Genomic DNA, 72,089 nt, shown 5'->3' with positions numbered 1-72,089 from the left:
CTGTCAGCCTCACTTGGCGAACATAGTGTTTTGAGTTTGAGATTATCCGTAGTACTACAAATTGCATGGATGTAAATACAGTGAAAGAAGACACTGTGTAACTGATGGGGTGTGGGCTTACTTGTGACTAAGTTGGGGTGACTATGATGACCTTGTCACTGTGCAACAGCATGGGACCAAAGCCCAAAGACATTTTACATCAGCCTGTCTTGTTATACAACTTCTCATTCCAGGAATTTAGGCATAATTGGTGCTGTCTAGTTAAGTGAAACAAACACTGAGTGTGTGGTTTGCTGCCATGTTTACAAGTAAGGAGTAATTAGTAAAAAGTGATGCTGTGATGTAGAGTGACACACATGGAGGAAATTTGCTTATATGTCTATCACTATCTGTCTTTCACGATATATGTATATAGATAGTTGGATGATTATATATTAGGGCTGAGGATAACGATCATGGATGAAAATGGTGGTGATACTGGTGATGGTGGACAGTTATGATGGTGTTGATGATGAAGCTGAAAGCAATAAAGGTGATAATAGTTTGTGATGGGGGTAAATTGAGTGATGTGAAAGACGGCTGTGATACAGCATGTTCCCTGTGACGGTGACGGGACCTTCATTGGTGTCTGTTTTTCAACTTAGCAGCATTGCAGCTGCCTAAGGGAAATCACAGGGTAATTTGTTAACTCATTGATCCTGGTATTTTATTGTATATTTCTACAGACCTAAAGGCTGTTACGTTAAACAGAAATAACAGTTTTACTTCACCTTTTTCATATAATACTGTACTAAAATACTAGGGCTAACTAGTTTTACCCTGCAATGGGTGATAAGGATGCTAACTTTTTGGCTGGCAGCTGTAAGCTATAGCCTCAGTGTTTTTTGTCCAAAAATCATCTTTTCGAACAACCTCAACAAGCTAGCTAGTCATCTGTCAAGTGTCATGTAAATGCTCTGGGTCATATATGGCTGCTTTTTGGTGCAGGCTTTGGGCTGATTTGAACTGAGAATAAGCAACAGTTGGTACTAACTGTGAGCTACACCTAGAACTGACCCAATTCTGGCTCTTCATTTATTATGAGTCTTGCCACCAGGCGGCTGGTTTTAAGTTGCTGTGACTGGATGACAGCTAGGTCTTAAAGGGTCATTCTTTGTGTTTGTGCATGACTAACCCGGTATTACGCCAAACTTAGACCAGTTAGTCCATCATGTCACCAAAATAAAGGCATAACTACTTGGTTAGGTTTAAGCACCAAAACTACTTGGTTAAGACCTTTTTTTTTACCAGTTAGTCCATTCAGTGCCCGAGCAGAAACCTGCGAAGGCCCTACTGTATCTGTAAGGATTCTTCTTTTTCTTTTTCTTTGTCCTCCCAAACGTTTGCATATTTGGCGGCCTGAACATACCCCAAAACTCACCAAACTCGGAACATACGTCACATCTGCCCGCCCCTACCAGAATTAAACATGATTGGGGGTGGGTGTGGCCAGGGGACTCCATAGCGCAACCTAACGTTGAGTCATGTAACCAAAAACCTTCTCGGATCGTCATGAAATTTAAAGGACTCATGGATCTCAAGGATTTAGGCAGGAATTATTTTTGTCGGAATTTTTGCCGCAACAGGAAGTCGGCCATCTTGAATGGCGTGCAGCGATTGTCAATTTTCCGATACTGTTTTCAGGACTTTAGGATGATCGCGGACTCACCTAATTTGGCCCCCCGCTTTGCAATTGTTTTCAGTGCTGTAGACCGATACTCCCCAGTCTTTTTTGCTTCTAAAGCCTCACTATATTTCTCACCTGGACTCTCTTTGAATGACTGGATCACTCTGATTGAGCGTTTCAGCAGATGCTCTGCTCTGAGCAGAGTTATCGAACGAGACTGCAGCTCCTGTGACAGGAGACTTAGTTCATGGAGAGTGTCATACATGAGCCCAAGGTCACAAATAAATTCTGGACTTTGAACATGGTCTAGTAAACCTCTGTACATTTGCCTCTCTTTGGTGGACCTTGTCTCATCACAGCAAGAATTTTTAAGTGCTGCACAAGAGCTCCCAGGGATGTCCAAACAGCACGAACAGTCCGAAAGCTACTGGCCACCCAGCGTACATCCAAGATTCTGCCAATGCAAAAAGTTGTGAGCCTACTTCAGCTGCTGCATTTATGAGTTCACGTTCATTTTTATTTGACGTACTATACAGAGAATATAGCTTCTGGATAAAAGTTTTGAAGTGATTGACAGAGTTTACCTCATCAACTGCATCTGAGTTCAGCCTGGTTGCTACTCCTGACTTCTTTCCTAACATGACACTGGCTCCATCAGATACAAATGTTACCCAGTTTTCATGAAGCCACTCTTCTGTAAAGCCAGCATTAGTTAAACAGGTGAGTAACGCCTGTTCTATGCCATCTGCTCTCTGATTTTCCAGTTCAACAAGCTCAAGGAATATGAACTCAGGGCTTTCTTCTTGAATTGATGCTTTAATAGAAATTGTCATGACAGCTTTGTGTCTTAAAGAAGATGCCTCGTCAATTAGGACAGCTAACTTACTGGATGATGCTATAATGCTACTGACGATTTTGCTCTGCATCTCACTGGCAACATGTTGTATTATTTGTGTTGCACTGTAACGTGAATGAAGTATTGAGCCCATATTTACACCATTCAGTTCCTGCAGCTCAATGAGGCTCTCATGGTCAGAAAAGGGTCGATTCTTTTTGGCCAGATGGTAGGCTGTTCGGAACACAGCTTCAGTTTCCTTCATGTAGGACTCAGTCATAGCCTCCATTGCATTCTCAATGGCAGCTTTGTTCTGTTGCTCTGCCACCTTCACAGCCTGAGTGTGGGCCTTGGACAAAGCATGTTTCCTCACCTTATTTCTCAAGGCTGACAGACTAGTTGTTTTACTTCCCTGGCCAGACACTTGAATTTCAAAGTTCATCCATTCTCTTGAGAGTGATACACCTTGCTCCTTGTTGATCCCAATGGAGTTCACACTGCTACAGACCAGACATCGTGTGAAGCATAAACAAACAATGCAACTACTGTATCCACAGCTGTATGTGTGCATGGTCCATTTCTTCCACATACATCCAAGGACACACACACACACACAATATTTCTCCGTGTCCACTGTTTCAGAAGTTACCCAAACTAGCAATCTACCTAAACTTACCCATTTTTTTTGTTTTTGGATCCCAACCAGGGGTTCTTGGATTTAAAATCTTCTTTTTGTTTGGCAGTCCACAGGTCTGGCCAGTCATTATTAATGTCTACAGGACGCATGGGTCTCAAGGATTTTGCCAGGAATTATTTTTGTTGGAATTTTTGCTGCAACAGGAAGTCGGCCATCTTGAATGGGTTGTGGCGATTTTTCATTTTTCCGACACTGTTTTCAGAACTTTAGGATGGTCGCAGACTCACCAAATTTGCCACGTAGCTTCTAACCCATGAGTACGTTAATTCGATACCATAACTGCCCTCAGGCGCGGCACGACAGCTCAGTAGCGCCCCCTAACGCCCCCTTATGGCTTTTCCCATTCTGTACGAACCCAATTTCTAAGCCTCGTACTTTAACTAACTCGTCCTACACATTTAACACCACAGACTTCACAGTCAATAAGTATCATCTTCATACCTTCAACAGCCTGTGTTGTACCTGGTGGGCATGGCGGTGTGGTCAATTTCGATCCTTCGCCATCACGCAGGAAGTCCTTATAACTTCAACATACAAATTGGTCACACGTGTAGAGGGGTTCTCCCTGAATACGTCTCTGCATCAATACTGCATCATATCCATAGCACCACCCACTGGACACAGGAAGTCACTGAAGATGTCACTGTTGTGTTTTGTGTGACACGTATCCCATTTAGGTAGGAAATTTCCACAGGCAACGGGCGAGCACACATCTGGGCATGCATCCTCTGACGATGCCACAGCCCGACGTACGTGGGGAGGCGAGGGCCAGTTCATCGCTGCTTGCAGCTTTAATTAGAGCCCGTATCTGTAAGGATTATTAGGGCCCGAGCAGGAAACCTGCGAAGGCCCTATTGTACCTGTAAGGATTATTTATTATTATTATTATTATTCTTCCGCCGCGACAACGAGCGCATATTTCGCGGCCTGAACATACCCCAAAGCTCACCTAACTCAGAACATACGTCACATGTGGTGTAAAATTTGATAATACGACATGATTGGGGGTGGGAATCCATAGCGCCACCTAATGTTGTTTTGTCCCCGCGAAAACATTCTTGGATCGTCATGAAATTTACAGGAGTCATGGGTCTCAAGGATTTAGGCAGGAATTATTTTTGTCTGAATTTTTGCCACCACAGGAAGTCGGCCATCTTGAATGGCGTGCAGCGATTTTCATTTTTCCGACGTTGTTTTAGGGACTTTAGGATGTTCGCAGACTCACCAAATTTGGCCCGTAGCTTCTAATCCATGAGTACGTTAATTCGATACCAGCTAATATACAAGATTACAAGACACAATATTCATTTATCACTCATTCATAATACATGAGGTTGTACAATGAAATTGACACTCGTTTTAGTCCCATTTCTACTCAATAAAATTTCTGCTTATATACTGTGACACACATTATGCTCAGACTGTGTACTAACCACACAGGACACATTGTAAACCATAGTACGATTAGACGATAGAGGTTGAATGATGCAGTATTGCAGGGATTGACCCACAGTTACAGGACACCTCATGCTCCAGTTCACTCCTCTGTGGTCAACAGGTGAAAAAGTGCGGAGCGAATATATTTCTCTGCAAAAGATTAAATTTCACAGTCATTTTCGGATAAAAATGTGTATGCATAGAAATTCTAATTTATTCCAGCTTCCTGGTTGAATAAAGGTCAAAAACATGGGTTATCTTGACTCTTAAGGAATGTATGAAATATCCAGTTGTGCCTTAATCTGACTATGGTTTATTTTGGAAGACCATAGAGAGAGAGAGAGACAGAGATGATACTTGTGGTTTAAGTGTGTTGTGTTACAGTGGCTCTAAATGGTTGTGTACTATGTTATTATGGAGCCATTATAAAGATGCCAAAGCATAGAAATATAGTAGAGGTTATACTCAGAGGCTTCACTGTCCATTGACATTGAAACTGCTGTTCACTGAAAGGAAGCAACGCTGCATTTAGATGCTATTCATGAATCCAGCTCATTTTCACTGACACTGGTTTATTCTAAGTGACTGGAAAAAGCTGAAAACAATTATCCATTTATGCAGTGTCAGTTAAGTCCCTCAACTTGAACCTGGCATCTACTACACAGTAGGAAAGAGACAATGCTCACAGCCACTACTTTTGCCTCACATTTGAATGTCAGGAATACAAAGTAACACATGCCAAATTGTTTTCCTATGAACTAAATGTTAGTTTTTAATGTTGGGAAGTGAGAACACACAGAGAAGTGGATGACCAGAGACTCAGGTAATACTCTATATTTCAACTTTGACAAATGTAAAACCTGTGCAGTGCCTGAGGTTGCAATGGATAATTGGGCTGCTGTGGATAGTCAAAATGACAATGAATGATTTTGTCTGCATGTATTGTTTGTAGGTTTATGTTTGTGTCACTTTTTCTGTAGTTAAAAAAATGATGCAGCAATGATGAGGTATTTAGTATTTAGACATTATCTCTAAACTTACAATATCTTAAATCATAAGATGATATGCAAGTCAACAACATTGGGTGGGTAAAGAAAGAAAGAGGAAAAGAATGGAAGCTTTAAAAAGTTATACAGTTGGTTTGAGGTGTGTTTTTTTTCCTGCTCTGCCTAAGGGAAGTTGTTTGGTGCAGCACTCCACCCTTAAGAGGAGAGACATGTCACCACATGAAAACAAACACACAAGTTCCACCTAATGATTTACTGATGTAAACATATTGCCAAAAATCCAGTTACATACATTTTCCACCAAACTGAACTCCTGATTTGATGTTATAACGAACACAAATTCTTAAAAAAAAAACATGTATTCACTCAGCATGAAACTTCATTGTTGATCCTTATTTTTTTTAAAGTTATAGCTCCACAAAACAATCCCAACTCATGGTCTACTTGGTCCGCGCATGAAGTATAATTCATCTGCATTGTTTACGTTGTATAATGAAAAATCCCATTTTGGGGGGTATTTCCTATTTCATTGTCGTAAGACTTGTAATGCCATTCAGCGCCACAAAGCGTCCGCTTGTTCCTTTATCCAACTTGTACAATGAAAATTGAAAAAGGAAGTCGAGTGCCGGAAACAGCCTTCAAAGTAAAAGTTGGGCGTTTTGAAGCATGTTGGCCGCAGCTGTCAGTTTAAGGAGAGCGAAATGAAATAAATACAACCTAACAACAAATTGCCTAAATAATATAGATAATTCATAACTGTTATACAGTGATATTTCCACCACTTTCCCACAACTGAGAGAGATAATCACCGGGATTTTCAAAATAAACACACCGTGTTTGAGACGGAGACTGAGCCGCCGCTGCTGCAGTCGTCATGAAGTAAGTCAAACTTTTTTGTTGTTGACCTTATCCACCAAACGTCTCCAACCAAACACTGTTTAAATTTGTTGACCTGCCAGGAACGTAGTTAGCTGCTAACGTTACTTATTTGTTATTTGTTATTATCAGCTGTTTTGCACGTCATTTTAATACTTGTCCATCTAAGTCTGTGTGAAATGCCTACAATTAAGCTAGAAGTGAGTTAACTGGACCCTGCTCAGTCATATAAGTAAGGCTTAGGGGTGTTTTGATATTAATTTTGATGTATTAAACTGTAGTGTGGTCTGTGTTCACAAATGTATGTTAACCAGCAGTGTTTCTGCATGCAGACAGACTGCGTACGGTGGCTGTGGCTGGCCTGTCTGAGGCCATGCAAGTAATTAGAGGCGCTTTCTAAAAATTTTGTTGTTGTTGTTGTTTTTATAAATGTGTTAAGTTATATTGTTGTGACACATTGTGTTCATCAATTAAATGTTAAGTTGGAACTCAGAACCTGTTTTTAAACCTAACAAAATATTACCTTTTATTGCAGAGTTTCCAGAGGACCAGAGTAGAGAGCTTATGAGACCCTTGGAGAGGCAGATGTCTGAAAACTGCCACCATAATCCCTGTACCCAAAACCTCAGCCATCACAAGCCTGAATGATTACCCTCACGTCGGTGATTATGAAAATGCTTCGAGAAACTGGTACTGCCCCACATTAAGGCATGCATCCCTCCTGACCTCGACCAACACCAATTTGCATACAGGACCAATAGACAGTCCCTCCAGAAAAACGCGATTATGCGATCGCATAATTCAACGCATAATCAGCCAAAGTCCACACATTTATGTGGGGGCTGCATTTTTTCAAAGACGCCGCACTTTGGCCACATAAATCGCCGATTTCCACGCAAAATGCGCAAAATATGCGGGGCTTGCATGATTTCATAATCCCCGCATTTTCGTTGCAAAAAAGTCACATATATCTTCGCAGAGGTTGAAGAACGTTGCGTTTACTTCACACAAGAGCAGCCATTTTCCTCCTGTTGCCTTGGGAACGTTATGAAGTGACGTCATCAGAAAGCTGCAAACCCCAGTTTGAGCCATGTGTTTATTAAGGTCTGAAATAAAACAAGATGAGAACTTAATTATTCCCAGCACTTTCTGTATGTAGTATGCTTGCTTATCATAGGAAGTCATTAGAAATGACTCTTTACATTAAGGTAGCCTAGTGAGCAGAGTGTTGGGGGAATCACTTTTTTTTTCTTATTCATCAAACCGCAGTTTTTGCAAGTTCCCGCAATTTTTGCAAATTACCGCAATTTCATCGCATAAAATTGCATAAATATCCCGCATATTCCATTGCATTTTTTAAGAAAACGTGCCGCATAATCAAGGATTTTTGCCTGCAACAATCACAAAAAAACACATTTTTCTGGAAGGACTGAATAGATCCACTACACAGAAAACTGACTGACAAACTACAAACACTGGGTCTGGGAGACCTTCTCTGCAGGTGGATTAAGGACTTCCTCACCAACAGAACCCAGTGCGTCAGGATCAGCCACCACAACTCCTCCAGCATCACTCAGCATACATCGGCCTCCCCCAGGGCTGCGTCCTTAGTCCAGCAGGACACCTCGCACCCCAGACACTCCCTGTTCCCCATCCTCCCCTCAGGCAATAACTATGTGCAATAACTGCTGTGTTTTTATCTGTTTTTAGTCATTTATTACTGGGTAATCTATCTATCTATCTATCTATCTATCTATCTATCTATCTATCTATCTATCTATCTATGTGGAAGGAGTGTCGCTCACCTCAGGAGGAGTGAAGGAGTTTCAACACTGATTCAGTTTTGTATTTAAACACTTTTATTTAATCTTTGTACAGTACCCACATGAAACATAGTAGTATGCTCATACTGGTCCCAGAAATGAAGTCATAATAAATCACTTTGGTATTGTATTTGTTGTTTGTATTCATCAATGAAGGTATACACATGGTCTAATTATGTCAGTAAAAAATGCAACAATTCATGAAATAAAGTTATTTTTACTGGTGTATTTGTATCCTCTCTTGCCATAGTTATAAGCCTATTAAAATGCAAAATGTCTTAAAGAAGTGGAGGGAGTTATAAAATACCCACTAAAGGAAATGGTGTGTTATAGGATGTGTAGATTGAGAAAATGTCAGAACAGTGCAGTTAACAAACACATCAGAGTCAGGTTCTGAGTTCCAACTTAACATTTAATTGATGAACACAATGTGTCACAACAATATAACTTAACACATTTATAAAAACAACAACAACAACAACATTTTTAGAAAGTGCCTCTAATTACTTGCATGGCCTCGGAAAGGCCAGCCACAGCCACCATACTCTCCTGAGATATTGGTGCCCTGCACTTAGGGCAGACATCATCCCTGGCCATAAGCAGTGCCTCTCCAAGGGTCTCATAAGCTCTCTACTCTGGTCCTCTGCAATAAAAGGTAATATTTTGTTAGGTTTAAAAACAGATGTCTTACATAAAGACTGCATAAAGAAAATATATGGCTGAGGTTCATCTTTCCTCTTTATTTTGATGGTGTCAACTGTACATCCACAGATGAACAGTGTATAATTGTAGCTTTAGTTTTTACTCACTAGTTATAGGGATACATGACATGAATTATATTATTTAGAATATTTCTTTACTTTGCAGTCTGTCTGCATGCAGAAACACTGCTGGTAACATACATTTGTGAACACAGACCACACTACAGTTTAATACATCAAAATTAATATCAAAACACCCCTAAGCCTTACTTATATGACTGAGCAGGGTCCAGTTAACTCACTTCTAGCATAATTGTAGGCATTTCACACAGACTTAGATGGACAAATATTAAAATGACGTGCCATACAGCTGATAATAACAAACGAGTAACGTTAGCATAACGTTACAACAGCTGTTTAGCTACAACAGCTAGCAACTTTACCTGCAAACAAAATAGCATTGTTAGCACTGGCTATGTTCTGAAGTTAACAGCTAACTACGTTCCTGGCAGGTCAACAAATTTAAACAGTGTTTGGTTGGAGACGTTTGGTGGATAAGGTCAACAACAAAAAAGTTTGACTTACTTCATGACAACTGCAGCAGCAGCGGCTCAGTCTCCGTCTCAAACACGATGTGTTTATTTTGAAAATCCCGGTGATTATCTCTCTCAGTTGTGGGAAAGTGGTGGAAATATCACTGTATAACAGTTATGAATTATCTAAATTATTTAGGCAATTTGTTGTTAGGTTGTATTTATTTCATTTCGCTCTCCTTAAACTGACAGCAAGTCCAATTCAACAACCACAACATGGTCAAACCATACACCCCAGACTATACACTATGCTCTGCTAATGCCAATCAGCCTGTTAATCTCTCACTATGTAAAGGGCCCACCTACCGCTCAATAAAAATACAACTGTTTGTTGTCCTGGCTCCACATGGTGGAACTAGTTCCTCACTAAGGACAGGACAGCAGAAACTCTACACATCTTCTGACTGAGAACTCACCTGTTCAGACAGCAGCTTGGCCCATTAAAAATCTCTTATTGTCTCAAAATGTAGCACTTCAGCCAGCAGTTCAGCATATTTAATGAAGTTTGAAGTACATATTTTAAAAATTCTTGCAATTTATGTGTTGTATCTTCATTACTTACGACCATGAACCATTAATTGTCATTGTAATTTAGTATTGCAGCCTGTAAGACTAAATTCTGACTTTGGTTTCCTCCATTTGCTGGCCAGACTAGTGAAACTGAAATTTTTTTTTTTTTTTAATTGTTCATTTTATAATTTGAGACTTTGAAAAAGATTTCTCTTAGTTTTAATGAGGGTCCAAGGTTGAGGGGTGTAATTTTCTAACCTTATTGTCTCATAATGTGTCTTAAAATGTTTAATGTCTTAAAAAGCAAAAGCGATTTCACAATTTACTAGGGCTGCACAATATTGGAAAACAAAATGACATTGCAATATTTTGGTTTTCTGTGATATATATTGTTATCTGAAAAAAACAGGAATTTGCAGCTGATACCTTTCCATTTGGAAATAAGTAATCAGTCTGGAATGACGTGATTTTGTAATCACTCAGTAATTGGGGTGAGTGATTTTATCAAGCTTTGGTTTGTTACGGTGGGGGGTTTTCCTTAGGACCCAAATGCAGATATCAGACAGGAAGTCATTGAATAAAGGATTTTATTTCACAAACTGATTTCCGGAGGGTAATGGGTAGGAGAAGACCAGGCAGGCAGGGAGGCAGGCAGGCAGGCGGGCAGGCTGGAGCCGGCGTGGAGGAACACAGGAGAGCAAACTGGAAGTAGTACAGAACGGCGCTGGGGATTTCTGCAGCCAAAGAGCAAGGGCATAGCGCAAAGGTGAAAATATAGAAAACACAAAAAGTCAGTCCGGGGGAAAACCAGGAGGTTGGGGTGAGGGACATTGGCTGATCAGGAGGCCTGCGGTGAAGGCGTAAACCCTCTGGAGGCCGGCGGCGATGGCGGAAGCGGAGACCCTCTGGAGGCCGGCGGCGAGGGCTGGAACCCTAGGCGGGTTCCCAAGAATGGGTCCACTAGGGGCTTGTCTGGGGTTGAGGCTGAGGCATGGGCTTGGGCTGGTAGCCGAGCTGGGGCTGAGGTGTGGGTTTGGGCTGGTAGCCGGGCTGGTAGCCGGGCTGGGGCTGAGGCATGGGCTATGACTGAGGCATGGGCTTGGAACGAGGCATGGCCTTGGGCTGGAGCGCTGGGCAGCAGCGAAGATGGGGCCCCGGGCAGTGGTTGGCGGCTAGCAGACACCGGAACTGACGGATGGCTAACAGGCTGAGAGTCACTGATATACAGGTTTTCAAGTAAAGCCAGTCTGAGCTTCTCCACCTCTGATACCAGTTCCGCGGCACCCGGAGCCTCCTTCAACCATGGCTTAAAAATCAGTTTCCTGTCAAAAACTGCTACGGCCTGTAGCATTAGCACCACGTCCATTCTCCCATTCAAATTCATAAATTGTCCCAAATGTCCATAAACTGTGCGGTGATGTCTGCTGGGTCCATTCTGACTAGATTATTCTGTTACGGTGGGGGTTTTTCTTAGGACCCAAATGCAGATATCAGAGACAGGAAGTCAGTGAATAAAGGATTTTATTTCACAAACTGTGATTAACGGAGGGTAATGGGGAGGAGAAGACCAGGCAGGCAGGCGGGCAGGCGGGCAGGCAGGGTTGGCTGGAGCCGGCATGGAGGAACACAGAAGAGCAAACTGGAAGTAGTGCAGAACGGCGCTGGGGATTTCTGCAGCCAAAGAGCAAGGGCATTAGTGCAAAGGTGAAAATATAGAAAACACAAAAATACTTTGAGTGTATATGAAACACTAAATCGCAGCACTACAGTCACCATATGGGATGTAATAATCTAGTGCCGAAGTGGTGGAGAGACCAGGTAGATAAAGCCAGAGGGTGATGAGATGATCTGGAACAGGTGTGCCACTCTGCTGCTGCTGCCACGCCCACAGACACACACACAGGAGAAGGAGCAGGTGAGGGAGAAAAGGAGGGGGGGAAAGCAGGTAGGGAGAACAGAACACAGAAAAACAGAAAAATGACAGGACTGCCACAGTAGCACCGTGACATGGTTAATAAATTGATCAAGAATGATCAATGAGTGTTTGCTGTGCAACAAACTCCAGTGTGACCAAGAACCCTGTCGGACTAAATTATCTAATATAATTCAGACTTCTCTTATAGATTATTCATGGAAAATTTTGAAATATGTGAGTTTTTCCTTTTGTATCAAGCAGCAAAAAGTTGTAGCATTACGCATTACACATTACTTGACATTGCACATCCTGCAATTTGACTATTGCATATGTGCACATTGCGATCGATGTCGATGCTGAAACTATATATTGTGCAGTCTTACCTTGTGCCTTTTATGCAAACCTTTTACGGTAGATATATAAATGAAATTGCAAAAATTTGGCTACTTTTATGATGATTAGGCAGGTTGATTTGATTGGGCTGCATTTTGTCAGTCACATATTAACACTGGCATCATATCCATTGTGTCAAAGCATCACAGTAACAGCTAAATCTGATGTACAGTAGGCTGTTTATCTCTAACGAGCAAATTCTTCTGTGTTTCACAGTTAAACTGGACCAACCAACCAAGAAGACAAATACTAAACAATTTCGGAGAGCTGCAACCAACATGAAGATGTGTTTGTGATTTGTGTGTTGTTACTGAAAACATTCATGTGTGTGCATGCTAAAGACGAAGTAGCGTGAATGCAAGTGGGGTGTGATGGCGTTCACCATGTCTGAGGAGGACGTGATTAACTGCACCATCAGCCATGAAATCCACCAGTACCTCTTCTCCTCTGTGTACATCCTCGTACTATTGGTAAGTATGTGTACATGTCGAATACTTTATAAAGTTGCAGAGCTAATGGAATGAGATTTGTTTCCAAATTGAGGTCAGTGTTACACATGAAACTGTCATATCTCAATCTCTAGAAAGCCTAGTTTCTCCTTGATAATACGTTTCAGCACAGATCCTCATAGAACAAGTTTAGCTAATGTGTGCTATTTGCAGCATGAGTCACTGTCTTATGTTGCATCATGGGGGTCATGTTTATGGTACTGCTTTTTTTTGTTAGTTTTTAGTTCATAATGCATTATGCAGATTGTTACTTCAGAGCAAGAAGGTCAATTCAGCCACAGGTTGACTTGTTTGTCCGCGGGTTAGGTAGACCTATTTTTCATGCAAATGTGGTCTAAGTCAGAACACACAAACACACACACACCACACATGCACACATGAACACACACAAACACACACACATACACACACTAATAATAATAATAATAATCCAATTTATCACATTAATGTTATCTAATCAGGGAGGAAGTGGGGCAAGTGAAGAGAAAGCAAAAAGACAAAACACAAGGTTAGTTCATGTGTCATGTTTGTCACACAGACCTGGCAACCCTGCATATGAGCGAACTAACATTAACGTCACACTAGACTCGCTCTGTAGCAAGTTTCCATTAAACATGGAATACTATATGACTGAGAAAGTGCTGAGGAGAGAGGTGATGGATGAGTAGAGGGGGTTGTGACAGCAAATGTGAGCCCAAAGTAAAGGCAAGTAGTGTTTCCTTTAAGTTGTGAGGTGTGGAGGTCTGGGAGGCAGATAGGCATGAGTCCTACTTTTCATGCAGAAGACAAGAGCTTGTGTTCTGTCAGAGACATGTGATTAACATTTACTATTAACGATTAACGATTACTATTTTAGTATGCTTAACCACAATCATTCCCTAACCTCAATTAAGTGTTTTTGTGGCCTAACCCAATACTGCCATATTTTATTTGCCCAAACCATAATCTTTCCCTTTAATCAAACTGGACCTTACCTATGTTTTATTTCCTTCACCATAACCATACCAAAGTTGCCATGTCCAGATGTTGTAGATGCCTGAAACTTTAAATGTAGGCATTGGACGATCTTGTCTAGGTTTGTCTGAGCAGAGCTCAATCGTGCTTAAGTAATCAAGTCATAAAGAGGAAGGCAGTGTGGTGTCAGAGAATCAAAATAATCACAGTAATGATCTTGATTCCAGATTGGCGTACCCTCCAACTTGTACTCTTTGTACCACGCTGCTGTGCAGCTGAAGCAGAAGAATGAGCTGGGTGTTTATTTAATGAACCTCACTGTGTCTGACCTGTTATATCTGGCATCATTACCACTGTGGCTACAGTACATCTTCCAGGTAAACTAAAACCCATCAATCATTTATTCTATTATGTGATTTGCTGAATCCCTTCGTTCCTTTTAGGGATTCTCTCATTTTGGCTCAAATGTCTCTCTTTAGAATAATAAGTTAAGAATTATTTGCATTGTTAAAATACAGAAAAAAACATAATTACGTCAGAATACAGTTCTTTATAATTGCAGTTTCCTGCTTTATTTAAGCATGTTTAAATCTAGCATTTTTAAAATGGTTTGTTCATGCTCCAAGGATGGTTCTCTGATTTATAATACTCCTCTTGTGCTTCAACTTCAATAGCTTGATCTGGATGTAGAAGATTCAATCTTTAGAATGATAAAATGATAGAAAGATTAAACTCAATTCACCTCACTTCAATCATAACTCCACCTCCTGCTTCACCTATCATCTATCGTTTTAAAAAAGTAGTGCAGAAATGACAATGCAAATGCTTAACATAATGTTATAATTGTGAATAAAATAATACAAAATGTTATAAAAAATCGATAATGGATATACGTACACCTGCATATAATTTGATCACAATGTTGCACATAAAGCTTTAGTAACTTACTAGATTTTGTGTGGTTATGTTATGATTTTGGCATCAATCTTTAATGAAAATGTAGTAACAACAGATAATGTAATAATACAACTTGAATTCCCCATCTAAAAACCAGGTCACCATCCCTTACTGGCCCAAAAAGTGGTTTTGGTTACAATGCCTAACGAAGCTCGAAGTTCATGTAGTCTATTCTTATTATTGCTTTTTACGTCACATTTTTCATTAAGAGCCACTGATATCTTAATGTAAAAACAATCACAAAATGTAAGATTGTTACATTATACACAAAAAGTATAAATAAAAGTATTATAAGTAAAAGTATATAAGGTTAGGTCGTTAACACGTGTTACATTACATTATAGTCAGATTATACATATTGTATATGCACTTTTGTTATCAGTTTCTACGAGCAGCACTTTTTTTTGTCTTTTATGTGACTCATAAGCCTAATGATTATCTGATTGAAAAACATTTTTCTCACTGTAGGCACTGTGGGTTTTTTTCATTGTAAAATGTTCTGTCATTGTTTTTATTTTTCATTTATCTACATAATAATCCTGTTTCTTCTGCTTTTATCCACATGTCACTTACCTAATGTTTTGTACATCTATCTAGAGTCTAGTTTCATGTGCGTTGTTGTTTCAGGATGATGACTGGCGTCACAGAGAATGGTTGTGTCAGTTGTGTGGCTTCCTGCTCTATGAGAACATCTACATTAGCATTGGTTTTCTGTGCTGTATCAGTCTGGATCGCTACCTGGCTGTGGTCCATCCTTTAAGGTAATTTTGATTCTGCATACAGGTACCTTCAGCTTTTCACCACTATGCCTACTTATGCAGTTTTACCAATTTTTATTGATCTCTCTCTTTTTGTCTCCAGGTTCAACTCTCTCCGCTCTATGAGTGCAGCGTGGCTCGTTAGTGGCATCATCTGGCTGAAAGAGATTGCTGTGGGCGTAGTTTTCTTCCGCCACAAAGAACTGAGCCAAGACTGGAAGAACCAATCAGTGTGCTTCGAGCACTACCCTATGAAGCCGTGGGAGTATCCAATCAACTACTACCGCTTCACTATTGGCTTCATGTTCCCACTGGCCATTCTATCGGTGCGATAACTGTTAAAGAAATCTATTATTGATCACATTTTGTTGAAAATATTTTGATACAGTGGCATTTTAATTTTTTTTTTTTTAACCATATTTGAGTTGATTTTTATTCATTTTAACAAATGTTTTTTTATGCCTCCAATAATCTGTGTCTGAAATCTGCATTAAAAATGCTGTTGCTGCTAGCAAAAATTTGATAAGATTTGAATTGAGTTCTGTTCTTTGTTGTTCGTCTTAATCATCGTATCCACTCACACTTTACCCACACAGGTGTGTAGGAGCCATATATTTGCGTTAGATTTGTTTTTTGTTTATTCTCACTTATTTTGGTGTAGTGACATGATGTGGGAGGGGACCCCTTGATTAACATATTTAATTTCACCTGTCACCTGGATTTCGGGGTTGGAGAGAGGGGGTGACCTGGGAGCGCACGTTTTCGTTTACCGCACGTTTAAGCTTAAGTTTTTACCAGTGTTTCGTTCTTGAGGAATACAATAAAACCTTTCAAACGGAACAACCAGGAGTGGACATTAATCATTGGACGGCGCGTAATGGAAAGGTTAATCCTCCCAGTTTCAGCCTCTCAGCGGCTCTAGGAAGCAACAAGGAAAAAGGACAACAGCGGGGATCGATCGGCCCGTTTGGACATCCTTTATTGGACACGGCAACCCCGCGGCCGAAGGAATGAACTGGAGGAGGGAAAAGTGATCCGCCCGGCAGAAACGCACCCATCTTTCAATGCGGTATGCTAATTTTGTTTTGATTTCGGCTGTGTATTGGTTTGTTTGGACACAGTTTGTTTGTTGCTGCCGCTTGTCAGTTGGTGACGGACCAGTACATGGATGAGTTGGACATGCCTGCCAATATGGTATCAGTCATAAAGAAACTGCAATACAAGCTAAGGGACAGATGGAGAACCGTAGCCTGTGAGTTACAGGAAAGGAACAATTGCAGGGCTACATTTGCAGATATCGTCAGCTTTAGGTGTTTGGTGCCTCCACCAGGAAAAGAGACAGGAAAATCACAATTACCGCCTCACTATGGGGTGAAGAGGAGCAGCTTTGCAACTGCTATTTCACCTGTGGTAAAAATGGAAACAGGAAATAGAATAATGGAAAGTGGATCATCTGGTACAAAGACATGCTTGTATTGTGATGAAGAACATACATTGAAGTTGTGCCCTCTATTGGAGAAGAGGACACATGATGAGAAAATAGCCTTCCTGAGAAAAGGTGGTGTGTGTTTTGGCTGTTTGTGCATTGGGCACCTCAGCAGAGACTGTAGGAAGCATCTCATGTGTAATGCATGCAACCTCCTTAAACATCCTAGCATTCTCCATATCTACCAAAGGAGGAGAGAGATGCATGAAGATCAAGCAAGCAAGCAATTGGAGGTGGCTCGGAGCAGAGCCACCGTCTCTGTTCAAACCAGTAGTCTCACTGGGGCCGGTGAACAAAATTGCAAACTCTCCATAGTACCGGTTAAAGTCAGATCCAAGAAAGGACGCAAGACAGTGCAAACTTATGCATTCCTGGATCAGGGGAGCACAGCATCATTTTGTACAGTGGGTCTAATGAATAAGCTCAATCTCTATGGAAGGAAAATAAGCATCTTATTGCGAACCATGGGCCAGAAGAAGATGGTGGACAGCTACATCATTTCAGACTTGGAGGTGGCTTGATTGGACAGCGACTTTTACTGTGAACCACCTAACACCTATACACAGAAGAGTATGCCAGTACACAGAGGTAACATTCCGCAACAAAAAGATCTTCAAAGATGGCCTCACCTGAGACATGTACACTTACCTGAAATTGATGCTGGGATTGAGCTGCTAATTGGATTGAATGTGCCTAAGGCATTGGAGCCCTTGCAAGTAACCAAAAGTGTTGATGATGGACCCTATGCAGTCAAAACTATACTAGGATGGACTGTGAATGGACCTTTAGGAGGCGATGGCAACTGTAAAACCCTGAAGATCAAGATCAAGGAGGGCAAGAAGCTGAAGAAGCAGCAGCTAGAGGACCAAGAAGAGCAGGAGGACCCAGACTGTGAACCTCCAGCACCAAAGAAGAAAAGGAAAAAAGACAAGCTGGCAGCGGACCAAGTGAACGGCCACACAGATGAGGCATCAGACATGAATGACAACAGTAATGGTGTTGAAACACCAAAGAAGAAGAGAAGAGGAAAAGAAAGCGAGAAGAGAGGAAAGAGAAAAAAAGAAAAAAGGAAGAAGAAAGAAAAGAAAAACAAACAAACAGCTGTCTGGACAGGTCATCAGCAAAGTTTGCCTCCTCCAGGAGGCAGAAGAGCCATGAGAGCCACAAGTGACTCTTCGACAAACAAACTTTGACCAATGGACTTTGACCTTTTTCTTTTTTAACGGACGTAACAAAGAATGGAATTTAATTAGGCTGACTGACCACTTAAGGCCCAAAAGAAGAAAATTAACTATAATCATACACTAACTTAGTGTAATTTACTTTTGGATGTTTTGGAATGTCTCCTATATTATAAATTAAGTAATTCTAATTTCATAATAATTAGGGTCCGGAATGTAGGAACCATATATTTGCGTTAGATTTGTTTTTTGTTTATTCTCACTTATTTTGGTTTGGTGACGTGATGTGGGAGGGGACCCCTTGATTAACCTATTTAATTTCACCTGTCACCTGGATTTCGGGGTTGGAGAGAGGGGGTGACCTGGGAGTGCACATTTTCGTTTACCGCACGTTTAAGCTTAAGTTTTTACCAGTGTTTCATTCTTGAAGAATACAATAAAACCTTTCAAACGGAACAACCAGGAGTGGACATTAATCATTGGACGGCGCGTAATGGAAAGGTTAATCCTCCCAGTTTCAGCCTCTCAGCGGCTCTAGGAAGCGAGAAGCCGCTACAAGGTGTTTTCACTTATGTTGCCTCATTAGGTGTCATATCAGGTCTGTGTAGATGTGTACAAACGGTACTTGATTGGCATCTCCCTCTCTGTTCTGTTGTCTCGCACCTGGTCCTGTAGGGCAACTAATCCTGTTTAGATTTTAATTATCTCATAGAGCTTTGTGACATCATGCATCACCAAGCATACCTTTAACCTGACAAGAGGTCTAATCAGCCAGAGTCACTATAATAACCTGTGTGGATGTGCAGTGACATTCAGCAACAGTTTTGGTTTTAGGCCTCTATTCATGCTTCATGTTCCCAAGCACTGATACCTGGGCTGTAAAATAAAACTCAGCAAGCTGTTTTTTGGTAATGGATGGAATCTATCATCAGCCCTAAAAATGAATAACAGCACTATATCTCCATAGAGAACTATTGACTTTTAATAAATCATGCTTCTAGGAAATGTGTTTGTTTCCATTTTTCACGAGTCGAAGTAAAGATCTAAGACTTTTTCTGTGCACTCAAAGGTTTATTTCTCTAGAAATTTGAGCCCATATTTGTTAAAATCAGTGTTAGTGACCACACCTGACTGGTGTGACATATCAAGATGCTGATTAAACAGCATGATAATTGCACAGGTGTACCTCATTTTGGTCGCAATTAAAGGCCACTATTGGCATTAGCTGTCCGTGTGGCTGGTCTCAGACAATCCATAGCATTGTGTTGTGTGATGAAACTGGACTTTTTATCTTGACCAGCTCAAGGCACATCTCGCACTAATCATGCTGTTTAATCAGCATCTTGATATGCCACACCTGTCAGGTGGATGGATTCTCTATCTAAAAAGAAGTGCTCAAACTTATTTATGAGAAATTATTCATACACAAGATGATTAACAAATATAAAACAGAAGTATGAACACCGGAGTGTACATAAAATTAGTTTGGGGTTTTTGTATATAAAAAAGTCTTTAATTCTTAGTTGATGTTATTTTCTTTTATTGCTCTGTATAATTTAAAGGCAGCTGACAAAATATAATTAATGCTAAACGGGTAGGTGTAATAAGCTAAGGCTTCACCTACACCTTTTCGGTCCTGTTTTGTTTGTTTGTTTGATTTGTTTTTCTGAAGCTAGAAAGCATTAAGTTAATTTATTGTCTCTCTACCAGTGTATTTGGGTTTTTATAAGTTGGAAAATGGCCGAAATAAACTAAACTAAATTAAACTAAACAAAAGAAATAAGCCATTAGTGTGCAAAGAAAAAGTCTTACAGTTTTACATGCAACACCCCACTGGAAGGCATGTATGTTTTTTCCTGCTTGTGTTCTCACTCTAACCTCTCTAGGTCAGATGTCTTTAAAGCAATGGACTCCATAGAGTTTAGGGAAATCATGGAAATCAGTAATTTAATTGCCAATGGTGGTGGCCACATCAGCAGCTCATCAGCCATCATTTGACCCAACTGTTACATCTTGCTTTACTGTACAACTTCCTTAACATGGTAATCTTGGGAAAAGTGAGAGAACCGAAGATAGAATAGGAGATGTACAGAATTATATAATTTGCAAAACGAAAGTCAACAAACTTTTAACAAAATTATTACCTGCATGCAGTTCAAATCTGAAAAACTGAAAAAATTACAGCTTTGTGTGATGAATAAATTAAACATCCTATTGAATTCCTTTGTCAGTTACATTATGTAAAAAAAAAAAAGGTAATTAACAAAAGAAAATGCAGTTTTTCAGAGAAGAAGAAGGGGAAGTTACTTATGTTGAAATTGATACTGATGCATGTTATTTCTGTCCAGATCAGTTACCTGTGCGTTCTTCGTGCCGTGGGTCGGAGCGCTGGGACACAGCCAGATCAAAAGGCGAGGATCAAGCAGTTAGTAAGCAGCACTATCCTCATCTTCCTCGTCTGCTTCTCCCCCTACCACATCTTCCTGTTAGCACGCACCCTGCTGGAGCGGGAATGCAACTTCATCGCAGGTACACATTCTTTTCTACAAATGAATCCACTAACTCAGGCTGAAAAATTATTTGTCTTAACCATGATACCTCTATTCTTGTTTTCCAGAAATATTTAACTACTACCACCTGTCATTGTTGCTGACCAGCCTGAACTGCGTGGCTGACCCAGCTCTCTACTGCTTTGTAAGCGAAAGTGCCCGCCATGGACTGTACAGAGCTGTTTTCAAGCCTGTTGCCAGAATACTGTGCTGTTGCTGTCGCCGTGGCAATGCCAGCCCGAGCAACCCAACCACCGATTCCCATGAGGTCGCCACCGATAAGAAAAATGGCCATCAAACTGTAACGCTGCTCACACACACATTCACATGCAACTACATAAAAACAGACACTTTCAGGAAAAACTCCAATTTAATCACACAAACTGATGATAAAACAATCATACCTTTAACTGTACAAAATACAAGACAGTCTGACAAATGCTTGGACAGTGATGAAAAGCTCAGCTGTATGATAGCCATGAAAGAGCATGGCAGCGAGGACTGAGGAGGCTGACAATAACAGCAGCTAAAAGGAGTAATTAGCAGTTGCCTCAGAGTAGTGGGATAGAGGACTCCCAGACTAAGCAGAATAAAAGCTAAGAGTGAGTGGAAAACACACGAGGCAAACGTGACTGTGAGGCTCAGTGTAGGCATGGGCCTAATGAAAGCTGGCTGCCGACCCAGCTTTGTTTACATCATTATCATCCAATGGCATTGGATTGAAAACATTTCCTCTCTCTCTCAAGTGTTTACACTGAGTTCTGAAAATAGAAAATAAAAATTGAAAAATCCAGTGTGCCTAACTCCAAGATTCTTAGACCTGTAGGTGCAGTATTTTTTGCAAAAATAGGCAACTATTCCCATAACATTACTTGTTCATAATGAGTACTCAATATCACTCCCTCCAGGAAATACACAGGACCACAGTTCTTCAATTACAGATGACTTTATTCTCCTCCTTCCTCATAAACCACCATGAGCCACCATAAGTCACCGTCGAACTGTTTAAATACACAGTGTGCAAAATTAAGACTTAATTTGTACATATGTAAACACATATGCACGATACAACATAACAGAAATAAATGTACCTTGCTGGCTGCACATCAATTTTTTTTTAATTGATTCCTTGTAGTGTATCAAAAGTAGTATGCCTTGTTTCACTGTTATTTAAACTTGAGGCTGTCAAAATGCTTGATAGGCTCCACTCCTGCTCTAAACAGTGCGACACTGAGGTGACAGAGGACAAACATGGACAGATGAGGTCCCGACGGTTTTAAACATATTGCTACTGCCATTCAGAACAAATGTATCATGAAGTGGTAAAGAATACTCAAACACATTAAATGTTTTATTTTCAGTAGTCACCAGTATCTGGAGAATATTAAGAATGAGTTATTGACGGTATTCATTAACTCAGATTGGACCCTATTAGGTTGGCAAGGTTGTGAAAAGTAACAGAAAAGATCATTCAGAATCAGAACAAGCCGAATAAAATCTTTACTTTAAGTGTTGCTGATACCACTACTGTAAGGGCCCATTCTGTGTGTATGTTTGTGAATTATTTTGATCACTGCATGAACACAATGTGTGCAAAATTACAGCCCTGATTCCTAAAAACTTGGGAGCGTTCCACAACTTTCCTGGTCTTTCGTTGCCCCTGTCCCAACTTGTTTGAAACGTGCTGCTGGCATCTAATTCAATATAAGCAGATATTTACAAAAATCAATGAAGTTGATGAGGTAAAACATGAAATATTGTCTTTGTATTAAGTATTACAAAGTGATCTCATTCTGTTTTTTTTATCGTTTCAGTGTGCCAACTTTTTTGGAATCAGGGTTTAGTTGGTTGAATACTAAAATTAATTTGCCATTTTTCCATTACGTCTCCTGACCTGGCTCTGCTTGGTTTGACTTGGCGGGGCAGGTATTTGCATTTCCTTCACAACTGGGCTACCTGCTTGACGGTGTGTTGGTAGAAATTGGCTCCACTCATTCAGTTAGAAACACATTTAATTTCCTATAATTTCTTCATAATAAAAGTCCCCCATTATTTGGTCATTTAAAAGCTTTTATTATGAAGCAGCATTACAGGAAATGTTGCGTTTTCATCAGCAGTAACTAAACTTGACTCCCAAAACAGCTGAAAGCAAACACACAACAGATGTTTGAAAGTACAAACCGGATGAGAAAAACTAAAGGGATTCAGTTAGAAGCTGCACAAGTACTTAGAGCTGAGCACACTGACTTTTCTTTTATATATGGGTAAAAATACCCATTAATTTAAATGTAGAGATATAGTACAAATATTTATAAAGACCAAAAATGATGAGTTATTAATGCATATAGGTTTAATTCTGGGAAAAGGTAGGCTATTCCTAGAAATACCCATTAAAGTGATTTCCCGTTTCCCGAGAAATATAATCCCAAAAACGGGGAAAAACTAATTTGCTAAACTAACGGTTTAAACTAAAAACATATGCAACAGCTGTGTGTGCGTGTGCAAGTGGAAAACGCACAATAAGCTTAATGCAATAAATAAACACAAAGCCCCTAAATTCACAGCACATGCTGAGGACTACGAAAGGACTTGTTGAACATCTGTTTCCCATGAGGATGAGAAGGCCAGAGCTGAACAAGAGAGTCTATCTTTAGGTAGGTGGAGATGGTGTGTCAAGAGCGCAACACAAAAAGGACTAATTGAGCACGGACAGAAGCAGCATCTCCAAGAGCGCACAGGTCTGCAGCTCCAACAGGTGACAGTGAGCCCGCCCTGGTGGTTAACCTGCAGCAGGCCATGTCTCTGACCAACTAACCAGCTCCAGAGGAGGAGAGGACAGAAACTGACATGATGAAAACTCTTCCTAAAGAATTACAGATGGCTCACTGCCTCACACCAGAAGCCTCTGACCACTAACAGAATAATCCATCACAGCTTCATAGCGTGACATTGAGTAATGCCAAATGACTTGGTTTAACAAATTTCGTTTGTTTATACAATGGATAACTTTTAAATATAATTTCCACTCTTCTTCTCAGCAGACAGACTATAGGCAATAAACTTGGCAGATAATTCTCATACTGGCAGCTATAGCAACGTACGAGCTGACTGTTTATTAAGTGTTCTTTTGATCATTATTGATACCACAAAATAATACACTAATGTGGTCAGGTTGGGAACCCATATGTTAATGCATCTTTCTTTTTGTTGCATTTAGTGTTGCTTGAAATTACCAATAATTTGACACTAGCTGTAATGCGGGTCATCAGTAAGGGGGTGGAGAATCGGGAGATTGCATGCAATGCATCTTGGTATATGTAGGCAGCCTTTGTAGGCAGGAAAACTCATAACCAAACTTTCTTTTTTTTTGAGGATGTTATTGCCTCAATTAACTTCATTTACCATCAACACTGATTGGGATATCCGCATAAAACATGGCGAATTTCTCCTTTAAAGCTCCCTGCCATGAAAATGTAGAATCGAAATCTACCAACTTCCAACATTAAACTGAGACTTTAGCAAAGTAGCTTCAATTTAGAAATCTGACAGATAAGATAGACATTTAAGACATATCGTGGGGTCATGGGAGTTGTTGTTGGGGGTCTCTAGAATAACAAACCCTGAGTAACGTTAGGGCAGAGAGAGAGAGAGAGAGAGAGAGAGAGAGAGAGAGAGAGAGAGAGAGAGAGAGAGAGAGAGAGAGAGAGAGAGAGAGAGAGAGAGAGAGAGAGAGAGAGAGAGAGAGAGAGAGAGAGAGAGAGAGAGAGAGAGAGAGAGAGAGAGAGAGAGAGAGAGAGAGAGAGAGAGAGAGGCTGTTCACATTTGGTTTTACCATCTGTTCTAAGTGAAACGATCACAAGTTGACAGTTTCAAGCCCTTCAATTCATACCTAGCATTAACATGCGACTCAACATGCGTCTTGAGTGACCTCTTGTGATCGGAGCTCACTTCCACATTCTATATGCAAATATTCACCTACATGACTGGAACAAATGGATACAAAGAAATACCTTCATGTACAATGTTTGCAGAATGAACAACTATTTTCAAATATTTAAGAATGTGTCGTAGACAGCGTTGCACAAAGTTTATACAGTGTCTCAGAATTTAGCGTTCTTTCAAGGTAGTCTGGTGATTTTCTACACGAACGACAAAGAAGCCCATAATAGTTACTTTTTAATGGATTTGTAAAATGTTTACGGTTGATATGTTACATTCTTTAATCAATTTGGTGCAAATGGTGAAAATGCAAACAGCTGGTGGGAGGTATGATGCACAGACAAGGAAGCACAGGATGCACTTAAAACATGAAAAACAGACGGGCTTTTGCAGCCAGGGGACAGGGGAAGAAACATCTTAATGTATTGTATTTAATGCCGAATTTACAAGAAGGCACCCATGATTTAGAATTAGCTGTAGCCGTTTCACAAAGTTTAAGTTTCTCCTAATGCAACAACTTTTAAAGTCATAAGATTTGTTAAGGGAGTCTGGGATATTGCTGTTATTAGTGACTTCACTTCATTACGTCATCCAAGTCCATGACTTTCACACAGAGCAGCCCACTTTTTGCAACAACTGTAGCAACTAGATCACAACAAGAATTATTTAATTTAAATATGAAAATGTATGACGGCACACACCTCACAGAGGGAGACATGATCACTTTCATTCATGAGAGAATATGCTGTGTAGTTGGAAAACATGTTTCTTTTAACCTATTTATATTACTCAAAATTAGTTAGGGATATTGGGATATTTTAGTGTTTGACTTGATTGTTTATTCTGTGACATATCTGAATGTTTATTTTGTGTTTTTTGAATATTTTTGGTCCCCAAAGATAATGCGACACATTTCATTTGACTTTTATTGCATATCCATGCACATGCATATATGCATATATCCCTGGCTTATTTTGAGTAGTGTCTATCATGAATGTGAAAAAAGGTTATAGTACACTAATAAGATAATAAGATAAGCTGTACTTTTTGTTAAATTAGTCAAAAACTAGAAATAATTTGGTCTTTATTAGACAGTTAACATACACCATTATACACTAAGTAAACCAAATAAGGCAAAAACTACAAATACTATGGTCTTTATTAGATAGTAAACAAAGACACTTATAAGCTAAGTACACTAATAACACATAAAAATCCATCATTTGTATCAAATTAGGCAAAACCTAGAAATGTGTTCTTTATTAGAAAGTTAAAAAAATAGTGTTATATCCTAACTAACAAAGTTGCAACAAGCTGAATATCATATTAAATTAGACAAAAACTAGAATTAATATAGATATTTATATCCTCATTATAAACCGTACACCCAAATACTGTTACCTAATGTAATTTTTATAGGCTGTAATTTGCAGACAAATGCAGTGCCATATGTATATAAACATCGTCATTCCCTGTCGCAGGAACATCTGAGAAAGATCAATAAACATCATATCCCGGTTCACTTCAAACCTACCAACACGCTGAGGCAGAAACTTATCCATCCTAAGGACAAAACACCCAGGCATAAGCAGAGTAATGTAGTTTATGCTGTTCAATCCAGGCAGGACTGCACAGATTTGTACATTGGGGAGAGAAAAATCCTCTCCATAAACAAATGGCACAACACAGGAGGGCCAACTTCTTCAGGTCAAGACTCTACTGTCCACTTATATCTGAAGGAGACATTACTTCAGAATCAGAATCAGAATATTTTATTAATCCCCGGGGGAAAATTGTTTTTGTTCCAGATGCTCCGTGCAAAGTAGAAATAGAAATATAGCATGAATGGAAACAAGAGATAAAGATAAAGATATAAATAAAATAGTAAAGTAGACAATAAAATAAAATAATAAAGTAGACAATCTCAAGTGTTCAATGACCACTCCAAGTATTTACAGATATACAGTGCAATATAAATATGGTATGGGAAATATACATAGATATATACATATATAAATATATATAGCCATTTGAGTCCAATCATCAGAGGGAGGAGTTGTAAAGTTTAATGGCCACAGGTAGGAATGACTTCCTGTGGCACTCAGTGATGCATTTGGGAGTAATTAGTCTCTCGCTGAAGGTACTCCTCTGTTTGACCAGAGCGTTGTGGAGAGGGTGAGAGCCATACTGCAGTATCGCCTGCAACTTCGACAGCATCCTCCTGTCTGACACTGTTGTCAAAGTGTCCAGCTCCACCCCCACAACGTCACTGGCCTTCCTGATCAGCTTGTTGAGTCTGTAGGCATCTGCTACTCTCAGTCTGCTACCCCAGCACACAACAGCAAACAGAATAGCACTGGCCACCACAGACTCATAAAACATCCTCAGCATAGTCCGGCAGATGTTAAAGGAGCGGAGCCTCCTCAGAAAATGGAGGCGGCTCTGTCTCTTCTTGTAAAGGACTTCAGTGTTCTTAGTCCCAGTCCAGTTTATTGTCGATGAACACCCCCAGATATTTGTAGTGTTCAACGATGTCCACGTTATGCCCCAGGATGGAAACTGGGGTCACTGGTGTCCTGGTTCTCCTCAGATCCACCACCAGCTCTTTGGTCTTTGTTGTGTTGAGCTGCAGGTGGTTCAGCTCACACCATGTGACAAAGTTGTCCACCACAGCCCTGTATTCAGCCTCTGCACCCTTGCTGATACATCCAACGACAGCAGAGTCATCAGAAAACTTCTGAAGATGGCAAGACTCTGTCTGGTAGCTGAAGTCCGTGGTGTAAAGGGTGAAGAGGAAAGGAGAGAGGACAGTCCCTTGTGGGGCCCCGGTGTTGCTGACCACTGCATCTGGGATCCAGGTGTGGCCTGACCATAGGCCTGAGCTGCTCCAGGACGAGTCTCTCCAGGGTCTTCATGATATGTGACGTGAGTTCCACCAGTCGGTAGTCCGAGAAACCATTGGGCTGCGGCGTCTTTGGCACTGGAAAGAGGCAGGACGTCTTCCATATCACAGGGACCCTCTGGAGGCTCAGGCTCATGTTGAAGACATGATGAAGCACTCCACAGAGCTGTTCGGCACAGGCTCTGAGAACCCGTGGGCTGACACCGTCAGGGCCTGCAGCCTTACCGGTGGGGAGTTTGCTCAGCTGTCTCCTAACATGAAGCAGTGTAAACCGTACAGGTCGAGGAGCGGGAGAGTTGGAGTCCATAGTGAGAAGAGGGCAGGTAGCATGGGAGCCAGAGGAGGTGTGAGGAGTGGGGGGTGGGTCTGAGGGGCTCATAAAGTTGGATGGGGTGCTATCAGGAGGAGGAGGGGGGGTCAGAAGTGGTGGTGGCTGGAGACAGTCAACAGGAGAGCGAGCAGGGGCCGGGGCTGCAGTATCAAACCTATTGAAGAACAGATTTAACTCATTGGCCCTAGCCACACTACCATCAGCTCCACTGCTAGTTGGTCTGAAACTGGTGATGGTCCTCATACCACTCCAGACCTCCCTCATGTTATTCTGCTGGAGTTTTCACTCCAGCTTCCTTCTGTAGCTGTCCTTAGCCTCTTTGATCTTGGCATTCAGGCCCCTCTGAATGTCCCTAAGCTCCTCCCTGTTGCCACCTCTGAAAGCCCTCTTCTTCTGGTTGAGTATGGCTTTGATGTCTTTTGTTACCCAAGGCTTGTTGTTTGAGTAACAACGCACAGTCCTAGCTGGGACAATGCTGTCCACACAGAAATTGATGTAGTCAGTAATGCACTCAGTAAGCCCATCAATGTCCTCTCCATGTGGCTCACAGAGTACATTCCAGTCAGTCACCTCAAAACAGCCCTGCAGTGCCTCATAGCAGTCCTCTGACCATGTCCTCACTGTCTTTGTGGTCACAGGCAGCCTCTTCACTAGAGGCACATAGCAGGGGGTGAGAAGCAACAAGTTGTGATCTGATCTTGCCAGCGGGGGGAGAGTGGAGGTGTCTGCGTCCTTTACATTAGCATACAGCAGGTCCAGGGTCTTCTCCTCTCTGGTTTTACAGGTCACATACTGGGTGAATTTCGGGAGTGTTTTTTTAATGGAGACATGATTGAAGTCACCCGAGATTATAATGAGAGCACTCGGGTGTGCAGTCTGTAGTCCGGCTATTGTAGAGTGGATGACGTCACATGCTGACGTCGGGTTAGCGGACGGGGAATATACACAGCCACTACAATAGCATGTGAGAATTCACGGGGTAAATAGTAAGGACGGAGACCCACAGCTAACAATTCAATACCCGGGCTGCAGATGCGGTCTTTGATGGTAATGTGACCAGGATTGCACCACCTGTTGTTCACATTTCATTTCATTTTAGGGCATTTAGTAGACGCTTTAGTCCAAAGCGACTTACAGTAATTCATACACAGATGGCGGTGGCTGCCATGCAAGGTGCCGACCAGCACATCAGGAGCAATTTGGGGTTCAGCATCTTTCTCAGGGAAACTTTGACATGCAGACCAGGGGAATTGAACCAGAGACCTTCCGATAACAAGACGCTGGCTCTACCCCTGAGCCCTGAGCCACAGCCCCCCTCCTTAGTGCTTAACACTCTTAGTGCAGTCCCTGTCAGCCCGGACAGTGTGGAAACCCTTGTTGGAAACATTGTGGTCAGGAACATCCATGTGTAGCCATGACTCCGAGAAAATACACTCCCGGTATTCCTGATGACTCCGGGTTAGGATGACTCCGGGTTAGGAGTCCCGGGTATGTGGGTGATAATACTTATCACCCACATACAATGCAGTACTCAGTTCCCTCCCCAGACAGCCTAACAACCATTCACACCTGGGCTCACCTAGCCCTAGCAACCCACGTGAAAGCCGGTTAAGTCAACAACCCACAAGTGGCCCTAACGACTCTGAAACTCCGAGCTCACATGTGTCCTAATGACTCTGTAAGGACACACCTACACAGAGTTTAAAAAGCCTGCAACTCCCCTCCAGTTAGTTAGAACTGAAGAAGCCTCTTGGATGAGAGGTGAAATGTCTTCAAGAAATTGAAACATGTCCAGTTGCCTACGATTCAGCACTTAGAATTACCATGACGCGAATGACTGAGAACCTTCATCAACTTTAACTGTCTTTGTTTACTATCTAATATAGACCATATTATTTCTAGTTTTTGTCTAATTTGACAAAAAGTACAGCTTATTACATCTTATTAGTGTACTCTAAAATAAAGTGTAACCATAAAAAATACTTATTACATTGAAAAAAGAAAAATCATAATTTGTGATTAAAATAATGGTTGTTGGTAATATATTAGTGACCCCCCACAGTTTTTGGGAGCTCAGACGTGACCTTATTGGAGCTCAGCTCCCATTGGCTCCCATGTAACTTGAACCCAGGATAAGAGTGCTTATGAATATAAGTTTTTATTTGTTTGTTTGATTTGTTTGTTTCACAACTTACCTAACTTCAACTCTGAAGACAAGGTTATTATTTTTTTTTTTATATAACTTACATTTGTTTTTTAAAAAGTGTTACCATTTAAGACTCATTTTTGAAAAATACTTGTAATTTTAAAAATTGTTCTCTTTTGTAAGCAAATGGCTTTGAGTGACTGGTATGTATCTGTCAAGTTCTTCTTCTGTGCAAGAGAATAAATATCAAGGGAAACAATCTTTATTGTTCACACGTTGCTATTTGCATGCAAGGGAATGGAACTGTATTGTTATGGTCATAGTTTTAGATAGTTAAGAATCTGTAAGTCTATCTGTTATTGGACAATAACATGACACTCCCCACTTGTATTGTTATGGATCTATGATATATTGTCAAAACTTTTCTTTAAGGTTTATCAAGGTCAGAAATCAATTTGAGAAAGAACCCCAACAGACTTGTTCCACTATTAAGACATACTTCCATAAAAACTTAGCTTTTGAACATAACATTACTTTAAATGTTATAAAAGTATCAAATTATTGTCAAAATGTGTAATGTTGTGTTAACAAGGTTTTGATCAGAATTTGAAAAATATTAACTGTGACTTCATGGTGGAATATATATTACCGAGATATAATGGTCAAAGCATCTTGTTATAATGATAATGTTCAAATCATATATCTTTACAGTGACAAATGTGATAAAGACTATTTATAAAAAGAAACTTTTAAACTGTATACTAAAAAGGCCAGCTTCTCATTTTTTGGTGTGTGTGTCTCTCTGTGTGGTTTCAGTCAGAGCTTAGCCTTCCCCTTCTGACGCTGCCTGGACTCGTCAAAAAAGGGAACTCTTTCTTGAACCCCTCAGTGCAGAGTGTAATCAATTCAGGCCTTCCTGATTATGTAGATGGTCACTGAGCAGTGATGAAAGTTATCTGCGTGGTGTGACCTTGAGGTGACATTTTCTGGTTTGTCTACATTTTCTTATCTCAGTCAGAGACACTGGTCAACAGTGAAAAATCCTTACAATCAGACTACTCGATGGCATGCCATGACTTTTTTTGCAGATATTCATGGTCCCGAGAGAATAAATCAGAATTATTTGGGGTGACATTAACATCAACATTAACATTTTGATTTCTTAAAACAGCAAATCACACCAAAACCTTACAAAAGGAAACACTTAAACTATAGGGTTAGCCTTCATGTTACTTACCTTTCAAGGCAGCTGGGTTTGAAGATCACAAGCAAATCCATCTTGCCAGCGTTCAAGCTATGCACTTCTGGCCTAACACACAATTCACCCAATCAGCATCTTGGCAGGAACTACCTACCAGTAGCACTCACTCCAATCCAATCCAATCTCTAGTTGGACACGGCAGTTAAGATTCAAGATTCAATTCAAGATTCAAAGTGTTTATTGTCATATGCACAGTAAGGAAACATGTTTCTCTGTACAATGAAATTCTTCCTTTGCAGTCCACAGAATGCCAACAATGTAAAAAGAAATATATACAACAAAAATATACAAAATAAAGCAATTTTACAAGGCACGTGATAAATAAAGAAAAAAGCAACAACAATAATTGTAGTGTATTGAAGTACCAGAAGTGCTATACTCAGTTTGGTCCATAGGTGGCACTGTAGCTGTGTGCTGTTGTTACTGTGTTGATGTTGAGACCGCAGAATAAATATGTCGCCAGAGTGACTAAACATGTCGTCGTCCACCTCATATGTTACATGGTGTCAGAGTAAAAGTTAAGACAGACAGAAAAAGGAACGAAAATGGAGCAGATGAAACCGCCGACCTCACTAAGTCTAGAAGGAAATCTAGCGGAAAATTGGAGGGTCTGGATCCAGAGGTTTGAACTTTTCCTTGTCGCCAGCGGAATCGATGAAAAGTCCGACGCAGTGAAAAGAGCCACGTTCCTGCATGTGGCCGGGGACGAAGCAATAAAGGTATTTAACACGTTTGACTTCGATGAGGACGTCGATGATTACGACGTGTTGAAAGAACTGTTCCGCCGACATTGTGAGCCGAGGAAAAATGTGACGTATTTCAGGCACCTATTCTTCACACGAGTGCAAGGCAAATCAGAAACTGTTGATGCATATGTGACTGATTTAAAGAATAAAGCCAAAGACTGTGAGTTTGAGCATCTCACCGACTCACTGATCCGGGACAGAATCGTGTGTGGAATCTTGGATGATCAAGTAAGAGGACGACTACTGAGAGAACCTGACCTCACACTACTCAAAGCAATAGACATTTGTAGAGCCAGTGAGTTAAGCCGTAGTCAGCTAAAAAGTCTGCATGAGGAGGTTGAAATTCCTGTTCATAAAGTCACCAAGCAAAACCAACATGACAAAAAGAAAGATAATGGTGCCACGTCAAAGACAACAAATCAAAGAAACTGCAACAGATGTGGATACAGGCACGAGCCGAGGAAATGCCCTGCTTACGGACAAGTGTGCAAAGCCTGCTACAGAAAAAATCATTATGCAAAAATGTGCAACTCACGAGGACACACAGACAACCATAAAGTGCAACAAATAAACAAAGCAGAGGCAGATGACCAAGAATTCTTTATTGGCTAAATCCAAGCAGGAAGACATGACCACCCAGTCTCACAGGTTAATACTGTGGATGCAAAGAAAGAAAAGTGGCATGAAAATCTGATTGTCAACAAAAAAGTTTTGAAGGTCAGACTGGATACGGGAGCTGATTGTAACGTCATCTCCATGAGTGACCTCAGAAAGTTGAGAGTGGACAAAAAGGTGAGCAAATCTCATTCCAAGCTTGTTGCTTATGCAGGCCAGCGCATTCAAGCTAAAGGAAAAGTCATGTTGACATGTCAGTACAAAGATAAAAAAGTATGATGTGGAGTTTGAAGTCATAAAGAACAAGGCACCTGCAATTCTGGGAGGAGAGTCATGTGAGGAAATGGGTCTTGTCAAGAGACTACATGTGCTTAAAACGGAGAGTGACATTCTTGGTGAATATGAGGACCTATTCACTGGATTAGGCTGTATACCAGGAGTATACCACATTAAGACAGATCCAGAAGTCACTCCAGTCGTGCATGCACCCAGGAAAGTGCCTGTCGCCATGAAAGAAAAAATTGAAACTGAACTGAAAAGAATGGAAAGCTTAGGTGTGATAACCAAACAAACAGAACCTACTGATTGGGTGAATAGTATGGTAACTGTAACAAAACCTAACAAAGTTCGGATCTGCATTGACCCACAAGATCTGAATACTGCCATTAAGAGAGAACATCACCCACTGCGCACAATTGAAGAAGTGGTAGCTCAAATGCCAAATGCCAAATTCTTTTCAGTTTTAGATGCAAACCATGGGTTTTGGCAAATCCAGCTAGACGAAGAAAGCTCTCACCTGTGTACATTCAACACACCATTTGGTAGATATCGATTTAAAAGACTTCCATTTGGTATATCCTCAGCACCTGAACTGTTTCAGAGGTGCATAGCCAGACACCTAGAAGGGCTAGAGGGTGTAGTCAATGTCATAGATGACATCCTTGTTTGGGGAGAGAGCATTGAGCAGCATGATCGTCGTTTGAGGCAGCTGCTGGAACGCCTCCGCAGCATCAATCTGAAACTTAACAGAAGTAAGTGTAAGATAAGAATGACTGAAATCTCTTACATTGGACATGTGCTCAGTGAGCAGGGACTCAAGCCTGATCCTGAAAAGATCAGAGCCATTCAGGACATGCCTGCACCAGAGGATAAAGCAGCGCTCCAGAGGTTCACCGGACTGCTACAATACCTCTCAAAATTCATCCCTAACCTCTCAGACATAAGCGCCCCTCTGAGGAAATTGGATGGAAATGTGGAGTGGCATTGGGGAACAGAGCAACAACAGAGTTTTGATAAACTTAAAGCTCTTGTCAGCCAAGCACCAGTACTCAAGTACTATGATGTCAACAAGCCAGTTACACTATCTGTGGATGCAAGCTCTGAGGGTCTTGGAGCGGTGCTATTTCAAGAAGGACAGCCAGTAGCATATGGCTCCAGGGCATTAACTGACTGTCAAAAACGTTATGCCCGGACATGTCTAGGAGGAATGGAAGAGATCACTCCACCCCTAGGGGGGGCCCTGTCCTTCGGAGAAGGAATATCCCCCCACCCACCAACAGGGACTCAAAGGGAATAACGTTTTCCCTACTCACGGAAGAGACTGTTCTTGTTTGTATTTCTGTTGTGACGTTGTTCTGTCCATCCTGTTACTGTTCTGAAGACCTACATACAGCTGCAATAATAATTGAAGGTAATACATTACATGGGGAGGTTTTAAGTTACACTACGCCATCGGACAAATGGTGAAAATAGTTACTTTGAATGTGAACGGGATTCTTAAACCGGCTAAGAGGACCAAAATTTTAACTAAATTACAGAGAGAAAAAATAGATATAGCCTTCCTACAAGAGACACATCTCACAGAAATAGAACACAACAAACTTAAAAGGAAAGGTTTTAAGCATGTGTTCTCATCCTCGAATAGATCAAAACACAACAGAGGTGTGGCCATTTTGATTTCAGGGAATATTGTTTATGAACATCTAACACAAATAACAAACAAGGAAGGTACATTTATTTTGATTAAGGGCAAGGTTGATGGTGTTTTAATAACTCTGTATAATGTATATGCACCACCAGGGTCAGGGTGGGAATTCTATCAACAAATATTTGAAAGAATATGGAATCAGAGGGAATAACAATTTGTGGAGGAGACTTCAATTTAACTTTAAACCCAAACATGGACTCCTCTGGTACGAGAATGCACAAACCCAATAATATTGCAAAAAAAACACGCACTTTAATGGCAGAGTTAGATATAGTTGATGTATGGAGAGAAAATAACTTGTTAACTAAGGATTATACTTACTTCTCCTCCCCACATTCAACATACTCAAGAATCGACTATTTCCTGATGTTTGGGAAGGATAAACAGTGGGTGGAAAAATGTCAAATAGGATGTATGGATATATCAGATCACTGCCCAGTTTATTTGTCAGTAAACATAGGAACTAGACGTAAAGAAACGCTCTGGAAACTGAACTCCAGTATCTTAAATAAAGACACAGCAGAACATTTAACAAACGAAATAAAGGAATATCTCAAATTTAATGATAACGGAGAGGTGTCACCGACTGTGCTTTGGGACGCATGCAAGGTAGTAATGAGAGGTAAATTAATCGCTATGACATCCTTGCTTAAGAAACGCAGGAAGGAAAAACTGGATAAACTTCATAACGAACTAGAAATATTAGAACAACAACATAAAAATTCATTAAACTCAAATATAAAAATAGCGATGAAAATTAAAAAAAATGAAATAGACGAGATATATGCACAGGAAATCCAGAAAAAATTAATGTACACTAAACAAAAATACTATGAAGGAGGCAGTAAACATGCTCGACTCCTTGCCTTTAAACTGCGAAAACAACAAGCAGATAGTACTGTCTACTCCATAAAAGACCCAGTGTCTAAACAAACTCACCATGACATTGATAATATTAAAAATTGCTTTAAAATTTTTTATCAAAAACTATACGCCCAACCACAGGTAGATAACGACACAAAAATGGAAGATTTTTTGAAATCCTTGGACTTACCGGTTCTTTCTGAAACTCAAAATAATATATTAATGTCAGCGATAACAACAGAAGAAGTCAAAAACGCCATAACAAGACTGAAAACAAATAAATCCCCAGGTCCTGATGGATACACAGCACAATGGTACAAAACTCTAAGAGATGTATTGACGCCTATTTTGGTGAAAACATTTAATTGGATTTTGCAAACAAAAGAGACTCCAATTTCCTGGAGGGAAGCAACAATATCGGTTATTCCAAAACCAGGAAAAGATAAATCAGAATGCACTAATTACAGGCCAATTAGTGTATTAAACCTAGATTACAAGATGTTCACTTCTATCCTTGCTAAAAGATTTGACAAGATTCTGCCACAGATCATACATTTGGATCAAACCGGCTTCATTCAAAGTAGACAAACTCAAGACAATATAAGACGCACACTACAGATCATTAGACATACCAACCAAAACAATCTCCAGGCTATGATAGTGAGCTTGGACGCAGAAAAAGCCTTCGATTCTGTGAGATGGACCTTCCTATTCAAGGTAATGGAAAAATTTGGCTTTAATGAGACAATAATACAAACAATAGAAACACTATACAAAAACCCATCAGCAAGGCTGAAGATTAATGGAGAACTCTCAGAATCATTTATACTTGAACGCTCAACGAGACAAGGATGCCCACTGAGTCCTCTTCTCTTTGCTATTTTTATCGAACCTTTAGCTCAAGGAATAAGACAAAACGAAGCAATTGAGGGGATAAAAATGGTAGATGACCAGAAACTGGCGTTATTTGCTGACGATGTATTAATATATCTGAGTAACCCAACACGATCCTTGCCAGCATTAATGACATGTTTAAATGAATATGGCTCTTTCTCAGGATACAAATTGAATGTTCAAAAAACACAGATCCTTAGTTTTGATTATAATCCCCCCCTTGATCTCCGTCAGAAATACCAGCTAAAATGGGATGAAAAATCTATAAAATATCTAGGAATTCATATTCCTAAAGATCTGTCAAGATTAGCCGAAATCAATTATAAACCTCTTATTAAGGAAATCAAGAAAGATATTCACAGATGGAGTCTGATACCATATCTAAGCCTCAGCTCACGCATCGAATCCATCAAGATGAACATACTGCCAAGGGTTCTATACCTTTTTCAGTCATTACCCTTAGAAGCACCAGAAAAACAATTTCAAGAATGGGACAGATTGATTTCTAGGTACATATGGGCTGGGAAAAAACCCAGGATACGATATAAGATACTCCAGCTTTCAAAAGAAAAAGGAGGACTAGCTATTCCTATTCTAAAAGACTATTACAAGGCAGCCCAACTTAGGCCTTTAATTTGCTGGTGTACACCTAGTTACAAGGCCAGATGGAAAAGTATTGAACAAACAATGGGAAAAGGTTTTCCAGTCACTGCGTTGATCGGGGACCCATCACTACACAAACAACTTACCGATCAAGATAATCCATGGATCACTAATTCATTAAAGCTTCTGAGTGAGATATCAAAACAGTTCAACTTAAAAAAGACACTCGAAATCTTGAAATGGTTTGCTTATGACCCACAATTTACACCTAATCAACACGACCACAGATTCAAGGAATGGACCTCCTTAGGGCTTACAACATACCATTCACTAATAAGTAAAGGAACGGTTACAAGTTTCCAAGATCTTAAAGACAAATTTGGTTTACAGAACCAGGACCTATTCAGGTATATACAAATAAGAGACTATATTGGGAAAAAAATTATAAAAAATTATGAACCTGAAAATGATATTCTACAGGTATTTGTAAAAGCTTATAAAGATGAACCTTATAAGAAGATAATTTCAAAACTATACACAAGTCTTCAATCTTTCAACAAAGAAAATACATCTAATGTAAAATCAAGGTGGGAAACTGAAGGCAACACCATAATTTCTCAGGAGAACTGGAAGGAAATTTTTAAACGACAATGGAAAACAACAAATTCTCCGCTCTGGAGGGAATATGCATGGAAAAATGTCATTCGCTATTTCTGTACCCCATATCAAAAGAGATCATATTCCAATCAGATAGAATGTTGGAGATGTTGTGGAAGCAAAGAGGCGAATCACTATCATATATTCTGGTGTTGCCCTGTTGTGACCCCATTTTGGCTACGTGTACATCAAACGCTAGAGACTGTGTTTTCAACAAAAATAACTTTTTGTTTCAATTTGCTATATCTGGTGGACTTAGAGGAACTGGAATGGAGGAACAAAGATAAATATTTATTGAGAATATTACTGGTGGCTTGTAAGAAATCAATAACGAAGAAATGGCTGAGGAGGGAGGCACCTAGTGTAGATGAATGGATTGATACAGTGATTGATACATCTTTGTAATGGAAAGAATTACTTTTAATTTAAGAACACAAAATGAGGCATTTATAGATAATTGGCAAAAATGGAGTGCTTATGTTTCTACCATAAGACCGGATTTCAGGTAATTCCAGTCTGGACTATCAGAATACTTTTATGTATTTACTATTTTATTTATTAAAATTTTTTTTTTTTTTTCTCTCTCGATTTCTACACTGGAGGTGTTAACCAGTCCCCTTGTATATGCTCTTGCTTTCTCCTTGATACTTCTGTACTCGTCCATAGGTCTTCATGTTGATTGTTTGACTGTTTGTCTGTTTACATGTAAAATCAAAAACCAATAAAAAGTAAATGACAAAAAAAAAAAAAAAAAACGTTATTCCCAAATTGAGAAAGAATTGCTTGCAATAGTGTTCGGCTGCGAGAAGTTCCATCAATATATTTATGGAAGACGGGTCCATGTTGAAAGTGATCATAAGCCACTGGAAGTGATATTCAAAAAATCACTCCTCAGCGCCCCAGCCAGACTGCAAAGAATGCTCATGAGGCTACAAAAGTACAGTCTTGATGTCAAATACAAACCAGGCAAGGAGATGCATATCGCTGATGCTCTAAGCAGAGTGTTTCTGAATGAACACAATGAGAAGCTCCTTGATGAAGAACTGGAAGTAAACTTTGTCAACCACCAACTCCCAGTATCAGAAGAGAAATTGCAGGAGTTCAGAAAAGCCACAGAAGAAGATGCTGTGTTAGGACTCGTCGCCAAAGCAATTCAGAGTGGTTGGCCAGAAAAACAGGGACATCTTCCAGACAACATCAGACAGTACTGGACATTTAGAGAAGAACTGGCTTATGTGGATGGACTCATATTCAAGAACTCAAGGTTAGTAGTTCCACACACACTGAGGAGTGAAATGCTCAGTAAAATCCATGAGTCACACATGGGCATGGTGAAATGTAAAGAAAGAGCCCGTGATGTACTGTACTGGCCGGGCATGGCCAAACAGATAGAGGAAGTTGTGGCTCAGTGTGCTGTATGTAACACACACAAGAACAGTAATCCAAAAGAACCACTCATGTCACATCCAGTGCCTGAGAGAGCATGGGCAAAGATAGGTGTGGATTTGTTTCACTTCAATGATGCAGAGTTTTTACTGTGTGTGGATTATTTTTCAAAGTTTCCAGAGCTAGTCAAACTGAGTGGAACCTCAAGCAAACATATCATCATTGGACTGAAGTCGATGTTTGCAAGGCATGGAGTGCCGGACGAGTTATTCTCAGACAATGGCAGACAGCTGGTGAGCCAGGAGATGAAGGATTTCAGCGCCGAGTGGGGTTTCAGACACACCACCTCCAGTCCGACTTTTCCACAGTCAAATGGGCAAGTCGAGAGGGCTGTCCAGACGGTCAAGAACCTGCTGAGAAAAGCACAGGACAGCGCAGGTGACCCCTACTTCGCCCTGCTGGAATACCGGAATACACCACTGAGCGGGGTTGGTCTCTCACCTGCTCAAATGCTCATGGGGAGACGGCTCAAATCAAAGTTGCCTGTGACAAAGACATTATTGCAGCCAGCTGTCTACAAAAATGCCAGGAGTGACCTTGTAAAGAGGCAGAAAAAACAGAAACAATACTTTGACCATGGAACCAGGGCACTGCCTGATCTCAGAGATGGAGAAAATGTGAGGATTAGGCAAGGCAGCAAGTGGGAACCAGCCACTGTGGTAAAGAAACACAACCTGCCAAGATCCTACATAGTGGAAACTCCAAGTGGACAAGTGTACAGGAGGAATCGCAGACACCTGCTCAAAACAAAAGAGACTTCATTCCCAGGGATTGTTGACACTTCATCAGAGCAGTCATGTCATGTCCCACACGACACTTTGCCAAGTGTTGATTCACCTGGTCCTACTCCAGACTGTTCCACTGCACCACCAAGTCCAAAAGTGGTGACTGACCATACTGCAAACAGCCCTGTAAAAACAACACGCTGTGGAAGGCCTGTGAGAGTGCCTCAGCGTTATTTCGTCTAACCAGAACAGGCTGACTTAAGGACTGATATGGGTTTGATTCAATGTTTGATTTAAGGTTTGTGTGAATTAAAATAAAAAAAAAAAAGAAATATATTCACACAGTGTTATACACATTGAGCTGTTGTGTAACGAGTTTAATCTTTTCCATTTCAGTCATGACTTCAAGGCACATATGTTTTGTTACACTTGAAATACATAAAGTTATGTCAAGTAATTTGTTTTTGCTGATGTGCAAGAAAATAAGAAGTTTTATTAAGCAATCTGATCAGTAATCGGATGGTAATTTTGGTTGGATATTGAGTCTAATTAAGACTATATTATGTTTTACAGTGCTTTTGATGAACAAGGTTGAAGATAACATTACCTGTTTTTTTCATAACTGTTGTGTTACTATTCTCATTGAAAAAAAAAAAAAAAAACAATCTTGAAAAAGGGAGATGTAGTGTATTGAAGTACCAGAAGTGCTATACTCAGTTTGGTCCATAGGTGGCACTGTAGCTGTGTGCTGTTGTTACTGTGTTGATGTTGAGACCGCAGAATAAATATGTCGCCAGAGTGACTAAACATGTCGTCGTCCACCTCATATGTTACAATAATAATAATAAAACAGTGCAAATCTGAGCCATGCAATTATGCATGTGCAAAATGTAAACCGTCGGGACAGTTATATGATGTAGAATTTTTTAACGTGTTTGTAAACTCCTATCTGCTGTTTAGGAGTCTGATGGCAGTGGGAAAAAAAGAGTTCTTTAATCTGGTGGTCTTGGATTTAACACTTCTGTACCTCCGGCCTGAGGGTAGAAGTGTGAACAGTCCGTGCTGGGGGTGGGTGGGGTCTTTGAGGATGGAGGCGGATCTCTTGTGGACTCTGCGGTGGTAGATGCTCTGCAGAGAGGGCAGTGGAGTCCTGGTGATCTTCTCAGCAATCTTTACCACTCTCTGCAGGCGTTTGCAGTCCATAGCAGAAGTGCTGCCGTACCAAAAGGTGATACAGCTGGTCAAGATGCTCTCAACAATGCAGCTGTAGAAGTCGCTGAGGATCTCAGGCGACATGCCATACATACTCAGCCTCCTCAGAAAATCTGTTCGTTTGAAAACAACAATGGTGGTTCCTCAAGAGGTTAGCATAGATGCTGTTATAACATCAGTTGCAGAGCTGAAGAGTATTTCTTCATTAAAAGTAAAGCAAAGACCAGCACTGAAGATGTCTTCAGTCTTCTCTTGGTAAGAGTTGGATTTACCATTGGTGGTCGAGCTACTGTTGATGTGATTGGTTGAAGTTAGCCTCAATCACCTGCCAAGTATTTTCTAAACAGTTTCTAGTGGTGCCTTCCAGATGATTCTGTGTAAAAAACCATGTGGCACATCAGGATAACATTTCACAAATGATTGTTTAAATGTTCTGTAGTCTAAAATAGCCATATAACCATAAGTAAGTAGTTAGTGGTTAATGATAACTGATAATAAGCACTGAGATGTAAAAGAATCTAATCAAAATGTGAAAGAATCATAAATGAATGGTTAAATATGTATTACTCTGCACTAGTTGATTGAACATGCACCTATTGATTGAATTGATAATTGAACTACTGTATTGTGTTAATATGGAGTGAAATGTAACCACACATGTAAGAGTGAAATCATGTAACCAAATAAACCACACTTTTATTATTTTAAAAAATACAGTACGAAGAGTGATCAAAGCTAATGGGATATATTCAGTAGGTGATTTGTTAATTTTTAACAGGGGGGATGGCTCAATGGGAGCACCACCCTGCCCCGACACACCTATGTACACCTCCCAAAGGACATTGTTGCAGGACGCCTTACCCATAACTGACATTTCTAATTCTCCAATTCCATTTTATCCAGTTATCTTCCTTCTCTCCCTACTACAATTGTCCTTTTATAACTGTATTAAGGTAATGAGTAAATACACCTTTAAATTGTACGCAGTGCACTGAGTTTATTCAGGCAGGGTTTTCTCATGTTTCTCACAATACACTACAAGCAAGGTCATTTTAAGTTACATGACCCACATGACCCCTTGGAATTTTTTACCATCTAAATTCCTTGAAGGACACACAATGAACATAGTGCAAAATAGTAGAGCCTGACCGATTTATCGGCCGATACGAGCCTCTCACAGATATATCGGTTTCGGCGTATATATTGTCCGATATGCACCGATATGAAAACCTTGTATTTAAAAACTATAATGGAGGAAAACATGCTTGGGGCAATATAACATTGGTGTAATGACATAGTTTGTCCAGCAGAGTGCGCTTCAATGGGGGATAAAACAGCTGGTGTCAGGAAATGTAACAGCTACCTCACAAATGGTTAAACTATAAACCAGCACAAAAATGACAATTACCAACATAACATAAGCCACCATGTTCTGAACAGGCACACTAAAAACACTTACAAAAAGTAACATTTAAGTTTTAAAACAAGCAAACTTGTTGTGCTCCTCTACACGAGAGACGCGCTGGGAATCCATCGGAAGCTGCTCTATGATGTCGCGTCTGCTACAGGTTTTGTTCCGCCCTCCGCACGGCATCATACCATGAATGTATAAAGAGAACCCAGCGGGAACGTTTCAGAACCGAGCCTTTGGCCTGCCCGATTTTGTTGACTTGCTCAGATTTTGTTGATCTGGTCATTTTTTGTTTTTATACAATCGGGAGTCTGCACAGGGTGTTTTATTTTGAAAATTGACCAGATGCTCTATGTCGTTCCTGTGTCTCTGACTTCCTGCCAGCACGATCTGCTCTGTGCAGCTTGTTGCGGCTTCCGTCAAAAATCGACCAGGCAGCCGGAACGCAAAGCAGCCGTGCACGGCTTGACCCTACTGTGCGCCGGAGCTGATCGCAGCCGCTTGTGATTTGTAACACACTTTCTGCTACTAGGGGATGGAGAGTGATGGCAGGTTAACAAGGGGGATGCTTTTTGGTAATTTTGCTAACAAGGGGGACAGCATCCCCCCTCATATCGCCTACTGGCCATAGCTATCCGAACGTGTTCTGCAAACTACAGGTATCCTACAGATGGATCTAACAGGATGTAAATATTTCTGTGACTTCCTGTATATTCTTTGACGGCGGCTGGAAACTGTCCGACTTGACTGAAGCTTTTTGTCACCGCCCCCTGCTGCCGCCGCCTAGTCTCGTCCACCATCCGGTTTGGATGCCTTTTTCACTCACGTGGGTTGGTAATAGGAGAAGAAGGCAAAGAACCTGTGTGGATTATACGGCTTAAATAAGGTAAGAACCGAATATATTTACTTCTACGGGATGGTAATCGCTGTATGAAGTCGTGTTAACATATCATGGGGTGTGAAGCGACTGAATTGTCATTGACCTGGTTGAGACAAGCTGTTAATTACATTCACGTTTGCTGGCAACAAGTGGTTGCTTAAAACAAAGTTAGTGAGTGTCAACTTATTTATCTGGCCAAATATCAAGTGTTAAGCTAAAATAAATGTGTTTACATGTACTAAGGTGACCAGTGGTGGATGAATTAGCGTTTTTTAAGTCAAATGATGGTGAGTGTTTTGTCAAATTTAAATCTGCGCATCAATGTGGGGGAGGGGTGATGGCGTCGTCGTCGTAGTGAAATTGTAGCCCTTTTCAGACCATTTCTGTTTAATCAGGCACGGACATCACCCGTTTATACTCATTCACACAAACACACAACTACACATTGTCCGTGATATACATATTCACACTCACTGAAAATATACCGTTTGAACCAGGCAAGGCAAGGCGCATGCAACAGGCAGAAGTGATGGGATATACGGCTCTTTGAAGGGAGATCTTATGGCTCCGTTCCTTTCCAAGAGCACTTTTAATTTATTTATTTTTTACATAGTCAATGCAAAGATGATGAATAGCCACAAATGGCTATTCAAGATAAGAGGTTAAATAATTGGCTCTCAAATAAAGGCAGTCGAAAAGTCTCAGGAAAAGAAAGAGAAAGTTTGTGTGTGTTGCTGGGAGCTAAAATCGGGACAGTGTATAGAGTTTGTGTGAGGCTAAATAAAACGTCTGTTCAGAGTATTCCTCGTCTCGGACACTTCTGTGAAACATTACACTGGTGTCAGAAGTAACTTCGGACGGAAGACAGCATCCTGTCAGGCTGGTTCGGCATCGCTCTCGAGTTAGCCTGTTAGCTGGCGCATGTCATGGATGGGAGACAAGGGAAGAAAGTGAAGGACGAGGTGAGGACGGACGAGGGGGACGGCAGTGCTTGCGGGTGGTCGGAGGACATGACCAGTGAGTTCACGAGAACTGCACACGCAGCGAGGGATCGTCTGAGAGATGCCGCGGTGAAAATGGCTAATGAGGCCGGCCTGACCCCTTCATCGGCTATTCGCACCACTCCTCGTCGCACTGGAAGTGACCAACGGGCGGAGGATGGCGGCGGACGTGATGGTGCTCTGTGCCCGGTTGTTGTCTCAGCCGCCAAGACCCCCAAGTACTCCGGTAGGTCAGATTGGGAGGCTTTCCTGGCCCAGTTTGAACTGTTAGCCCATGCAGAAGGTTGGTCAATGGACAATAAAGTGCTGCAGCTGGCTCTGTGCCTCACGGATGATGCACTGTCCTGTCTTCTGCTGCTGAGCCTGAATGATAGACGAGACTATGGAGCTTTAGTGGGGGCTCTTCAGAGGCGGTTTGGACAGTGTTTACAGCCCGAGCTCATGCGTAATGAACTGAGTAACCGGGGCAGAAAGTCGAGGAGCTGCTGCGGGTGTTGGCCAACGACGTAGAGAGCCTGACGTGGCGGGCATATGCTCACATGCCCCCAGGAGTACAGAGTGAGCTGGCACGGGATCAATTTATCAGGGCCCTCTCCCCCACTGAGTTACGTGTCCAGGTACAGCTGCAGCACCCTCAGACCTTGCAGGCAGCCTTGGAGATGGCTGTGGAGAGGGAGAATGTGTGGGGTGTGGCTGGTGCAAGCAGTCAAGATAAGACCTCACCTGCTGTAAGGGCTGCAGTGGGGAGCCCCCCAGTGGAAGAGAGGCCAGCGTGGGTTGATGAAGTAACTGAACTGTTAAGGGCTGTGTCACTACAGACAGTGCGCAGAAAACGCCCAGGGCCCAGGGTCTGCTGGGGGTGTGGCCAACCTGGACATTTGGTCAGAGAGTGCCCCAACTCACGCCAGGCTCAGGGAACAGTGAGTTTTCAAGAGGGGCCAGTTATCACCTTGTTCCCCAGGCTTCTTCCTGACATGCCCCCTGGCCGTCATGCAGCTAATGCAGTAGAGACTGTTGTTGTCCACTCCTTTCCCAGGTCCCTGTCTCCTGTGTCTCCCCCCCAAAGTGAGAATTGCTCCATCAGCCCAAGCAGGGATCTCTCTGCGACAGCCCCACCCGCGTTACCACAGATGGAGGAGGAGAGGGTGTTGGCTGCAGTGAGAGAGATATGGGGGAGGAACTGTAGCAGCCTGGACCCGCAGCAGCAAGAACAGCTGTGGCAGGTGCTGCTGGAGTTTCGTGACTGTTTTGCTCTGTGTGATGAAGAGGTGGGGAGAACTCATCTTTTGCAGCACGAGATCGACACAGGGGATACACAGCCTATCAAGTGTCGCCCTCAACGCCTCCCCCTGGCTCGTCAGCAGGCTTGTGATAAAGCTGTGGAGAAAATGCTGCAGGCAGACCTCATTGAGCCTTCAGATAGCCCGTGGGCAGCAGTTGTTGTCATGGTCCCTAAGAAAGTCGGCTGGCGGCTCTGCTCAGACAACAGACCAGTGAATGGAGTAACCAGGAAGGATTCATACCCCCTGCCTCGTATTGATGAGTCACTGGACCTGGTTTCAGGGTCCTCCTGGTTCTCATCCCTGGACCTCCGCAGTGGGTATTACCAAGTACCCCTCGCGGCTGAGTCCAGGCCCAAGACTGCCTTCTGCACCGGGCGGGGGCTGTGGCAGTTCAAGGTTCTCTGTTTTGGTCTATGTAACGCTCCTGCCACCTTTGCCAGGTTGATGGACAAGGTGCTGGGGGGTGTACCCCGTCAGCAGTGCCTGGTCTATCTTGATGACATCCTGGTGCATGGCAGCTCCTTCGAGGCTGCCCTGGGTTCCCTGCGACAGGTGCTGACAAGAATCAGAGCAGCTGGCCTGAGGCTGCACCCAGACAAGTGTCACTTCATGTAACAGGAGGTGTACTTTCTGGGACACAAGGTGGGAGGGGAGGGCATCGGCACCGTGAAGGAGAAGGTGCAGGCCGTCACTGATTGGCCCACCCCTATCAACCAGAAGCAGCTGAAAAGTTTCTTGGACTTGGCTTCGTACTATCGGAGGTTTGTACGGGGTTTTGCTTGCACCGCCGCACCCCTGTTCCAGCTCCTGCAAAAGGACAGAGACTTTGTATGGACTGAGAAATGTCAGGAGGCGTTCAGCAGCCTCCAGCGTGCCCTGAGCGAGGCTCCAGTGCTGGCCCCAGCTAACCCCACCTTGCCTTTCATCCTGGATACAGATGCAAGCGGTGTGGGTGTGGGAGGTGTGCTGTCCCAGGTGGGGCAGGAGGGAGAGCAGGTGGTCGCTTACTGCAGCTGGGCGTTCAACAAGCATGAGAGGCGATATTGCGTCACCCACAGGGAGCTCTTGGCGGTGGTACTGTCAATCAGGCACTTCAAATATTACCTGTGTGGTTTGTGGTTCAAGGTGCGGACTGACCATTCTGCTCTTCAGTGGCTCATGACATTCAAGGAGCCGGAGGGGCAAGTGGCCAGGTGGTTAGAGGAGCTCCAGGCTTTCAACTTCAACGTGGAGCACCGGGCTGGGGCACGCCACACAAACGCAGATGCTCTTTCGCGCCGGCCATGTGCAGCAGACGGGTGCCACTACTGCGAGAAAAGAGAGGCGAGAGAGGGAGAGCTGCGGGGAGAGGTGGAAGACGGGTCCACTGAGCAACGAGGGGAGGAGCTCCTATGCCGGGAGCTGCAGACTGTGGACATGGCAGAGTGGAGATAACAGCAGGTACAGGATGTGGACCTTCAGCCCGTTCTGCAGTGGGTGGAGGCACAACAGCGACCACAGTGGGAAGAAGTGGCAGCGCTCTCCACAACGACCAAGGGACTGTGGTCCAAGTTCGATGCTCTGCGCCTGCACCAGGGCGTGCTGCAGCGGGCATGGAAGGAGCCTGCAACAGGGGAGGAGCGTTGGCAGGTGGTGGTCCCCAAGGGCCTGCGTGAGGGTGTACTTAAGGCCATGCATGGAGCCGCAGGGTCCGGGCATTTTGGAGTTACAAAAACTCTCCGCCGCCTCCGCCAGAGTTTCTACTGGGGGCAGTGCAGGAGGGATGTGGAGGATTTTTGCCGCTGCTGTGACCCCTGCACAGCCCGTAAGGGTCCCTCTGGCCGTTCCCATGCACCACTCCAACAGTTTCCAGTGGGGGGCCCGATGGAGAGAGTGGCGGTGGACGTAGTGGGCTCTTTACCTCGCTCGGACAAAAGTAACCGCTACGTTCTCTCTGCCATAGACTACTTCACAAAGTGGCCCGAGGCCTACGCTCTGCCAGATCAGGAGGCGGAGACCGTGGTGGATGCCTTGGTGGAGGGCATGTTCAGCCGTTTTGGGGTGCCGGAGACCATACACTCCGACCAGGGAAGAAATTTTGAGTCCCGGGTGTTTGCCACCATATGTGAACGTCTGGGAGCACACAAGACCCGCACCACTCCTTTGCGGCCCCAGAGTGACGGGTTAGTGGAGAGATTTCACCGCACCTTGGGTCAGCAACTGGCTATTCTCACTGCACAACACCAGCGGGACTGGGATGACCATCTGCCCCTGGTGCTCATGGCATGTCGTTCTGCAGTTCAAGAGACCACATCCTGCACCCCTGCTCTCCTCATGTTGGGGAGAGAGCTTCGCACCCCGGCAGTAGTGGCGTTTGGCCAGCCCCCAGATTTGGTGGACACACCCTCAGGTCCTGAGTATGCCAGGAAGCTTCAGGACCGCCTGGAGTCAGCACACAGTTTTGCGCGGGAGCAGTCGAAAAGTCTCAGGAAAAGAAAGAGAAAGAGTTTGTGTGTGTTGCTGGGAGCTAAAATCGGGACAGTGTATAGAGTTTGTGTGAGGCTAAATAAAATGTCTCGTCTCGGACACTTCTGTGAAACATTACAGTAACATCACTAGCAGGATGCAGAAATTATGCAGCGGACATCTCGCCGCCTGCTCCCTTCTGGACGTTAAAAAACGTTACAATTCATAGAAGAGACTCAGTTTTTTCTGCTTGAGTGCTGTTCGTTGCATCACTTTCCTACAGGGACCACATTGGTTCCATCTTAGTCTCAAAAATTAATTCCTTGCACCTGATGAAGTTTAACAGCCACATTTCTCCACTTATTCTACAAGGTGCAGTCTAAAGATGTGGCAATGTTGCTCAAGGTGAAGCACCAGAATACCAAGAAGTACATCCGATTACTGTCAGGGTTCACCTTTTTGGATTTCATCGCTAAAGGTGAGTAGCCATCTCATAGTTGCCCTCACAACAAATAAAGACAAGGATTTATGTATTTAGGATGGCACTTCTGGTTTTCAATTTGGGTATCAATTTGCAAAAAAAAAAGCTTTTTGTATTGTACACACTTGTGTTGGTAATGACCAAAATGCAACATTCTGACGCTGCGGTTACTGCACAAGTGAAAGCATTATGTAGTTTCAGAGATGTTTAAAGAGAAAAGTTTGATCAGTCATCCTTAAAGTGCAGTTTAAAGGTGGTGTAAGTAATTGCATCTATCCCCCCAAAAAGTGTTAGTATTGTGGTCTACATTGTGACAGCCATCACTAGCTTAGAGTGTTTTGTCAGAAATTGTCAGACATTTTCTGGTATCCTACACCCTCTTTCCAGCAAATCCGGAGAGAACTAGAAGGAACTTATTTTCTGTTTACTGCAGAGCAGAGATACCGGGAGATCCATGTTACTGACAAACACCCTAAAGCACTGACGGCTGTTGGAAAGCAGAGCTATTCAACACTTACATTCACAAATGCAAATCACTTACTGCACCTTAAGATCAGCATCATGTATTTTTTAATCTGTTTTCATGATTATCTTCCTACAGTCAAATACAAGTTTGGGCTTCCTGATGCTACTGAACTTGATGCTTTTGATGAAACCAACAAAGTAGTTGAGGAAGACATCTTTTCTGAACTGATAGAGACCAGTCCGGATTTATGCCTGACAGTAAGTGACAGAATTCCTGATGCAGGTAGATACATTTCTCTGTTATCCATAAATCATTAAAAAATCAGATATTGGTTAAGTCACCATCAGTGAAAAGTGAGTAGTAATTTACTTTGATATCCATTAGAACATAATCATCATTTAAAATTGGCCAAATCAATGAGGTACGAAAAAAACTGCTGGCATAAGTCTATGATTATACTATTAATTTCTTGACAATAGCTGTGTTTTAAAATTAAGTGTAATCCTTTATAATCTAACTGTATTCTTTGCTCCATCTAATATTTGAAAAAGTGTGTAGTTATTTTTTGTAACCTGATTCTGATCACATGAAATCTATTAACTACCCAGCTCAGACACTGGAGGAAGACATCATTCTTGAGATACAGATCGATCCTGGTCCAAGTCCAACAACACAAGACGGCATTTCAGAGGAAGGTATGTCTCATTATAAAATCAGTTGTAATCAATGTTCAGGGTTTTTTTGCTTCACAAATATCAGTTGAGATCTCTTGTCTCTGCCTTGACTACTATAACAAAGTAGATTATAGAAAAATATATTTAAAAGAAAGATCTGTATCTAATTGCAAAAACAGTTTGAAAATGTGGGATCAGGTGTGATTTTTAACCAGTGTCTGGGGAACCACCAAATGCTACATTTCAGGCATGTCACAGTTACGTTTTTATTTCTTTTAGATTTCTCTCCTTTAGATCATTCAACACCATCCTCCCTCACAGATACGAAGACATCACTTTCTTCAAGTGACAATGACCACTCCAGTCGAATAGAATATGGGATTCCCATAGGCAGACGTACGTCCAGCTCTGAAGTCATACCCAGGCCTACCACAGAGGTTTCTGAGTCAGAGGCTGCAAAAGAGGTAGTCAAGGGCAGCAGATGTAAATTACATTGTTGACCATCATAAAGTGTCAAACTAAGTGAGTTTCTCATCAGAGTATTTGTGACATTTAGAATGATTGGGTTTGGCTAATAGCTCTGTACTTAGTAATCTAAGGCAGATAAGAAACAACATTGTTTCATCACAAATCATGTTGCACTTGCATAATCAGTTAAACAATTGGTTAGCTTTTTTTTTGCTGAAATTGCTGATTCATTTTTGTGTGTGAGAAACCCTCCTGAATCAGTGATTTTAACTTTTACTCTTAATCTTGTGGTATATTGTTAAAATGATTTTTATCCTGAAAGACTGATTTGTACACTGAAAACTTTATTTTCTTTTACACAAATAGATGGTAAAAAATGCCTTGCTTTGCAAACCTGGGGGTGAGGATGTCATCGACGAGTATGAGGCAGAAAAGTCACTCACTCACCGCACCCGGAGACAGCTTGTCAACATATTGGCTAGCCATATGACTTGGAGGCATGGGTAAGTGTTAAGTGAATTGTTAGATTGTAAACATTATATTAAGAAAGATTATCATGAATTTTCAAAACACATTGCATTGAATTAACATAGCAAGTGGGGCATTTTTCAATTGTATGTTTTTGCATTTTAAGAATATGGTCTTGACCTGTTTTATATGAGCATGTAGAAGATACACTAATAATAAATGTAATTTATTAATCACTGGCGATTAATAAAGCACTCGTAAATCGTACTCGTAAAGCTGTCATAATTTAAACTTTCAGTTAATGTATTAAATTGGATCCAGTCCTAACTACTCGGCCGCTCTCAGTGTGTGCGGATTAATGATAAAACATCGTCTTTAAAAGTGTGTGTGTTGGGGGTGCCGCAGGGTTCCATCTTAGGACCGCTGCTGTTTAGCGCATACATTAATGATCTTCCATCTGTGTGTGATGGAGTAGGGACCCTGATGTATGCGGACGATACGGTTTTGTACACTACTGGGAAAGATCCTGAAGAAGTGGCTGCTAAGTTGTCAATGGCAATGGAAAAAGTTACACAGTGGCTTCAGTATTCCCGTCTCACCCTAAATACTAATAAAACAGTAACCATGTATTTCTCAAACAAGCAACGAAATACGGTTTTTCCAAATATTTATGTCAATGGAGAAATAATAAAAAATGTTAATAAGTTCAAATACCTGAGTGTGATATTAGATCCCACTCTCACATTCAAAAGCCATATCAAAAAAATGAGCCATACACTAAAATATAACTTATCAAACTTTAGAAACATCAGGAATTCATTAACTGTTGAAGCCTCTAAAACTTATTTCAATGCCATGATTTTGTCTCATTATAATTATTGTATGTCCTGTTGGTCTCAGGCAAGTACATCTGTCTTGAATCCCATCAGGTCACTCCACAAGCAAGCCCTGAAAATCTTAGACAGAAAATCACGACAGTACCATCACTGTGAAATACTTAAGAAATATAAAATGCTTAGCTTCGATAACTTAATGATGTATTCTGATGTCCGTTTAGTGTACAAAATAATCCATAATGTTGCTCCTCCCCCATTGAAAATCTTTGTTAAACTCCGTTCTGAACACTCCATCAGAGCTTCAAGATCTGTCTCAAGTGGAGATTGTAACATGCCTAAGCGTAGCTCTGCCTTTGCCCAATCTGCTTTTTCTTTCAAATCTGTTAAATCGTGGAACAATCTCCCAACTAATCTGAAACTCTGTACAGACCTCAACGTTTTTTCCCGGGACATCAAAAAATGGATCCTAAGTAACCAGTCATGTCAGCATTAATCTTAAACCTAAATTATTTTTAACTTTGTCAAAGAATGAAGTATTTTAATAACTGTATGCTTCTATTTCATTCTGATATGAAATATGTTTTACACCTGTTAGTAATGAGTGTTAGTGATGTATGAGCGGGCGTATATACGCATATCTGTATGGATGTTTGGTCTGTTATGTAAGTTGACAATTTTTGTCCTTTCTCTTTTTGTTCTTACTCACCTGCCCAGGGACTACGGATGGAAAGTGGCTAGTAAGCTAAATCTGGTACAAAGCATCTTCTCCCATCTCGAGACTTATGTTATTTTGTACATTGTCCCTGATACAAATAAACTTATTAAATTAAATTAAATTAAATTAAATTAAATGGGGCACCACCTCCGATGTTTTGTCTATTTGAATGCGGAGGGAATTAATCAAATCTGACCGGACAAGGTTAACTTGGAGCAATTCTAATCAATTTTAAATCAATGTATTAAATCTCATAAATGAAGCAGGGATTTCTACACAGTTTCCATCGGTTCTCCACATTAAAAACAAACCTGCACAGACAACGACATACGGTTAAATATGTTTATTAACTAGATAAATCAGGGTAAATAAATGAAATGGTGATTTAAACAAACAACAATGATAACAGAAAATGTGGAGACTGTGATGATTAAAGTAATGGGATTATATGGACATGGGCGGATGGTGAAATCAGGGTCGGGGAAGCGCTCAAATATTACGAGAGTAATTTTAATATTAACGAGACCCTAACCGAATTCCTTCCTCTTAAGCTAAAAGATATGAATCAGAAGCCAAAAAGACACCAACTCTTTCATGCATGTGAATCCAACAGTGTGCAAGGTGCTTAGCCTACTTTGTCCGAAGAGTTGGGACGTCCACAACTTTCGGTCTTTCCTCCGGAGTTCGTAGCTCGACTGCGGGCTTGCAGTGCCGGTCCAAGAGCCAGAGGGAAGTCGCGGTTCGTCCGATTTCACAGTGGGTGACGCCCTCGTTCCGATGTCGGAGGAAGAGCGCAACTCGTCCAGCACTCAGCTGATGATGATCTCGGTCCGCTGCTCAGCGGAATGGCACCGCTTGTGAGCGTTGGAGGCAGGACCAATCTCGGCTTGGCACAAAGTCTTTCTGTCGTTGCAAACCGCTCACACGGTTTGTTGAAGCAGAAGGCTACTGCAAGTCTTTACCAATGATGGTAGTCTTTATTAAAGATGTTTTTCTTCTTGGTTTGAGTGGTAGCTCTTAAGCATCTGATTCGTAAACTAATTCAACTTTCTTGAATGAAATAACGAGAGGATGAAACGCTGGCCGGGCAGATCTTCCATTGTTACTCAGTACAAGATTAATTAAATTAAATTCACTTCCTCTGAATCAGGTTGTGATACTTAACGATATATATAAAAAAATCAGTGCAGAAACCATTATAGATTGGAATATCACACAGTGAAACCAGATGCTTCATAAATCACAAGGGAGGATTAGAACAACAAGGAGGAGGTTTCCAGAGTCCTTTCACTGTGGAGAGTGGAGAGAGAGTGTGAGAGAGATACCTAATTTGCAATTGCAAAGACATTTGATATTAACACATCCTTGTCACGAAACAGTTTCTCTGTCCCTCCTGATGTGAAGAAAGTAGACGAATCCATGCTGAACTCATTCAGCTTGGCCAGAGAGAGGAGTTTATCTGTTTTGAGGGGGAAGAAGGGACAAATGGGTTTTAAGTTGTAAATTAATTAAAAAGGGTCGCCATCTGAAGGCTTTATTGAGAAGCTTTATTGAGAAGGGGTCAGACTGGCCGTCACCTCTTTCCTGTGAATAGTTTTCTTACAGATGAAGAGAGTTAAAAAGAAAAACGGGGCCTCAACATCATACAGAGGCGATAGACATGTGTTCCTACAAGCAGTATCATCAGATAACATCTATTGGGGTTTGATGCAGTATAAACTGATTTGGAATGTTGTTTCTAAAGGAGGATGCCTTCCCGTAAACATAAGGAGAAGTATGCCCTGGGAATTGTAACACTCTTTCCTTCACTGAAGGATCCTTTTTCTCCTATGGGCTATTTAAGTTAAAAAAAATTATTACTTCCAGAAAACACACCAGTTTTACTGTTTTGGGGATTTTAGTTAAAATGATTGATGCATCACAGATACTAATCAAAATAGTGTTGACATTTCTACATTCTTGTATTTGTAGAAAATAATTGACACCACCTAAGTCTAACAAAATATTTTAAACTTGAGTATGCTACAAAAAGTTCAACTCTGCCATAAAGATTGTCATTATGATGCAAAATGACATCAAATGAGTGAAAATGCCTCGTCTTGCAATTGCAATGAATTCGGGCAATAGGATACTACACATGAATTAGAAAATGGCAAACCTACTTTAAAGTGATTATCCTTTTATTAATACTGTTACCACATTTTTTGTAAAATCAAGGAATGATAAGACTTTTGTAATGATGTTTTATAAATATCTTAACAGGAGCACTTCTATGATGCGGAGAAAGGCACTGGATATTTAGCATGGCACCTTAAGACCATGTCCAGGAATACAGTAAAAAGACCAGCCAAGACAGCTACAGTGGCTCAAGCACAAGGACCAAAGCGCTGAAGATTGGCAGCCACTTTGCCTGAGCAGCTTGATGGAGATGCCTGCAGGGAAGCCATATCATTTCTCATTCACTCTCATGATGAAGCAAGTGTGTTTCAGAAGATGAAGATGACCTTTCAATATCGCCAAGACCTAGTCCATGACCCACAGAGAACCACAGATGTCATTTCCACGGTTTTTAGATGTCAAAGGGCTGGTGAGTTGTCCATTTTATTTATTTACACTTCATTGTTTTGTTGCTTGAATGCAAGTACAATACTCTGACCTTTTTTGAAATTTGTGTATTTATATCAGGGTGTCCGCGCATCCATAAAAAGTCTTAAAATCTTAAATTCATGTATCTAAAATGAAGGCCTTTAAAAAGTCTTAAATACATCTATATTTTGCATATAGGTCTTAAATTACATTTAGTTAGGTCTTAAATATGAACGTTCATTTACCGCTTCCGTCATCGCCTTGTTTTTTGTTTTTTGTTTTTTGTTTTTGGGAAACGTGTTGTGAGATTCACAGTTAGCTCCGTGTGTTGTACTTCTTTCTGAAGTATCCAGGAACATAAGTGACATTTTGCCAACAGCCCGGTCGGAATTTATCGCCATACACTTTGCCAGTTCCGGAAAGACTTCGACTGCGGAATCTGCTACACTATGGGAAAGTGTTTAGTGTGTTGGCTTGAACAACCAGAATTCAGTTGGTTAAAAGCCGCATAATAATGAATCTGAAGCGCAGTGTACGCTCTGCAAGAGGACCCTCAACTGAAATAAAAAGCAAACTGAAAAACCAAATTAAAATAAAAACTACTGAAATTTAAAAACTATAATAACCTTGACACACACTCACTCCATTCTTCATTGTTTGAGTTGCTCTGTGAATGGCAATAAATTTAGTTATTTTTTAAAGTAATTCTGGGACTTTATTTTTCCTTACTGTTTCGTACTTCGTGTAGGTCTTAAATTTAGTTCAAAAAGGTCTTAAAGTCTTAAATTTGACTTGTTCAAACCTGCAGAAACCCTGTTATATGCTTATGTGATTAACAGCTGAATCAAGACTTCCTTCTGCTGTTTGGAGCTGAAACAGCCTCCAAGATGCTTGAGAAGTGGGACACAACTTTCAGGCCCAAGGTCATCAATGAGGCCAGACGCCTGACTCAGTCAATTGAGGTGTGCCGACTTCTAAAAACTGCTGAGAAACTGACAGAGAACGATGACACCAGTAAGTTAATCGCTATGATGGATTTTTATTCCTAACAGCAAGTGCTGGTTACTTTGTGCATTCCAACTTGATACTAATGGCTTGTTTCACCTCATTATCCTCCTGATAGCCTGGGACAGTGACATGGCTTCTCTGCTGCTCCGTCTCCATCTCCTGCCACCCACAGCTGGACAGAAGAGGACCAAGATAAGCCCCAGTGATGCAGTGGACAAAATGTTGCACTTTCACAAGGTATGCATGTCTTTTATTTTATCCAATTAGCTAGTATTTTATATGTATTAACTCAATTTGAAATGACTTGGAAAGGCATAGTCAAACAAAAGGACTAAACTGAATGTCTTCATGTTGGCTACAATTCCTCAACAGCGAGGATTCTTTGGGGGACACACACACACACACAGACGCGCACGCGCATACACACAGACAGACACATATGGAGAGAATTTTGTTCCTTTATTATTCAATCAAATAGAATTGGTTTTGAAACCAAAAAAGAGATTTGAGAGCAAAAGAGAGTAAGTGGCAATCAAAATTTTTTTTGAGATCGAAACAGAACAGGTTGCAATTGAGAAAAAAATATGAGAGAGCATATTTCTTCAACTTAAACAAAACTAATGTTTGTAAGTAAAAACATACGACCATTTTGCTTATAAATCAGTCCTCTTTGCTTGCAAGTTCTAAAGTTTTGCTTGCGAATTCAACTGCACTTGATGGGCAGGGCCTACGCTGGTGGATGAGAGAAGAGTTTCTATTGGTTGGTTTGACCTGGCTCCAGCGCCAGCTACGCTTTCCACATTACACCCACTTCTCCCTTGTGCTGTGCTGCTTGGAAGTAAGTTGATAGCCTGTTGCTCTTGAAACGTTTCCCATAAGTAATGAATTGCGCTATATATCGTTGGCTACAGCCTGCCGTACGTTCACAACAACAACAACACAAATAATGAATTATAATGCCCTGCTGCTGCAAGCACACTGATTAGCAGCAACATGGTTGTCTCTGCTAGTCACGGCCTGAGCAGAGTAGCCTAATGAGTGAGTGAATTACAGGGAGGCGTACACAACGTAGGGCTGTGATTTAAACATTTAGTGTTGCATGGTACTTGCGGTGCCAAAACGTCACGGTTCCTACACAACAGTACTACCGTGGATTGCTGAACGTGGTGCCAGTTTCCACTGTGTAGCGGGCTGCTGCTACTCCTCCTGGCTCCTGTTCTCACTACAGCTGTTCTAATATCAACAAACACACGTGGCGAATAATTTAACAAATTCACGCACATTACCAAACTCAGATTTATGTGTCTGTAATATTATGGAATGGATCTACAGATTCATTGGGAACACTACATTGATCTTCATTCGCTGTTGTTTTTTATTGACCATGACTTTTATTGTTATGCAATGTTACATAAATACTGTCAAAATAATACGTCCGTTTTTCTTTTAATGCCAGAATGGAAAACCAACAGCAGTCACAAGCTAGGGTAAGTCATTGCTTAATTTGTTTCTGTGCAGCCTAAGTGACAGTAATGCATTGTACTGTAATGTACTGATGTCCTTTTTACCAATGTCCATACATGTGAAATCCCTTTCCAGTATGATGCACGTGAAGCCACAGAGACGGCCAGACACCTCCTGTCTCTGATTTCAAGGGCGATGCCGAATGAAAGTCAGGGACATGGACAGGGACAGGGACAGGGACAGAGTCAGCGACTCTCAGTCCATACTGAAAGGGCCAGGTAGACAGTTTTGCACCCATGTAAACTGACCACCTAAATGTGTCATGTAAATGCACATTTTCACGTTACATGTATTTTATCAGGATCAGTCTCTTCTCTTCATGTGGAGAGAACATGACCAAGTTAGGCTTTTAACACTGTACATTTTTACTACTTTTTCTACATTGTTTCTACTGTAGACATTATACTGTACCTGCAATTTCACCATTAATGGTATGGGATTATTCAGGTAAAATAAATTACATTACTCTGGCTTTGCCATGATGGTAGCGCAATGATGGAGCTGCTGATTTAGGTTGTGTGGTTTAATTTGTTTATCTGTATTATTTTCTCTGGTACTTGGATGTGGTGCATGTGGCTTGACAGTCGGCTTCCTTTAAGTTGGAACTAATAACATTATTTTTCTACAATCACACAGGTCTTTCCCTGGATTCTTCCGAGGCAAGAAAAGAGCACTCCCCAGAGGTCAAATGCCTACAGCCAAGGCTGTGAAGATATGGAAGCTGTTCGATGTTTCCTTTTTTTACTTGGATCTAATGTGGAAGTAACTCCAAACCCCAAGGAGGAGTTAACTTTTATGTAAGCTGGCCTGGGGAAGAGGACTGTGTCAGTAGATTCTGACATATCACATGTTGAGGTATTATGCATGTTGAAGCAAGTACATTGCCTAATTGCCTGTGTCATCAAGGGTTCTGTGCAATGCCTTTCATATACCTCAAAAAATATTTGGTGGTGAAGACATTCCCCAGGATGACACAGCTCCAGGACAGGTGGCTCCTTTCTAAAGCAGCAGGTACATAATTACTGTACTTAAAATGCAACTTCTTTTATGTTTGCTGTGTTAATACTGCAGAAAAACATGAATACATCATGGTTTATGTCCTTATATTGTTTGTCATTTTAATAGGTGGAAATGGAAGGAGGAAACTTTCAGTTTTTCCTTTAGAGGCTGAGGGCTACACTGGGGCCGTATTAAGAAGTGCTTCAGGGGGAGGGAAGTTTGTCCTGTTATTGTTCCTCTTCAGGACGAACTTGACCTTACACCTCTCCCTGCTAGTGCTCCTGAGTTTGCCCTCATGCCAAAGGCTAGCTGCAAGGATTGCAACACAATGATTGTGTAGTGCAGTGTAGCCCTGAAACACAGGTGCAATGTCTTACTGTTAATTATCAAAGTTAGTACAAGTTTAATATGTGTGTATATTGACTGTTTGAGCCATCTTTAAGCTGTGAACCAAATATAGCTTATCTTGTAACAAATATGAAGTCTGTTGAATTGAAGTCTGCACAGTAGTCTGCTAAAAGTTACTGTTGAAAGTTTTTAACACCCCTAGTTTAGCTCTGACATAATATTAAAGAGCTGTTATTGCATCTGTTTTGTTTTACATCTAGGATGAAGATTTGATCTTTGTTGACCAATCTACATCTGGATCTGCCTCATCAACCTGTGAAGACCACAGCCATCAACAAGTAGAGCACTTTTTTTTTTTTTTACTGTACTACTGTCACTGTTTTACTGTTTTGATGATAAGAGTTTGCCTGTAGCTTTTTGCTCAGGTTGTTAATTCATATGCCTGCATGCAGGAAGATAAGGTCCAATGCCCTATTTGCAAGAGGTTCATGCAAGTTTTTGTGGAAAAAAATGTCAGACGACCAAAAACAATGATCTGCAGATCATTGTTTTTGGTCGTCTGACATTTTTTTCCTACTCTGTAGATTCATTTATAAGTTTGTATGTGTCATGTGAAATGTTGCATTTATTATTTTTTGAGACTTAGAAGGCCAGATGTCTGGTTTGTACACTAATTTTGACAGCATATTATCTGTGAAGATCAATAATGATTGCCTTTATTGTTATAGTCCTGAGGACAGAGCCTGTAAAGGAGACACACTTCAGGCTGATTTGGATCTTATCTCATGGTATTATTATTATTATTATTATTATTATCATTATTATTATTTTATTTTTTATTATTATTATTATTATTATTATTATTTTTTTTTTTTTAATATAATGCTTTTATATGTGCTTAAAAACATATGTCCCGATATCTGTCTTATATCGAGATTTGATATATTCTTACAGTGAGGAGGATGTCATCATGTGGGTCAGATCTCAGGTGGACACCGATAAGACCTTTTGATTTATGTGTGTCTCAGGAGAATGTCGTGGAAAGAGGTCTTAAGATGTGGAAACGTCAAAAAAATGGCAGTCCAGTTAATCCCTTGAAAGTTACATTCCTGGGTGAGCCGGGGCTCGATACAGGGGCCCTAAGAAAAGAATTTCTGTCTGGTAAGTACTGGACATTCATGAGTAATTTTGTCACAGGGTAAAAATCAAATGAAGAATCATTACTTGTGGCTTGTGTATCTTTTCTTTGTGGTCTTGTTGATTCTGTTGTTTTGTTTTGTTTGACTTCTGAACTGAGGTGCCTTCTACAAACAGGCTTGACAAAACCAACTCTGAGTTGATTCAGCCTGAGATGGGAAACTCGGAGTGTTTTGTTTCAGATGTAGGAACACATTAATGAGTGTTTTATTAATCGCCAGTGATTAATAAATTACATTTATTATTAGTGTATCTCCTACACAGAATAACAGAGCAGTTAATTAAATAGTCACATGACTGGAATAATCAGACACATTCCTCTGTACTTGTTTGACAGTCTCCAAGATTTGACTTGCTTTGTTCTGGATTATAGCAATGGTGGCTGGGATAGAAAAAAGACTTTTTGAAGGTGATGGTGAAAAGGGAAAGATGCCCAAATACTTGCTCAATGACCTGGATGATGAGCTCTTCAGGTGCATTTATATATACATATGATTCTGATTGTGAAACAGAACTGAGACTTCCCCTTGTACTTACGTTGTTTAAACCATCCTGTTCTTGTTTGTAGGGCTGCAGGGGAAATTTTTGCAGTGAGCATAGCACAAGGAGGACCAGCACCACGGTACTTGCAAAAATGGTGTTACGACTTCCTTGTTTCTGGCAATCTTTCTGCTGATGATGTCTATGATACCACTCACTCACCACTGATACAAGCAGTAAGTTGACTTTTTTTTTTCAGACATTGTACCTATTTAATATTGTCTTAAAGTGCTTCACACATACTACTTAATACTGAAAAGAATAAATGTATAATTTAATGTTTTGGGTGTGATTATTTAAGATTGAAGAAGCAGATGACATGACAGCCCACATCCAAGACATCGTGGACTGTGGCTACACAGGGAAAATAGACATGGAGCACAAAGACAGCATACTGAGGTAAATACTACTGTTTTTGTAACACATTGCAGTGTGACCCCAGATTGCCATGTGTAGTTTGCTTTCCCCTCAATAAATGTGAGAATAATGGCAAGCGCTTTCCAAAAGTCTTTTCCAAGGTGCTCTTTGGCTTGAATGTGAAATCTTTTTGACCAATTGAGTAAAGCCAAATGATCTTGAGGCACTCTGCTCCTGTTAAATTGCCTGCATATAGTAGCAAAGCCTTTTTCATGGCGTTATTCCTTGAGCTTGCTGCCATAACGTCAGTGGTGGAATGTAACTAAAATTTACCTTTCATCAAGTACTGCACTTCAGTACAATTTGAAGGTACTTGTACTTCATCTAAGTATTTCCATTTTTATGATGATTTAATATTGTACTTTATATTCTTTAACTACAAAAAGCTGATAATACTTATTTACTTTTACTGTAGTAGGAGTTTTCGTGCAGGATCTTTTCTTGTAATAGTGTTTTTACATTGCTGTATTCGCACCTTCCCACCATTTCAGTGTTACACCTAGGCAATAGTGTGAAGTTAATTTTTCTGTATTCAGGACAATTTGACTTCATGTGATGACAAAACGCATGCCCATACTCCAACAACTACGTGAGGGCCTGAAAGTGTATAACCTCATCAAAGTGATACAGACAAGGCTGGAAGTGTGTCGCAGCCCCTCATCGCTGGAGACAATGATTTGGTATGCTATTGTACAGTATAGCTTCGAGGTTTTTACAAGTTGTACTACATGGTATTTCCTTAGCTTACCCCTTGCTTCTTAAGCAGGTAATTATCAGGGAATCTCAGATTACCTTTTTTTTTTTAAAATCTAGGTGGACTCACATTACATCCTTTCCCATCTGGCCCTGAACTTCAGCTCAAGTGGTTCAAGTAAGCATTTGAAAGAACGGAAAATCTTGGAGTACTTTCAGGACTTCCTTCTTGAACTTGAAGGTATGTACAACCTTCAATTTAAAGTAAGTAGTAGAATGCCATATCACCCCCATCTTGTTTTCTCTGCACTGGCTTCCAGTTTATTTCAGGATTCATTTTAAAATATTGGTTATTACCTATCAGGCCATTCATGGACAAGCTCCCACTTACATTTCTGAACTCTTGAAAGATTTACCCTCTAAACATCCCATACTTTTGCACTTATTTACTTAGCCAAACTGCTTTTTGCTGAGAAGATAGCTCACAGATGTTTACCTTTTTTAACTAGTAGTGCAGTTTAGAATAAAGAAAAATCACAAGTACCACACTAATTTTCCTTCAGGCCTGCTGTTAACAAAAAATTACATGAGCATTTACAGCAAACCAACCCAGGCTGCTGAAAAACACTGAGCAATTCACCAAATTGTTGGCATATAAAATGACTGAACAGATTTCTTACGACTTAAGCTTTTTGTCTTTTCAAGATGCACACCCTGATCATAGAGAAGATACCCTGACTGTATCCTCAGTCATGCAGTGGATGACGGGTCAAGCCCACAGACATCTGCTTTAAGCGGAGCGGCAGAAATTCAGTATCACTGTGAAGTTTAATCATGAATGTATGAATGACATGCCGACTCATAGTATTTGCTTTCCAACTGTCGGTGCTTGCACTGACACTATCACATTTCCAGTCGCCCACATCAAAGACTGAGTCCTTCAAAACACTACTGCAAACTGCAATCAAATGGTGCAGGATTTGACAGAGTGTGATGTGGTTTGTTAAAACTGTTGAGAATTTATTTGTGAAGAATAAATAAGTGAATTCAAGTTAATGTGTAAGTTAACGTTAATATTGATGTTATTGTAGTACCCCCCACCCCCCAGTACCCTCTCTATCATCCAGTCTCTGTCCCAAATGCCTGTTTTTGCATTATGTAACTGTTTTAGATTGTGTACTACTATTGTTTTTTCCATACTGCTCTTTAATTCGCAGTACAGCTGAATTAGAAGCAACCAACTACTTCTCATATAGAAGTTACCTGGTTGCTTCTCATTCAGTTGTACTGCGAATTAAAGAACCATAAGAGATTCAGTGGTACTGTTTAATTGAATTAATACTGTACTGTGACCAATGTTATGGATACTAAAAGTTGTTCCATTTTAGTCAAGTCTACCTCCACTGAAATATGTTTTTGTTAATGTGGATGATGTATCCACTCAAATCTGTATTTGTTTTTATGTGGATGAGAAATCAAAGTTACTTGGCTGCTTCTCTTTCATATTAAAATATTTCAGCTGACAAATAAACAGGAGGCTTTTATTGCGTCAATTTAACAGGAATGGAAATGTGTTTATTGTTTTGCCTTTTGGCAGAGCTTTGGCAGTGCTACTATTTAATTTTCAATATAACAAGCTACAAAGAATAACATAAGGATATATTTGTAACTATTCAGTGGATCAGCTAAAACAGTGTAGGAAGACAGAAATGCACAAATGGCCACAATGACATTTGAGTTATCCTGACTGACTTCTGTTACAATCCACATCATACTCACACAATGTTGGTGGGTGTTCTGGTTGCTGGATTTGTGGTGGAAACAACACATTGGGACAGCACAGATTACTATAAAGAGTAAAACATCTAGCTTTGGATACTAAGCTAGAACAACTAATTATGATAGGTTGAGAAGATCCCATGCACATTGTGGGACACCATGCCAGACTAGATGCATCATATATGTACAAAAAGAAAAAATGTAGGACAGAGCAAGAACACGGAGTGCAGTCAGTTGTGTGAAAGCAGCTGGTGTAGTTTGGTCCCCGAAGCTTGAATTGAAAAGCCAGTCTTACACAGACGGTCACAGGTTAGTCATCACATCTTGTGCCAGGGAGTTCAGAGACATAAAGTGAGAGTGGAGGAATATATATCGATCTATCTATTTAAGAGGTTAGTAGGTCAACCTACAGACCCCGGATGTTGATAACTGGCAACCCCGGACTCAGAGGGGAATAGCGCTAGCGTATCATAACAAAATATTGGTGAAATGAACTAGTTTCGCAGCAGATAATGCGTTATATAGAGGCTGCGCTTCGGTGCCCCGATCACTCGCATTATATGGATATACGCGGCGCTCCACTGGATCTAATTTCGTCCGAACGACTCCAAATGACACCAAAGTTATCTGGGTGAGTAAATGATCGTATTTTATGCTTGAAATAAGGTCCAGGTTGTAAAAAATGACAATTCCCCTTTAATAATTCGCAGTGAGATTGAACATGAAATGCCTGTGTTTTGCAGAATAGAAAAAAATAATGTTGTTAAGCCAAACTCCCAATACAACAGTGTAAAAATACTGAATTTCAAGTAGAAGTTCTCTGTAGAAAAATGCTACAGTTAAAGTCCATAATTATTATCAGCTCACTGTATTGTGGTAAAAGTAGTGTTTTGATCCCTCTGACTGATACATTATTATGTATGACATATTTAGATTTTTAATAGTGAAGCATTAGTGTTGGAACAGCATGTTAAGGTTTTAGCTTCTGGAGGTGGAAATTGTTTACACTTTATATGCACTAATTTTAGTCCAGTTGTTTACAACTTAAGTCCCATGCCACGCCAAAAGGCTAGCAGAGAAATTTGAGGGGTGGTGAGATGATTAATGGGAGAGGAATTACTTTTTTTTCTAACCTTTGACTTTAGGTGAAATATTTGATTATTTAAACATTTATTGACATGAAACCATGAAAGAAGTTTAGAATGAAAAATCATTTGCGGAGCTGTTAACAACTCAGACATCAGAAATGTAACCCTGAATACATGAGACAGAAAGGTTTCATATTTAACCATCAAATGTAGCGGGATAGAAAGTATTACATATTATGTATTACATATATGTAATGTGGTGGAGTGGAACTACAAATTAACATAAAATGGAAATGCACTCGAGAACTACAAGTACCTCAAAAATAGACTTAAATTAGACATTGAGTAAAATAACATTGAACTGATGAGGAATAGTGATCAGTCAGTCACTCCAGCTGTTTGGAACATGGATTATTATTTTTCAGTTTACTACTGCTAACATTGTGTGTTGACAACAAAATCTTGTCACATTTCTTCTGAACAACTGCACTTACCTTGATGGCCATCCACATTTCTGAACTCCATCCATGAAGAATTGCAAAGCTGTCTCTGCTTTGTTGTTTCCTGCTGTGTCCAGATAAAATATCTGTAACAAAGTGTGTGTAGTGGTTCATGTAGTGGCTCAAAACAAAAAATGGTGAACAAGGTTGTGAAAAAAGATTACCTTCCTCGAGAAGCCATCAATTGCTCCATAAATCACAATGTTGTACCTACAAAAAAGTTGATTGTTAGTTGTATGAGCCATTTCCGTGTGACTGCGTGTCTGTATGGGGCCAGTAGGTGTCCTCAGCGCACCACGAAAGGGGAGTCTACATAGATGGGAGTTATTGTTCTGGGGTCAGGGGTCAGTTGCTGCAAAGGGGAAGAGCACACAGTTTTCGACCGCTCTGTCATGCTGCGGCAGGCGAGTCGCATCGGTAATGGTGCATGGACTTTGTTCACACTAGAAGATGTTTTGGTGAGAAAAATAAACCATGATCGCAAATTAACCGATTCCGAAGTCGTCTGTGTCTCGCAGTGTTCGGCAAACGCGTTAACCTAAGTTCAGCCCTCTATGCAGCCCCTCAGTGGCTTTAAGCACTAGGTTTAGCCTCTACATTAGTCATCACTGATATTACAAGTGAGTGACATCAATTCACAATTGATTAGAAGAAGTTCAGTAGGCAAAAACACACCGGATTAACTTGTGATTTGTGTCGATGTGGGCAAGTGACAGAGGAGCAGGAATGGAGTACGTCCGTCTTGCAATGCAAGACAGCTGGACCATTCGAGCTACTACTTCTGCACCATTCACACGCTGCAAAGAACTTTTTACTCTTCTCCATGGAATCCGGTAACCCATTGATCTAAGGGATCCTTTGACTAGCCTGTAGCCAGCATGGGGCAATCTTGCTTTCACTGACCTAACCTTTAAATCTAGAATATGATCAGGGATGTCTGAATACCCTTCTCTGACAGAGAGGTTATGCTCTTGCATTCGTCTGTAAAGGGTAGATCTTGAAATCCCATGGAGATTCGCAAGAGATGTCAGTGGTAACTCTGTACCAAGAAGATTCAGCAGCGTTTGTCTGTCTATGTTGAGGCAGGGTCGCCCCACACTCCCACTCCATTCAACAACAGCCACATCATCAAACAGTGGAGGGGCCGTACTGTAGGGCTGAACGATTTTAGGAAAAGATCTAATTGCGATTTTTCTAGCAGATATTGCAATTTCGATTTGATTCACGATTTCCTTCAAATCAATCTTCAGTGCAATATTCACAATATACAGTAACATTAAAACATTAAATGCTATTACTCTAATGCAAGGATGAAAACTAAAGTTAAAAATTGCTTCCAAATGTACTTATTAACAAGAAGCATGCACGGCTGATGGCTGCAGTTACCCTAACGGCCGCAACGGCCGTCGTGTCACTATTGAGTCTTATTTCTTGATCCTGCCCCAAGTTCCCAAGTTGGCAAAAGATGCTGTAATTGTAGTCTGTTTGCTACAGTGGGCCTGAGTATCATTTTCACCGGACGTTTCACCAGACTTTTTCGTCATGCACTCGTCATGCAAATGCCGGTATAAATTGGTTGTGTTTCCGCTGAATGTTGCAACTTTAGCGCGTTTTGCACAGTACCTGGTGCACGTCTGCAGCCTCAAACCCGAAATACTCCCAAATGACCAACGTGCTGTTTTTCTTGGGGATTAAATCCCCTAACTCCGCTTCTGGTCCAGCTGGAGCCATTTCAGAACACGTTAAGGAGCAGGTTAATACTGATTGGTTAGCGTGACCTGTCCACGAGTAGCATGCCACTTCTGATCGGTGAGCTTGGCAGGATGGTAAAGAGACGGCATGTATGTGTAAAATAGTTGACACAACAGATCCTGGGTCAGTCAGGAGCGCTGCAAAAAACGCAGCTTTGGCGATCACATGATCGCGTTGTCTGAAATCGCAATTTCGATCAGAAAACGATAAATCGTTCAGCCCTACCGTACTGTGTGATAGATGATTCCTGACAACTTCAGACAGCTGTTGTACATGGTCCAACACAGACTCAGGGACGTCAAGATAAGCTGCCCCAGCTCGAATGAATTGCAACTCCTGGGTGCACACCAAATGCAGATACTCGAAATCGATATATAAGGTCTTAACAGTTGATTCCGGTACTGCACAAGCTGTACAATACAGCTATTCCCACCACAATGACAATACATATATGTGCATGCATAGCCTACCTGGATTTGTGATCTTGCAGTTTGGTTATCCATTCTGTCATGAAAATAAAGTAAAGCATGATCATTGAGGGGTCATAATATCTGTATTTTTTGTATCATAACATAACATAAATAAATATATTAGGCCTACATTATAACGGCCTCTATTAATTATGAAAGGAGCCTTAAAATCACAGGACATGTCTTTTGGTCTGATTATACAGATCAGTGGTGCTGAAGTTTGTGTTTCTCTTCTATAGCCTACACATTCTACATCTCGGAGGTCAAAAGCATCATTCAGTGTCATTTAAGTCGGACCGTCTGACGCAGCTGCTCCTGTATAGACCAGTAATGTTGGCTGGTTAGAAATATGTGCGTGATTTTGTTAAATTATTCGCCACGTGTGTTTGTTGACATTAGAACAGCTGTAGTGAGAACGGGAGCCAGGAGGAGTAGCGGCAGCCCGCTACACAGTGGAAACTGGCACCACATTCAGCGGTAGTTCAGTAATCCACGGTAGTACTGTTGTGTAGGAACCGTGACGTTTTGGCACCGCAAGTACCATGCAACACTAAATGTTTAAATCACAGCCCTACGTTGTATACGCCTCCCTGTAATTCACTCACTCATTAGGTTACTCTGCTCAGGCCGTGACTAGCAGAGACAACCATGTTGCTGCTAATCAGTGTACTTGCAGCAGCAGGGCGTTATAATTCATTACTTGTGTTGTTGTTGTTGTGAATGTAAGGCAGGCTGTAGCCAACGATATATAGTGCAATTCATTACTTATGGAAAATGTTTCAAGAGCAACAGGCTATCAACTTACTTCAAAGCAGCACAGCACAAGGGAGAAGTGGGTGTAATGCGGAAGGCGTAGCTGGCGCTGGAGCCAGGTCAAACCAACCAATAGAAACTCTTCTCTCATCTACCAGCGTAGGCCCCGCCATCAAGTGCAGTTGAATTCGCAAGCAAAACTTTAGAACTTGCAAGGGAAGAGGACTGATTTGCAAACTAAACTTTATAGCTCGCAAGCAAAGAGGACTGATTTGCAAGCAAAGGTTTTCAACTTGAAAGCAAATAGGACTGATTTATAAGCAAAATGGTCGTATGTTTTTACTTACAAACACTAGTTTTGATTGAAGTTGAAGAAATATGCTCTCTCATATATTTTTTTCAATTGCAATCTGTTCTGTTTCGATCTCAAAAAAAAATAAATTGATTGCCACTTACTCTCTTTTGCTCTCAAATCTCTTTTTTGGTTTCAAATCTATTCTATTTGATTGAATAATAACGGAACTAAATTCTCTCTATAGACACACACACACACAGTTTGTCATGGCTTGTTTAACAACTCAACTTTGCTGGTGTACAGACCCAAGTGAGCAGTTGAAAACTTGATAGTGTAATGTGTTGATGTTACCGTACTGTTTTTAGTAGAGATGGGATTTATAGCTCTTTGAGGGGAGCCGGATCTTGGTGAGCCGTTCCCTTCAAAGAGCCGACTGATTTTTATATTTATTAAGTTTTAAGAAGCCAGCCTGGTGGTAACTCATTTTATCTTGGAGATAATCACTGGGAGGTATGATGGGGTGAGATTTGGAACAAAATAATACAAAATTAGATATCCCACCAATATCTGAGTTTGAATTATTCTGAAATATTGATTATCACGACACACAACAGACTGACTGTCCTCCTCCTAATTAAGACCGCTGCAGCTGCTCTGCTCTCCGAGGCAGGGGCAGTCACGTGTTTCTGTTTTTTTTTTGTTTTTTTTTACGCAAAGGCAGCATGCACAACTCAGGTGGCGTCATGCTACATTTGCATATCTAATAAGCACCGTGCAGCTGGGCTGCGCTCCTCCCCATGTAACTTTTTTTCCCTCCTGTTCTCTGTCCCACTCAGGGGAGGAGCAAAGGAGGAGCTCTTGTGTGCATCTGCGTGAAACGCACAGTCATATAAAAAAAAAAAGAACGGTTCCCAGCTGCGACTCGGTTCCCATCGTTCATGTTAACGAGCCGTTCAAAAGAATCGGTTCGTTCGTGAACATCACAACACTAGTTTTTAGTCATGCTGCAGCTTGGATGAACACCTTCGGAGAAGAGATGGTAGACAACCATACATCCTTGCTGTTGGTCGAACCAGGAACAGGATCGACACTCTACATTGTTGTGGACAAACAGCTCAACCCCTGCCAAGCCACTAGCTCGTTGGGTGCATTTGACAAACTGTTTAAATCCCACTACATGTTCAACCTGTCGTACGAATGAGTACCTGGGCCAGCTCTTCACCTTCGTGCAAACAACAGTTTTCAATATTGATGTAATAACAACAAATGAGTCTCCCAGAGTTTGTGAGTTTCGTGCTAAAGTCTTCAACTACAGTACTTAAATGTTTAAGTGTTTCATTTGTCAAGCTGTGCATGTTCCCTGTCAGTCCTTGATCTCTCATCTAAGACTTGATCACAGTTTTTATCCTAGCACCAGGTTTAAGTTAGTTTGTGCACAAGATCGTTGTAGGCGTCAGTTTTCAACATATTCAGGTTTCAAAAAACATTTAATTTGTTCTCATGAGAAGGATTCTTGTCAAAGTGGAGATGCAGCAAGGCCAGAGTCATTTCAAACTAATTTCCACATGCCCCAAGATACCTCAGAAGTTCTTGGAACAAGTGCCATGCAGAACCCAGAGTCCGAGTGTTTTGAGGACAATGGATCAGGTCAAAGGAACAAAGAAAATACAGAAAATATTTGTGCTTCAATTATTGCTAAACTACAAGGAAGTGGCATAGCAAATAGTGTTGTTTCATCAGTTGTTGGTGATTTGGAAGAACTTGCTAGTGGACTGCACACTCAGGTTAAGCAGCAAGTACTGTCTGCTGTGCCTAAAGATAATCCTGTAAGAGCTACATTGGAAAAAGTTCTGGAGACTTTTGAAAACCCATTTGTTAACTTCAATACTGAAAGTTAAAGATTGAATTATTTCAACAAGAAATGGGGTGTTGTGGAGCCAGTAGAAAAATTTCTAGGAATTCGATTTGATACAAGGCAAAATAAGCAAACAGGTACTTATGATCAAGTCCCAGTGAACAATACATTTGTTTACATACCAATTTTAGAAATGATAAAATTAATGTGCTGAAATGCTGATATTTGTAAACTGCTTGGGGAAACTTGTAAATCAAGACCTGACAGATACGAAGACTTTTGTGATGGAAGTTATTCTAAGACACATCCATTGTTCTCTAAACACCAGAATTCTTTACAAATCCAGTTGTTCTAGGATGCATGCAATTCTGGGATTTACAGAATCTTTCAGTGGACGTTATTTTTGTCGTTTATGTTTGATAGAAAAAGATGATGCCCAGAATGTTTACAATGAGGATGACCCCAAGATAATCTTGCGGGAAAGGAACTTTTTGAAATGCACTGCAATGAGTTGCTGTCAGACCCACAGAAGTTATCAGTGTTTGGTTTAAAAAAGAACTCGACTCTTAACAGCCTACAGTTCTTTCATGTTATATGTCATAATTTTTCTTTGGACATTATGCATGACATTCTTGAAGGGGTGGCTCAGTATGAGCTGAAGTTACTGTTGGAATATCTCTTGGAAAATGTTTTATCGAAACCTGATCTGTTGTCTAGGATTTATGCCTTTGACTATGGGTATGTGGAGCGCAAAAATCGACCTACAAGGATTAACCTGGACAGTAGTGGCAATAATATAGGGCTCAATTCCATTTAGACTCTTTGTCTCGTAAGAAACATTGCTCTGCTTTTTGATGACATTGTGCCAGAAGGAAACCGAAACTGGTTTTTGCTGCTGCTTTTACTGCAGATAATTAACATTATATTTGTCTGTTACACTTGGCATGACTGTACTTCTTAAGCATTTGATAATGGAACATCATGAGTTGTTCAAAGAGCTGTATCCCGATAGAAACCTGATCCTGAAACATCACTTGATGATACACTATCCATCTTGTATCCGAAAAATTGGACCACTAATACATATGTGGAGTATGAGATTTGAGGCAAAACACAGGATTTTCAAAAACGCTCCTAAAAACTTCCAAAAACATCACAAAATCTCTTGCAAAAAAAACATCAAATGTCTATTGCATGTCATTGGGAGACATCACATTCAAAATGTATTAAGTATGGACCTATGAAATCTATTAATGTGGAAAATGAGGACTATAGTGATGTGTTGGCTCAAGCTTTGCATGTTGAGTCTGTATCGCAAGACATCCATGCAATTAACTGGGTTACAATCAGTGGGACAGAGTACAGGGCAGGATTAAAGGGGAATTGCCGTTCCCCTCTGAGTCACTCACATTATATGGATATACGCGGCACTCCACTGGATCTAATTTCGTCCGAACGACTCCAAATGACACCAAAGTTATCTGAGTGAGTAAATGATCGTATTTTATGCTAGAAATAAGGTCCAGTTTGTAAAAAACGGCAATTCCCCTTTAATAATTTGCAGTGAGATTGAACATGAAATGCCTGTGTTTTGCAGAATAGAAAAAATAATGTTGTTGACACTGTTATCTGCTTTCTTGTGAACAAACTTGTGGTTGACCATTTCAGTGAACATTTTCATGCTTACAAAGTATTTGAAAGTAATGACAAAGATGTTGTTAAAGCAGACAGTCTTGTGATTTATAAGCCCTTCGATTTACAGAGTGCTTATGGTGGAGATGAGAGCCAATATATTGTGCCATTATTTTCTTTGTAAATGCTTAAGTTGCGCCTGATCTTATTATTGTGCTAATTCCTATGGTGCTGGGAAGTAAGTAATTTTTTGAATAAAAAAAAGATAAAATGTTTGTTTGAATGATTTTATTACTTGATCACTGTTGCTGGTCAACACATTTGAACTAATGATGTAACAGTAAAGAGTG

The 72,089-nt window shown here is 40.9% G+C and overlaps 2 protein-coding genes and 1 pseudogene across 5 annotated transcripts; all 3 read left to right on the top strand.

The window, feature by feature from the left end:
- The first annotated feature begins 12,836 nt into the window (after positions 1-12,836).
- gpr68 (G protein-coupled receptor 68) lies at positions 12,837-21,472 on the top strand. The gene is made up of 6 exons (XM_073483627.1): positions 12,837-12,923; positions 14,144-14,293; positions 15,501-15,634; positions 15,735-15,957; positions 20,647-20,827; positions 20,916-21,472. The coding sequence occupies exons 1-6, from the start codon at positions 12,837-12,839 to the stop codon at positions 21,350-21,352; spliced, it is 1,212 nt and encodes a 403-aa protein (XP_073339728.1). The 3' UTR covers positions 21,353-21,472.
- A 21,972-nt stretch (positions 21,473-43,444) lies between these two features.
- Positions 43,445-69,574, top strand: LOC141010730 (uncharacterized; annotated as a pseudogene).
- LOC141011151 (G2/M phase-specific E3 ubiquitin-protein ligase-like) lies at positions 57,193-63,146 on the top strand. 4 transcript variants are annotated; one of them, XM_073484394.1, is made up of 11 exons: positions 57,193-57,384; positions 58,058-58,276; positions 59,029-59,106; positions 59,497-59,556; positions 59,723-59,929; positions 60,339-60,438; positions 60,534-60,681; positions 60,807-60,904; positions 61,459-61,602; positions 61,736-61,856; positions 62,321-63,146. In XM_073484394.1, the coding sequence occupies exons 5-9, from the start codon at positions 59,731-59,733 to the stop codon at positions 61,466-61,468; spliced, it is 555 nt and encodes a 184-aa protein (XP_073340495.1). In that variant the 5' UTR covers positions 57,193-57,384; positions 58,058-58,276; positions 59,029-59,106; positions 59,497-59,556; positions 59,723-59,730; the 3' UTR covers positions 61,469-61,602; positions 61,736-61,856; positions 62,321-63,146. The 4 variants fall into 4 exon arrangements, with proteins under 4 accessions (XP_073340495.1, XP_073340496.1, XP_073340497.1 ...); XM_073484395.1 differs by lacking the exons at positions 57,193-57,384; positions 58,058-58,276 and adding exons at positions 58,289-58,432; positions 58,547-58,783; XM_073484396.1 differs by lacking the exons at positions 57,193-57,384; positions 58,058-58,276; positions 59,029-59,106 and having other exon boundaries at positions 59,322-59,556; positions 59,797-59,929.
- Positions 69,575-72,089: the final 2,515 nt, after the last annotated feature.

Source organism: Pagrus major, chromosome 16 (assembly GCF_040436345.1).
Source record: "Pagrus major chromosome 16, Pma_NU_1.0".
NCBI lineage: Eukaryota > Metazoa > Chordata > Actinopteri > Spariformes > Sparidae > Pagrus > Pagrus major.
The sequence above is the reverse complement of the archived record's forward strand: the minus strand, read 5'-3'. Positions and strand labels throughout refer to the sequence as shown.

What these genes read in the sequence shown, in the direction of transcription:
- gpr68 (XM_073483627.1), top strand. Translation starts at nt 12,837, where the DNA reads ATGTCTGAGGAGGACGTGATTAACTGCACCATCAGCCATGAAATCCAC. An exon ending in GGCTACAGTACATCTTCCAG is followed by an intron (nt 14,294 to 15,500) that starts GTAAACTAAAAC and finishes TTGTTGTTTCAG; the next exon opens with GATGATGACTGGCGTCACAG. An exon ending in TCCCACTGGCCATTCTATCG is followed by an intron (nt 15,958 to 20,646) that starts GTGCGATAACTG and finishes ATTTCTGTCCAG; the next exon opens with ATCAGTTACCTGTGCGTTCT.
- LOC141011151 (XM_073484393.1), top strand. Translation starts at nt 59,475, where the DNA reads ATGATTGCCTTTATTGTTATAGTCCTGAGGACAGAGCCTGTAAAGGAG. An exon ending in AAGAAAAGAATTTCTGTCTG is followed by an intron (nt 59,930 to 60,338) that starts GTAAGTACTGGA and finishes TCTGGATTATAG; the next exon opens with CAATGGTGGCTGGGATAGAA. An exon ending in ACTCACCACTGATACAAGCA is followed by an intron (nt 60,682 to 60,806) that starts GTAAGTTGACTT and finishes TGATTATTTAAG; the next exon opens with ATTGAAGAAGCAGATGACAT.